General features: G+C 35.5%; 2 protein-coding genes across 2 annotated transcripts; one reads left to right on the top strand and one right to left on the bottom strand.

The window, feature by feature from the left end:
• Window positions 1–2,000: 2,000 nt before the first annotated feature.
• LOC120634088 lies at window positions 2,001–16,995 on the bottom strand. Its single transcript, XM_039904481.1, has 3 exons — window positions 16,707–16,995; window positions 9,254–9,369; window positions 2,001–2,198 (listed from the first exon to the last, which is right to left on the bottom strand). The coding sequence occupies exons 1-3, from the start codon at window positions 16,993–16,995 to the stop codon at window positions 2,001–2,003; spliced, it is 603 nt and encodes a 200-aa protein (XP_039760415.1).
• Window positions 16,996–31,252: 14,257 nt separating this feature from the next.
• On the top strand, window positions 31,253–60,917 carry LOC120634296. Its single transcript, XM_039904787.1, has 6 exons — window positions 31,253–31,592; window positions 45,584–45,654; window positions 46,832–46,841; window positions 55,693–55,888; window positions 58,484–58,737; window positions 60,838–60,917. The coding sequence occupies exons 1-6, from the start codon at window positions 31,253–31,255 to the stop codon at window positions 60,915–60,917; spliced, it is 951 nt and encodes a 316-aa protein (XP_039760721.1).
• Window positions 60,918–72,089: the final 11,172 nt, after the last annotated feature.

The following is a 72,089-nucleotide window of genomic DNA, read 5'->3' as shown; positions in this document are numbered from 1 at the left end:
TTTTTACACTTTACTGCATAAAACTACTTGTCCTCAACTCTCTACAATGAATGCAAATGTTTTTTTTTCTACAGTTAGAATGACTATAAGGAAAATAGAAGTAGGTAAATCTATTTCGGATTCCTTCATAAAAACACTTTTCTTCATTACTTTTCTCTAACAGGAGTGCCATCATACAACCGAAATTAATAATTAATCTAATCCTTAATCTTCAGATTGCAGATTTATTCTAGTATTACTATCCTTTTCTTAACGGCGAAGGAAAACATCAAAGTCAATGTGAAATATTTACTTATTCAAATAGGCATATAGATATAACTTTTGATGCGAAGATTACATAGTGAGGAAACCTGCATACCTGAGAGGTCCCACAATGTTCTCAAAGGTAATATAAATAAATAAATATACTACAACAATACACACATCGCCATCTAGCCCCGAAGTAAGCGTAGCTTGTGTTATGGGTAGAGCTGGCTAAGATAGCTGATGAATATTTTTTTATGAATATAATACACATTATTAATTATAATATACAGATAAACACCCAGACACTGAAAAACATTCATGTTCATCACACAAACATTTTCCAGTTGTGGGAATCGAACCCACGACCTTGGACTCAGAAAGCAGGGTCGCTGCCCACTGCGCCACTCGGCCGTCGCACAAAGATGTGTGAAGTCCACCAATCCGCACTGGGCCAGCGTGGTGGACTACGGCCTTAACCCCTTTTTATTGTGGGAGGAGACCCGTGCCCTGTAGTGAGCCGGTAATGGGTTGATATGATGATGATGGTGATCCTTTTCCTCATCAACCCACTCCTAGCCCACTATTGGGCACCGATCTATCAGCAAAACGCTAGCTTAGAAGGGATTATCTAATTATTATTTTGTCCGAGCTTCAATAATATTATACAGTGCCATCTAGGAACGATGCTAGGAACTATTTTTTTACACTGCCATCTATGTAAAGTAGTGTGAACCACTTTCGTAACAACTGTTAACTCAACCTATGCTAAAAATACAGAACTTAAAAACTCTATGAACCGTTTCAAACTCTGTTACATAGATGGCAGTATTTGAAACTATTGTAAATTATATGAGTAAGCAGCAAATACATTTTATATACATACTATTAGGGTACACCAAAATAAACTTATTAAAATTCACAACATACATACATATTGAATTACAGCCGTTGTAATTTATCAAACCAAGTTTTACAGATTCTATTATTTTTTTGCACCCGCGTAGACATAGCACAAACCTGCGAGAGTAAGCTTGAACCTTTTCTTGTTAGTTCAATTCTATTAAAACACAGCTGTCAGCATAACGCAGATAGAAGCTAATTAAAAAAAATAAACTCAAGTTTTCTCTTAGAATTTATTATATCATAATACAGTCTAATAATAATTATTATTTATCCATGTTAACGTGCTCTAGCATGCTTTCGTAAGACACGCTCATTCCTAATTTTAGCGCCATCTATGTGTCATTTGGAGTACTTTTTCATGAAAAAGGTATAATACGAATTATTATTTCAGCCTCAGTCGTACAGATGGCAGGAAGATTGATATTTTAAGATAGTACGAAACTATTCTAATAGTTTTCTTGTATGCCAATAACGGATTATGGTACTTAGGGTTTCTTTTTTGTATCATAAATTTGTGCATTAAAGTCTTAATTTATATGTCTATTTTATGAAATTATAATATTTAACTGGATATGGGTGAAATCCTCTTACCTACTAAGGAAATAGGCAGTTTAGACACAATTTGTAACTTTTCAATTAGTAAAATTCTATACCAAACTTTTTGGAATTTAAAACTTCATTATTTTTCACCTGAGCTTTCATCTGTATTTTATTTCTTTTTAAATACCTCTAGGTACTTGAGGGCAGTAGATACGTAATTAAGAAAACGGATTGACACATAAAAAAACAATCACTCAATAAATATTTATTTACACAATAAATTAAAATTAATTAATAACAATTTACTTAATCTAAACCTGTCTTTTTACACCCGTCCATCCTTGGTACGGAAGGGCCTGGTAAGGTAGTGGCGTGTCCCGTCTTCGCCTGTGGGAGCCGTGGTGACCAGCGTAGATGACCTGGTGGTCGTCGTGGTCATCATGGGATGAGAGCTTCTTGACTCCCACAATCGCTGATAGCATTAAAGCTAGCGCCGATACAGCTAAAGCCTGGAATTTATATACTTTTATTAGCGGTCCGTCGCGACGACATCCGCGTATAAGTCAACCTTAAAAAATAGACATATGCTGTCGCGGACTTTTTTTTAGAACTTTTAAAGAGGAACACTTTTGTAGTACATAATTTTATCGAAACTTTAACCGTTTCTTCAGTGCACGCAACGAAAAAGGAAATAAAAACCGATTTTGAAACATTCTTCATTGCCGCTATGCTAATATTGGTTTTCGCGCGATGATAGCCTGTATGCCTTTTTCAATAAATGCACTGAAAAAAAAATTCGGACTAGTAGTTCCTGAGGTCATCGCGTTCAAGTAAACAAAAAAACTCCTCAGCGCTATATATTCAAGTATAAGATTATTAGGTATTATGTAGAATCGAATAGAAAAACTTTATTGCTTTACTGCAAAGGCGGCCTTATCAAACCTATACATATACTTATACTTTTTTTATATTCCACTAGTAGCCCTCGACTTCAATGTCACCTTCTGGTAACGGGCTTATCTGTTAGGGGTATTTAAGACCCGTACCCGCAATCACTTGGCAGCACGTCTTGTCGGTAGGATGGTAACCAACCACGGCCGAAGCCTCCTAGGCATAATTGTCGACAATCTGCCCACCACCACCAGGTTAAGTGCCATATATAGGACTACTTGAATAAATATATTTTTGACTTTGATTTTCCCGCGTTAGTGGTTTTATTTTATACGCGTAAAAACAAATACACAGACAGTATTTGTCCACCTTTTATAGCATAATAATTGTAGTTTCAAACTCGTAAAAACTACGTGTTTGCTACTAACTTGAACTATAGCGTGATTCATAGTTTATAACGTACCAGTGGGTAGTGCTCGTAATTGAAGTCGTAAAAGGCACGGTTCTATACATGTTTATTGCTATAGTTTTAACACAAGCGATAAATACGTCTGCTCATGCTTCTATCTTAAGTTAGTAATCAATGTAACCCAAAAAGCTACAAAATAACTAATACAGTTAATATTGCTATCCTTATATCGAGGGAAGTTTACGAAAATAATAGCAATTATTTAATTTCCGATTGAATTTTAATTGATTACACGCGTTAGTTATTATTATGTCCCGTGTTTAATTAAAATCTCGTTGCCCAGAATCAAGTCGAGCTTTGCTAAACGTTTCCGTCCATTTATAGACTTCTTTATCTAAGGCAAAGGTGACTGACTGACTGACTGCCTGACTGATCTATCAACGCACAGATCTAACGACTTGACGGATCAGGCTGAAATTTTGCGCACAGATAGTTATTACAACGTAGGCGGATTAGCGGATGCTAAGAAAGGATTTTTGAAAATTCCAACACTAAGACGATTAAATGGGGTATGAAAGTTTGTATAAAATCCTTCATCCATCAATTTATTTTTCAAGTTACATCCATGAAACTTTGATTTTAGGTTATCGATAAAAAGTAAAGAAACACGTGTTTCACAAATTTTAAAAATTCTAACTCCAAAGGCATCAAATAGGGGATGAGAATTTATATGAACGTCATATTTTTCTATTTGCGGCAAGACATTATTTTAACCTTTGAGTTAAAATTTACCAAATCGAAAATTGAACTTAACGTGAGCAAAGCCGGGGTCACAAGCTAGTTTATAATAGAGTTACCAGCAGTAAACATTGCTCCGCAAAACAGGCAAAAGCTAAAATTGTTTCCTGGCTTGCTACCTTAAGCTATGATTCAACAGAAAAACTTTTCCTGTGTCTAGCATAATATTTACATATGCTTGTATTTATGTAATTAGCTTGTACAGTACGAATTGTTTAATCTTCTGTAATTCAAGTGACAACATAAACTTAAATTGTTAAATTGTAATTACCTAGGTGTGGGCACCATCGAAACTTTAAATGTTGTTTTTTTTAATAAAAAAAAAATACCATCCGCCATATTGTTTTTTTTTTTACGCCATTTTTACTGTTAAAATATTTGTTTAGAGAGTTCAAATTAGGTACAACCAAAATTGAATTAACTGTGTAAATGTGTAAAACCTTTAAAAAGTCGTGTTTTTTTTTAATTACCTACTTGTTTCCAAATTCAAATTCGATTTAAAAGGCCTAATAAAAACTTTTGTGACGTCAAGTCTGTTTCCTTCATTTCTCAGGAGACAGTGGCGTGCATAGAGGGTATGCACAGGGTATGCAGATGATATAAAATGAAGAAAATCTCCAGTACGAGTTATTAAAAACTTAAGGGTGGGCATTTTCAAAGTTATAAAAAGCCTACACTTAAGTATTTATAACTCGTACTGGAGATTTTCTTAATTTTATATCGTCTGCATACCCTGTGCATACCCTCTATGCACGCCACTGGAAGCAGATGTACCTAATGGTGGCAATTCTGTTATCATAAAACGAAACTAAGAAAATCTAAGGTGAAATTTGAAGAATGCAAATTTTTTTTTATATATATATATATATATATATATATATATATATATATATATATACTTTGTACCTATTTCTTATTATTTTAATTATAAAAGGAAATACTGAATATAGTGTTACAGTAAATTTATAAAGTGGGTAAATAATTAAACTTTTGATATTCATGACATTGAATTCGTTTCTATATAAATACGACTGCATTAGCGATGCACCGCAGTCCTACATGGACTCGAACGATGCAAAGATACCTCCCGGTGTCTTAGTTGTTTATCAATAGGCAAAATACAAAAGTATGCGGTGGGCATGACGTTATATTAACACATCACAATAAATATATTAAAGCACTCGCACAAATGCACGCACCGACGCGACGAGGCCCCAAAGCTTTCACCCCCCCTAAAATCGCAACGCTTTAACAATACGACGTCGGACGGTTGATTCACTGAATACGGACGTATTTAAATGAAGATCGTGAAGGAGACCGATGTTTGCGGAACTGTGTCTATTTCTTGATTTTCCTCTTCCTAAGGTATTATTTACTTACCCTTACCCACAATAACTTGAAGCTTAGGTTATATTATATATTTTACTAGCTGTTGCCCGCGACTTCGTCTGCATTTGATTTTGTTTTTTGATGTGGCATTAAATTTAGTTGTAGATATAAAAAAATTTAAAGTATTCAGTATCCCTAAGCCTTAAATGAGGGGTTTGCTGCTGTCCGCTGAGGACAAATCACAGTGCACAGGGTTTTTACCATTGTATACAATGGTAAAAACCCTGTGCACGCCACTAAATAAAGAAGGAAGATGCTATAAAATAGAAAAATCCTTCGCATTTATGAGTTATACAAATTTTTTTGGGTTAGGCAGAGCTTTTGTGCAAGTATGAAGTGCACGCCACTGATGTCAAAGCTCTTACCAGTTCCAACCACTAGACTACCACCGCTGAGAACTGAATTTGTGGTTTCGAACCCTATAAAAAAGAATTATTGATTACAGTAGGTAATCTTTCTGATAAAGGATTCCACGTTACTCCAAAATTCATACTTTTCTCCAAGCGGTGTTGGTTTTTCCATAAGTATGTATGGAAAAGATATAATTCTGTTTGATATTATGAAAATTGAAAAGGTTTCTCTTTTACATGGAGAATGTATTTAAAGTGAAAGCTTTGAAGACGTTTCTATTTGAGTTTTCTTAGTAAAAGTGTTTTAAATTCAAATTAAGTTTGCATAGGAATAGTATAAGTTGATGTAATAATTCACAGTTAGTACGAGAACCTTGAATTCTATGAATTTTGGCTATGAAATTTGTGTAATAAATTTTCACAAACATGCTTATGCATAGGCTGTCTTATTGCTGCCTGCTTATTTATTTATTGTAATTAGAACGGCCAGAAGCCAATAAATTTACACTTAATAAAAATAAGGTAAAAAAAGATTTTATTAAAAGGTTTCTATTATTGAGCGATGTATGGGTTGATTGGTTGACGGCCGACTGGTGCAGTGGGCAGCGACCCTGCTTTCCGAGTCCAAAGCCGTGGGTTCGATTCCCACAACTGGAAAATGTTTGTGTGATGAACATAAGTGTTTTCCAGTGTCTAGATGTTTATCTGTATATTATGAGTATTTATGTATATTATTCATAAAAATATTCACCAGTCCTCTTAGTTCCCATAACACAAGCTACGCTTACTTTGGGGCTAGAGGGCGATGTGTGTATTGTCGTAGTATATTTATTTATTTATTTATTATTGACCGATCACATTCGGTCTTGTACTTAGAAAGAAGCACGGCGGGGAGCAGCTAAGAGCAGTGATATTTTCTAAGACTCAATGACTCCGTGTACACGTCACGACACGTCTAAGAATTTAATTTAAAGAGCAGAATATTAGTTAAAGAGTTTAATATAAATACCTAATATTATTCCAAAACAAAATGGTTCGAACGGAACTGAAATGACGAGCCTTAATAAATACGATTTCGAACCTAGACCAGAAATAGTATTGGTGCAACAAAGATAGAAAATAAGTACAACAAAGACAATTTATCGGGAAAGTAACCATCTCTTTTTTTTTGTCGGCAGTCGGTAAAACAATTTCCATTAAACAATTCGTCACGCCGAACGAGCAAAGAGGTTCGCACAAGCATTCACTCTTTCCAATTATTATCGACGCTATCCAATTACCTATTGAATTTAAAACGCACCTAATTGTATTGACAGTAGGAGAGTTATTTATTTGCGTTATCTTTAGTTTACTTTAGACGATAGGTATATGCAAAGCTTGCTTGAAAGGGGGCAATTACACAGTACACAGTACGTTATGCATATAGCTGTTACCCGCGGCTTCGTACGCGGTTTTTTTGGATTTTTATGAATTCTGCGGGAACCGTACATTTTCCAGGGATAGAAAGCCTATGTGTTAATCCATATTATATCTCCATTCTATGATAGTTTTTTTATTTTTTTTTAATAATTTTAATTTGTTTGTTTAATTTATTAGCATGTGGTTATTTTTATGTACGTTTTTTTAACCATGCACAGCTCGCAGTCTGTTTTCCTCGCGTTTTCCTTATCCTAAGGCTACTAAGCGATAAGGCCGACTTTTGTTGTCTACTGTGCCTTTGTTTTCAATGCTTCACTTATTTCCTCAACTTACGTGTTATAATTATAACTAGCTGACCCGTGCAACTTCGTCTGCACCAAATCGGTTACTACCGGAAAACACAAATTAAAATTACATTTTCCAAAAATGAATCCTAGCTAGATTTTATTTAGTTTTAGATTTTATTTAGTTTTTAAATAGTTTATTTTAGGTTATAGTTATGTATTAATAAAAATTATATCCCATTAAAGAAATGTACATAATATCCTAGCTAGATCGATTTATCGCCCCCGAAATCCCCTGTATACTAAATTTCATGAAAATCGTTGGAGCCGATTCAGAGTTTCCAATTATATATATAAGAATTGCTCGTTTAAAGATATAAGATATGCAAATGAAGTGTTTAAATGAGATTTTGAACTACATTTTATAGTACTCCGGAAAAGAGAGGAATATTAAAGTGTGTCTTGGACACTTGCTCTGTTAAGACACGTCACCCTCATCAATAAAACTTTTGCAAGAACCTTCAGTTATAGACTCACAGTCCGGGTCGATCGGGTTGCTTCATTGTGTAAAGATTGCATGGCCACCTGCGGGCTTCATCAGATTAGCTCTATGTAAGAATAATATATAATGCATAGTCTTCCGATTTACATATGCATGAAAATTTTTGGCTAAAGGAAAATGGGTTATTTACCTTGGAAGATTTAATTACGGACAGACTGAAACTATGAATACGGTCGTAAAAACAAGATGTCATTTAGAACTTTGTTGTAATCCCTACTAATATTATAAATGTCAATGTAAGTTTGTTTGTTACGCTTTCACGAAAAAACTACTTAACCGAAACTTTGTACACATATTCTTGGAAGTGTTAGAAGTAATATAGGATACTTTTTATCCCGACATTAAGCTAGGTTCCTTTGGGCTCCGACAAATTATAACCGATTTAAATAATTATTTTTGTACTATAGAGTTAATAATATGTGTTTAATTTTGCCCAAACTGTGGTTGGAGCTCGAGGACAGAACTCCTCAGCGGACATCAGCAAACCACTCATTCAAGGCTTAGCGATACTGAATAGTTTAATTTTTTTTAGATCTACAACTAAATTTAATGCCACATCAAAAAACAAAATCAAACACAGACGAATTCACGGGCTAGTAAAGTATATTTATAATCTGTACCTAACTATAAAATGCTTTGTCCTTACTGACTGACAGACAATCTACAGTCTATACGGCTGAACGTATAAATATTTGAAATCTTAATAGAGAATTCTATGACCAATGTTGGTTTTGTTTTTAAACTCAACTCTTACGAGGGTCAAACAGGGGAAAAAAGTTTGTATTATTTTTTAATTTTTTAATAGGTTACCACGAATAAATATTTTTTTGGCGTTAGGTTATAAATCAATATACTACAAATTCTACGCAGTCGAATCTGCTGGCATCGACAACTTTTCTATACATGAGTTACGTATATGTTGCTGTTTATGCCCGCAAAGCTCAAAAGTAAAATCCATTATTGTGTTGCTTCTTTTCTAAACGCAAAGTTATCGTAAAGTTATTTTTTTTACCAACGTACGGTTTTCACGTAACTGGAAATCATATAAGATTACAAATAAACAAACGTTGCCTCGTGAAGCGAGTTCATACACCTAATAAATCTTTCTTTGTTTTTTATAACCTAATTCTCTAAGCGATAAGACCGCCTTTGCGCATCTTATATATATTTTTTTATTGTTTTGTTATTTCTTGTTTTCGCTTTTAATTTGTGCAATAAAGACTTTATCCATCTATCTATTCTATCTTTCTTCTACAGTGCACAGGCAGGAGACAAAAAATATATCCCCCGATTATATCGTTTATTTTTCCACATATATTATTTGGATATTATTTCCACTTGTGCGCCAGTGCTCTGAGAGTTGATAAAGCTGTGGAAGAAGATACATTTTTATCCTTTCCCCGGGGACATAATTGTCTCCTGCCCAGGCTAACCGTGCAGTATAATAATTTTAAGATCGTACCTTCATAGTAAGAAGTCCCAAGCCTCCAATACCGACTGCTCCCAAGGTCTTCGCGAACATCAGACCAAGCAACGCCAAGGATCCACCGCCATCGCCTTTGCTGCCTCGTCCGGTTGCTGAAAAATATTTATCAAGACGTGGTTTTAAGCCACAACGGAATAGACATTAGGTGTACACTTAGGCGAGTAGTAAGGACGTCGGTTTCACTTTGGGCGTGTCAAGTTCAAGTCTCAGCACGCTCCTCTAACTTTTCTAAGCAATTAAAAAAATGCTTTAATGGTAAAGAAAAAAACATCGTGGGGAAGCGTACCTGAGAGTTATCTAGAATGTTCTCAAAGGCGTGTTGAGTTCACCAATCACCACTGGGCCAGCGTGGTGGACTGCGACCTGAACCCTTTTCATTATGGGAGAATACCCGTGCCCTGTAGTGGGCCGGTAATCGGTTGATATGATAAAGATATACTATTAGATAGTTCAAATCTAATCAAAATACATTTTATTGTACACCAAATACAAATCATTCAAAAAAAACACAGTAAAAATAAAAAAAATAAAAGATACAACAGGCAGCCTTATCGCTTAAAATCGATCTCTACCAGGCAACCTACCAAAGTACACGAAGTTAAGAAAGGTAAGGGTGTACACAAAATAATACTTAAATAATAAACATAAATTACAATTAAAAAAAAAAGGTCATTGTCACACTTAAGATTTGTAATCTAGTTTTGTCCTTATTTTAGTATTAAGTAAAACCTATAACAACAATACGTTACTCCACTGTTGTATTTGTACTGTTGTATATTACGTTACTGTTGTAACGCTGTTTGATTATTAATAAGTAAATAAATACATAAATCAACTGCTTGATCCGTGAATATTTTTTTTTTTTGAATTGTGGAAAACCATCGTCTTTTAAAAAATCTACACCTCACAAATCATGCAAGGATAAGGGCGTACCCGGGGGGACACTGGGGGGTAGCTGCTCCCCCTTAAAATCTCGCCTAATCACTAATCAAAGTTTAAAAGGGGCCTTATGTGCTAACTTTTGAATAAACCGTTCAGTAGAGACCGTCAAAATGCAATGCTAATGGCATAAAATAAAACCGCGCAGCCGCAGCGACGATGACCTATAAAGTAGGATCATTTGTGGCTGGCACTACAAACTACACTACCTAATGTATCATAAAGGTGTGTTTGTGCATTTCAAGTAGGTGTATGAAAACAAAACTGTCGCGGATGATCTCACTTGGCAGTAGGCAGCTTTTTATAACTCTTACAAAGCCTATTCTTAAGTTTTTTATTAATCGTCCTGGATTTTCTTCATTCTATGTCATCTGCATACTCTGTGCATAGCCATTTTGCACGCCACTGAAACGTCCAAGTTCAAGGACCACATTCTACAAATTGCCACGCTGTATCTCATCATCATCATCATATCAACCCATTACCAGTCAACTACAGAACACGGTTCCACCCACAATGAGAAGAGGTTAAGGCCGTAGGCCACGCTGGTCCAGTGCGGACTGGTGGTCTTCCCACACCTTTAAGAACATTACGGAGAACTCTCAGTCATGTAGGTTTCCTCACGATGTTTTCCTTCACCGTTAAAGCAAGTGAAATGCTTCCAGTGCCGAGCAGGCCAAGAGGCATAAATATGAAAACCTGGATAGCAGCTTCATTTTTGTGCTTTTTGGAGTAGAGACTTTGGGGCCGTGGGGTCCGGAGGCAAGAGCCCTTTTCAAAGAATTATCGAAAAGGGTTATCGTGTCTACCGGTGATCCTAGAGCGGACAGTTACCTTGGCCAACGAATTAGTTTGGCCATCCAAAGGGGCAATGCTGCCAGCATCTTAGGAACTGTGCCTCGCTGCGGTGGTTTCGAGGACGGACGGACGGAGGAGGTTATATTTATATTTTAAAGAAACAATATTACTATAATAAAGTTTTTATCTAACTTAATTACTTGAAACGCATATAGCTACGAAAAGTTAGAGGGGCGTTGGCGTTGGGCGTCGAACTCGGAACCCCGAAAGTGAAGTCGAGCTCCTACCCAATGCGCTACCACCGCTTCACACCACCAATATATCTAAAATACGAATACAATCGACATCTCTACCTATTTCGATCAATCGATTATAGTCGATTTCGCTTTGCATTATCATTCCTTTCACTCTAGTTTACCCGAGCTGATATCAATTCATTTTATTGTACTTTTTTGTTACATAGATTTACGCTCGCATCACGCCGATGGAAAGTGATAAAGTAAGTAGGCATGAGTTTGACGACCCCTCTCGCACAGTGTTGAGGTCTGTGGTCTTTTATGTGAGGTTTGATTCCTGCCAGGGGCAACATAGGAATTTATGATATCTGAATTATCTCTGGTCTGGTGTGGTAAGAGACGTCGATCGTGGCTGTGTACCAACGAGTTACCGATTGTGTAATACCCCAAAGAAGTTAGCACGCTACCATCTTAGACTGCATAATCACTAATCACAAGGTGAGATTGCAGCTAAGGGCTAACGTGTAGCGCAATGAAAGATACAATATTATATTATCTCGCAACTCGTAACTGCCTTACGACAAAACTTCTTCCACCTCGTTTTAGTTTTGACGGTCCACCCTTCCATTCAAATAAATTCAAATATTCTTTATTCATGTAGGCCTATCACAGGCACTTATGAAGCGTTCATACATATTTCATTTTAGACAGCTGGCTGGCGCAGTGAGCAGCGCCCTGTTGTCTGCATTCAAGGCCGTGGGTTCGATTCCCACAACTGGAAAAATGGTTGTGTGATGAACATGAGTGTTTTCAGTGTCTGGGTGACTTTATATTGATTGAGAGGTGAATGAGCATTTATGTGTATTATATTCATAAAAATATTCATTAGCTATCTTAGTACCCATAACACAAGCTACGTTTACTTTGTTTATATATGTTTTCTAATGCCCTAGAAATTTATGAAAAAATGTAAATACTGTTATGCACCTTCGACTCCTACTCCTTCACTAATTAACTGTGATGCATCAAGGAAACAATCGCATCCGGTAAAACAAACATGTATCGCATGTCAGGAATAATAAACAATTTCGCTTCATTTCCTAATAGTATAATACATTCATCGAGGAAATATACCTAGCTAGTAAGTAAGTCTTCAACTTAACTGAAGTGTAAAAGTGTCAAACATGAAATTTATTTCGGTTACTTCTTAATTACTTAATATTCTGTTTAAACTTTGACAACCTCCGTGGCTGATTGGTGAATGCATTTTGGGTATTTATATTTCTGAATTATATTCACAAAAATGTTCATCAGCTATCTTAGTACCCATAACACAAGCTACGCTTACTTCGTGGCTAGATGGCGATGTGTGTATTGTCGTAGTATATTAACTTTTTATTATTTTTTTTTATTTAAAAGCGTGTATTATGCAAATAAATATCTATTCTATTCTATTATATAACGCTAGAACGGTCTAGACCACAAAAATCCTAATAAGAGGTTTCGTTTTCCTAATTCTGTGGTAGAAACTTACGGGCATAGATCAACGGTTGGTTGACGACGCCAATACCTAAATTCAAGCTATGAAAATAGTAAATTTAATAAAATCGCCCTGAGTAATATAATGTAAGATTGTTTAAGTTATTTAAAAAAAACCATGTTCACGGTATTTGCTAAAATGCTTTGTTCCTTGGGTTGATGAAGCGTCTCTCTCAACAAAAGGGATCATGTGTACCCTATATGTGGAACCAGACAATCTGAAGCAACAAACGAACCGCGCAAATTTTAGCTAGCTCCTTTATCGAGATGCCTTGGAGCGTGAGACATAATAATAAACCCGACAGGTGTCATGCCCGGTAAGCAGTTTCAGGTCTTCTAAGCGAGATTTCTTCGCGTTTTACTAAAGTCATATAAAAGAAAACGTTTTTTTAATAGCAATAATTAACGGAATAAGCAGATGACCCACCTAATGAACCTCACAAGGCATGCAAAAACACGTTCTACAAAAAGAAGCCTTGTGTCCATCATTAATAATAATCATTAATTCATCATTAATTTATTTTCATTTTATTATTAATCGCACGCTATTTAAAAAAAAATATCTCCTTAATTTATGCAATAGAAACGTATATATAATAAATGGTTGCTAATACCCTTCTTCTTCCTATCTTAGATTATGCCGATGCCTGTTATCTAGACTTGACCGAGGACCTTCTTGATAAACGGGAGCGACTGCAAAATTTATGTATCAGATTTATATTTGGCCTCCGGAAATTTGATCACATCTCAGTGTATCGGAGCAAACTAAAATGGCTTCCTATAAGGCATCGGCGTAATCTGCATGTATTAACTATCCTCTACTCTACTCTTTTTCTTCCTTGGAGACCACCGCACCTTAAAGAAAGATTCAATTTTCTTGGCCCGTGCACATCCCAAGGCTCTCAGCGATCCACCCGAGAAAATGTGCTTAGAATGGTGAAGTGTAACTCTCGCAGTTATTCAGAGTCCTTTACAATAAAAGCGGCAATGCTGTGGAATGAACTCCCTGATGACATTCGGCGCTCTAAATCCCTTGCGATTTTTAAAAGTCGTGTAAGGAGGCACTATTTGTCACTATAAACAATATGTATTATATTTATGTATATTATATTATTACATTTATTATTTTATTTAATTATTTATGTATATAATATATTTATATATATAATTCCGATTTCCCGTCTCTCATTACCTTATTCCAATAGTTAAGGTAGCCTGGAAGAGATCACTGTTAGAGATAAGGCCGCCTTTTGCATATAATTTATGTTATTGTAAGTGTTCCTGTGTGTGTTTCCTTTATTATGCAATAAAGTTGTTTAAATAAAATAAAAATAAAATGGTTCAAACTCCTTTAATCTAGGTATAGAAATTTGTTGTCAGAACATAGTATCTACGGTTCGGTTATGAGGTTTGGCGGTCTGGAAAATCTAGAATTTTATTGGTTTTCTCTTCGGAGAAATTCGTTTAGAGCTCGTAGCGATGTTCAGCTATATCCAGAAATTGCAATTTATTGATGGTAAGTATGTGATTGGGTTCGCAGTTCTATTTTTTATTGCAAGTCACCCGTTAAAATTTATAGCTCAGAAAATGATAAAATACTTGGGGAGGAATTGCTCTTATTATCTCAGTTTTGAATTAGTTTTACTGTGAGATAATATTATTGAATATGATCAATTTTTAAACTTTTCGTTAAAATTTAAACTACCACCTCACTGCATGATTGGGCTGAGAAGGTGTGCATACAGAGCGAACGATATTAAACAGAGAAAATCTCCGGTTTAAGTAAGGGAACTAAAACCGCACATAACTTAGAAAAGTTAGAGGTGGTGGGATTCGAACTCGGCCTCGGAAAGTGAAGTCGAAGTCCTACCCACTGGGCTATCACCGTTACAAATATTATAACAGAATGAATACGACGGGGTAAAAAGTTTAACTTTCAGCTTTCATATATGTGTGCTATAATTAGGCACGCGCCACAGAGAACTAGTATCGTTTGTATTAAAACTGAAGCACGTTTGCAGGACTGTATCTTTTACGTATTTGTATTACGAGTAATAGCTTCTGGTACATAGTAATAGCTAGCAGTTTGAACGAATTCTAAACTACATTAATACAACAATAAAACTTGGACAAACACCACAGAACAACACTTTAGGTGCTGAATGCTAAATAAGATTTAAAGAACTCAAACTACAAATAAATAATTAATCTATGTAGGTAAGAATAACGTATCTATTATTTTTTTCGCTGTGAAGAAAGCAAAAAAATATCTTAATCTTGACCATATTTATAACTAATATCTGTTTATCCATTTAACCCCTTTTTATAAAAACGTTTTCTGATACGTTTTTCTCATTTATCTACAAAAGGTTTGCCATAAATAAAATAGTGTACCTATTACTGAGTATTACGGTTATTTTTATTACTAATATATTCTTATATTTAGACAATTTTATGAAAATATAAAATTAGTGTTACCGAACTTTAAGACTCCTGGAAATCATTCAATCGTTACTTCATTATCTAATGGTAGAACTTCAACAAAAACATTGGTACTATTGGCAATCGCTTGCTTCAAGATACGTTTTAATGTTTAGGAAGTTTTAATGCAAATAACTTTATTTGTTGAATATCTAATGTATGTGACTGTTAGGTGGTGGAAGTAAAAACCTAACTTTTTCTATTATGTAAATATAGTTCGAACGCTTAATTAATACAGTTCGTTTTTGTTTTATAGTTACGGTATTATTATATAATTTTATTACAATTTTTTTCACAACAATAACTATCGGGTCAAATTGTTATTTCCTCGATAATATCTTTGTTCTATTCAGGAAAGTTTTAATTGCTTCCCCTAAGTCCCTGGACATCGAATGATAAATAATCACATAGTCATTCACTACATAATTAAAAAAAAATACGCAAATCGGCCTAGAAACGTCATTGAAATCGCATGTTCTGTTTGCTAATAAATCGCACCTAATTAGTCCGCGTTTTCTTGCAAGGTGATTAAAAATTGTTTTATCCTGTTCCACTGGGAACATTGTGAAAAGGACAGCAACAATTTAAGACCTGTCAATTTAGTTCAGAGTCTTTAAATAAACTAACTCAGTTTGCTTTAAATCTTCTTTAGGACAATAGCTACTTACTGTAATTATATTCCAAGAAAACTCCTTCGATGTCTTTACAAATTTATCTAACTTAGCGATAGAATTAATGATTTAAAACTTTGTTAGTTTAAAGTTTTTAACGTGATATAGAATAATAATTCGCTGTCCACAATACAAGTCTCTAATCATAAACCAGGATGCAAAATAAGGGTGTCAGTTTGGATTTTTTGTACGTTTGTTTGTCCTTAGAATTAAAAAGGATGGACCACTTGAACGTATTTTTTTTGCATAATGTCCGTGTCTCTTCTGGGATGGGTTTGATGATATGTTTTACTGTTGAAAACATAAGGGGGCGCTGATAAAATGCTACTTAATTTTATTCAAATAGGGCTGCCATGCCACTTAGTTGTGATTTTTTGTAATGTTATTGGAGCAAATTTAGTTGCACACAAATCTCTCAGTAAAACTAAATTGACAGCTTTCAAAGTAGTGCTGTTCTTTGCCACTGGGAAAATTGTGAAAAGGAAAGCATTACTTTTAAACCTGTCAATTTTGTTTAGTTAAATATTAGTGCTCCAATTAGTTTCATTGTATAATATATTAAAATGTAAAGTGGCATGCAAATCTGATACTGTTATGTTTAAAGTTATATTATTTATATTTTTACTGTGACAATTTTTAACTTTAACTACATGTTAATCATTTTTTATTTTTGTATTTTGTCACTTTTTCTTATAAGTTAAGCTTTAATATCGATTGTAATATATCGATAAATGTCACTCGTGTTTCTTAATGCTACGTACTCACCATTCTTTTCCTTATACGAATCGTCAATAGCTTTGAGTGATTCTGAGAAAATTTTACTCAATTTGTCCTTCTCTATCAGATTGGGTAGTTTCACGTGCAATTCGTGGCTTTGCAGGAACTTCGCCATCCTGTACAGAGGTGCATCACCGAGGGACCTCCCTTCATCGTCCAAACCATTATCCGGTATACTAACTAACTTAACACCATCAGCTATATCGAAATCACCGCTTAATAAAGAACTAAATACTACATTAACAAGAAGGGTGGAAACAAAAGTTTCTCGATACATTTTCGTTAGAAGTTCGTTTGTGAATTAAGTAAGAAAGGGGAGCAAAAATGCTTTTATAGTGATAGCTTTCAAAAAAATGAGAACCAAGCAATCGCTTCGTGGCGTAGCGTCGAGTGGAATAAAAAAAGACCATGGTGGAGCCATTCTACGGCAGTTGGACATCGTTCACAGTCTGGTTACTTTTTTAATTGAACGGCATTTATTTTAATAGGTGGTATGGTTCTTTAACCGCTGTTAACTACTGAACTTCTGTTTAAATCTGCCCTTAGTATGAGTTTGACATGCTCAAAAACGAAGTCGTTTTCACATATCGAAACAAAATAGCTACAATAGGCTGATATTTTGCATGCTTAAGGAAATTGGATACCAATCCAATACTATTGAGACCTAGTGCTGGTCTTATGATGACGCCGTAAGGTGGCCAAGTGCCGGTGGATTCATATTATAATTAAACAACGAAAACGCATCGAGTTTGTGCTCGTTTGATTCGTCTTGACAAGGTCTCTTTGAAAACTCTGATGATTAAGTTACTTGACTATTAATATTAAAGGAATACATATCTTAACCATATCTTTTTTTAATTCAGCCTTTTACAGTATATTAAAATCACAAACAAGGCTAAAACGGCCACTAGGATGCAAAGTATCTACAGTTCCAAACCGGTTATTTAATCAAGCGGATACTTTTTCCTGTTATTTTTGGAGATAAAAAGTATTACGGTTTCCAGGTCAATTACCGAGGTTATAATGTACGAAGTATATAATAGAATTATATAGTAGAATTAGTATGAACTAAGTGAATTCTATGCATCTTATTCTCCTTAGCAATAATCTGAAATATGAATTCTGTTGTAGAATGACGCACAAACTGATCTCGGCATTCAATCTGAACAAATAAACTACAACAATAGTTTACACCTTGTAGTATTCGATGTAAAGCTACTGGAAATACTAAAAACGTTCTGATGTTTTGCTTTATATATTACTAGCTGTTGTCCACGCCTTTGTCCACGTTATATTTGTTTTGTGGGAACTATTAGTTTTCTCGGCGTATTCAAGACATACGCCAAATTTTAGCGAAATTTTATCAATATTGGTTGAGCCAAATATATAAACAAACAGGCACTTTTTCGCTTTTATGATATTACTAAATGAATAAATAAAAATAACTTCATATTCAAAAAGGTTAAAACAATGAATTGCTTGTGGTCTCCACACTGTGTACCGTGAAGACTATAAGCTGCCGTGAATAAGTCTGAACACGTAACTTTTTTCCATCATAGTTTATCTTGCTGTCATATTAACCAAGGACGATTATAAGGAATTATTTGACATGTGCATACGAAAGTGACTTGAAATTTTATTTTATTTTAGTTCAAGTTAGCCCTTGTCTACAATCTCACCTGGTGGTAAGTTAGTATATAGTCTAAGATGGAAGCGGGCTAACCTTTTAGGGGTATGGCAAATTAAATCCACGCCCCTTATAGGCTTCTACAAAGCATCGTACTGGCTTGCTTTTCAGTCTTTGGCAATGGGCGGTAAGCACAAAACAAACTACGAAAAATTTCAATATTAAATAACTACTTTGTTTAAAAAGAATTAATTATTTACAGACTTTCTATTAATAACAAAATACAGTGGACTTGATAGGCTATATATAACTGATACTTGAATGAGGTACCCATAACTTTTCCTACATGGCACTTCAATCAAAGTTTTATATCTGTGGAAATTGTTTTCACCATGGGCTACTAGTAAACGCACTGAGTTTTCTTCTTTTTAATTTAGTGAGTGAGAGTAAAGGGCCTAGAGAAATAGTATTTCAAACGAAAAGCCTGGACTGAGAATAACTGGAAGAATACTAGTCAAGGATATGCAGAAAATCATTTTTAATTTTTTTATTTTATCCCGCTACCAGTGAGTCCTTGACTGTAATACATGCTTATCGTATGGTGGAACTCTTTTGTAGGTCAGATGATAATCACTCCCGAAGTCTCCCACCAAACCAGAAAATTCAGAAATGATAAAATCCAAATTGTCTCTGCCCGTGATCGAAACTGGGAAATTCCACGTAGGACCAACGCGCTTACCGTCGCGCTAAGGACTTATCATATCGGCTTATTCATTTCCCACTGCTGGGCATAGGTCACCTTTATCATAATGAGAGAGGGATTTAGAGCTTGGATCCTCCATTTTGCTCCCATATGGGTTAGCTGGCCTGAAGTAATATTATCATGATTTCCATTAGTAATGGTTCGTGGTCCCTTCTTGTAACACTGTTGCACGAAGCATGGCACCTATACCGCGTTCATCGCCATTATTCAACACGCTCTTGGACAGCAATGTTCAATGGGATCTATTCCATAACCGGTGGCATTGTCCCGGGAATTATTGAGATACTCTGAGAATATTGAATGACCTTCAATATTCGCAGAGTATCACTATAGTGCACTTTTTTAGTATCATGTCTTTTATAATGTTTAATTGTCATCTTTTATTCTTTAGTTTTATAGTTATTCATAAATTATGTACAAATAAATAAATAGGTAATCATAATAATCGGGACCATAGCGTCGACGACTCCAATTTTCTAACTCCGGTTTGATACTGAGATTATTTTTGACCTATCACAATTTTAGGAACCTGAGTCCACAAAGAATTTATTATAGTCTAAGATCCGCGTACTCATATACGTAAACTTACGACTCGACTTGAGTGTCGCCTAGTGCAAACCAAGCAATCGAGTGCCACAGATTTTATACATACTTACTTAAATTAAATAAAAAATTCAAAATTCATTTATTTCAAGTAGGCCTAATACAAGCACTTTTGAAACGTCAAGTCTGTCCGTGTGTAGTGACTCTACCACCGGTTCGGAAGGCAGATTCTACCGAGAAGAAGCCGGCAAGATACTCTGCAGTTGCTCTTTTCCAACATCAAAAATTTACATTTTACATTTTAACATTCATTTTTCTATCTTGTGAGAGATGAAAGCGGAGGCGGATGCTTTCAAGCAAATTGTCATTAAGAAACTCATCAATTGTATAATAACCTCGCTGTAATAAATGTGTTTTAACACATTCTTTAAACTTATGCATTGGTAGGTCCAAAATTACCTTAGGAATCATATTATAAAAGCGTATACTCAATCCCACAAATGACTTCTGCACCTTTCGCAGACGATATGCAGATCTCACTAATTTATGACCATTTCTTGTAAGTCGACTGTTTATATCCACTTTTTGTTTATAAAGACTAATATGTTGTCCTACTTACTTTTTAATCGGTCTGGATCTCCTAAACTATGCGTTTATCTGCATAAGACTGTCGTGATATTAAAATGGCCTTTTTAAGGAGTAATTCTATGCCTAATAATGACGACGGAATTATTCTTGACTTATTGTCATGTTATTATGGCTTATTTTTAATACCAATTCTTCGATTCTTTCTAGTTCTCAAGGCCTATTTAGTCACGGGTAAAGCATATAATATTATATATATCGTATCGGCTTTGTTAATAAATATTATTATTTTAGGTTGAAATTTTATTATACTGCATGAATTTTGACAACTTCACTATCGGATGGCCAAGTTCGAATCCAGCACGCACCTCCAACTTTTGTAACTTATGTGCGTTTTAAGTAATTAAAATATCACTTGCTTCAACGGTGAACGAAAACATCGTGAGGAAACCAGCATACTTGAGTTTTCTACATAATGTTCTCAAAGGTTTCTCTGCCAATTGTGGGCGGAGACCCGTGCCCCGTAGTGGGCCGGTAATGGATTGATATAATGATGAGTATGTTAAACGCTGAAATGGAGCGCTATAGGTATTAAATAATTTATAAAATCAGTAGGTTTTATAGTTTTTCCATTACATACAAACATACAATTGCAAACAAATTTTAGTAGTAGCAGAGCTTTTTATGACAGAGCTCGTCTGAAGAAGAACTACTTACCATGTTTATTTCTGCAGCCTAGCAGCAGTTCTGGTCTAAAGGGCGCTGTATTATTATAGGTACATGAGCCTTAACACCTACGCCTCAGGTTATTGGACACAAGGAAGCATTTAGGATGTGTTCCTTACAGCTCCTGGGAAGTGTTGCTTTGTCTGTAGACGTGTCTGCGGGGTCCGTCCATTAATGCTAATCTAAAAACAAAGTACAAAAAATTGATTATCTTTTTGATACAAATATAGATAAATAGAACCCATTACCTCACTAGAGGGCATGGGTCAGAATGAGAAGGGTTCAGGCCGTAGTCTACCACGCTGGCCAAGTGCGGATGGGTAGACTTCACACACCGTTTAGAACATTATGTAGAACTCTCAGGCATGCAGGTTTCCTCACGATGTTTTCCTCTACCCTACCCTAGGCAAGAATTTAATTACTTACATAAATAAAAAAACAGTTAATTTATGTAGAATCTATATATATAAAAGAGTTGTGTTAGCTACACCATTTATAACAAGAACGGCTGGACCAATTTTCATGATATTTGATTATTTGGATTCCTCTTAGACAGGAATAGGATGATAAGTATTAAAATATAACATTATCCGCGGTAAGAAGTTCGCCGGGACAGCTAGTAAGTAATATTTTTTTGGAATAAATAATATTTCTTTATTCCAATGTCTTAATAAATATTGGATGTTCATAGATAAATACCAAATTTGTTGACAAAAAAAAACTTAAATTAAAAACGTATATATAACTCCGAAAAGTTAAAGGTTTGTACTGGGGATCGAATATGGTCCCCGGGTAAAGCGACGAAAGCCTTACCCACTTGGCTATCACCTTATAATATCTTCCTTCACCGTTTAAAGCAAGTGATAATTAAATTGCTTACATTAAAAAAAACGCACATAGTCAGTAGTGACGGGGCTCGAACGCGGTCTTCACGAGAGGAAAGCCGAAGCCTTACCCAGAAGTCTATCACCGCTTCTATCAGACCGCTCCGAATATATCAGTCTACTACGATTTGCTTAGGCGATTTCTATTATGTACCTGGCCTTACATGGCAGGTACATAATGATATAATTTCGTATCGATTATCGATTTGTCAGTACATTAGTTACGCGCAAGTCATCTAATAATTGGCTTGTCATTACTGCGTACGGTTTCTTTTGGACTTTCGAGTGCAATGTAGGTCTGTGAATCACAAAATATTGTTTATTTTTTCAAGGTTTCATTTTATTTGCAACGTTCACGTTGGCGTCATAGCCAAAGGGGAGAGTGGATTTAAACGCCTGTTATCAGCTCTCTTCTGTTAAGTAGTAGGTACCTCATATTCACTTTATATAGTAGGGAATGTATGTCTGTGTGTACAATCCATACTAATATTATAAATGCGAAAGTGTCTCTTTATAAATATAATATCATCATCATTGTAACAACTTCCTTCTAGTTTTTTTTAATAAAAGAGTGAGAAGATGTGCTGTTTAATTATTTTTTTTTATTACGTGGTACGAACTATATTTTTTTGTATTTACATTTTAAGCATACATATACCTACTACTATATATACATTTCCCGACAAAATATATTTGAGTAGTTTAATGTACATGATGACATGTTTTTTATGTCAGTCCGTATACAGGACCAGACTACGAAACCGATCCAACTGCAGCGAGGAGTGCGACAGGGAGATGTTATCTCCCCGAAGCTGTTTACCGCTGCGTTGGAGGACGTTTTTAAGCTTCTGGATTGGAACGGGCTTGGCATCAACATTAACGGCGAGTACATCACTCAACTTCGGTTTGCCGACGATGTAGTCATAATGGCAGAGACTCTGGAAGACCTTAATGCGATGCTCAATGACCTCAGCAGAGTTTCTCAACAGGTGGGCCTTCGTATGAACATGAGCAAGACGAAAATTATGTCTAACGCTCATGTTGCGCTCCACCCAATAATTGTTGGGAACTCTGCACTCGAAATTGTAGACGAGTATATATACCTAGGACACACGATCCAGTTAGGTAGGTCCAATTTCGAGAAAGAGGTAAACCGCCGAATCCAACTCGGATGGGCAGCGTTCGGGAAACTTCGTGACATCTTCTCGTCCAAAATCCCCCAGTGCCTGAAGACTAAAGTCTTCGAACAGTGCGTGTTGCCAGTGATGACTTACGGATCAGAGACATGGTCGCTAACTATGGGCCTCATAAGAAGGCTCAGAGTCACTCAGCGGGCGATGGAGAGAGCTATGTTAGGAGTATCTCTACGTGATCAAATCAGAAATGAGGAGATCCGTAGAAGAACTAGAGTTACCGACATAGCTCAGCGAGTTGCGAAGCTGAAGTGGCAATGGGCGGGGCACATAGCTCGGAGAACCGATGGACGTTGGGGTCTTAAGGTGCTGGAATGGCGACCCCGCACCGGTAAACGCAGCGTAGGTCGGCCCCAAACGAGGTGGACAGATGACATCAGGCGAGTAGCTGGGAGCCGTTGGAGGCAAGCGGCCCAGGACCGTGCATTGTGGAACTCCCTACAAAAGACCTATGTCCAGCAGTGGACGTCAATTGGTTGAGATGATGATGATGATGATGATGATGACATGTTTTTTATAATGGAGCTAGGAGTTGAACTCTGGAACGCGCAATTGGAATAATATACGAGTACCTACGATTTTATATCGTATGATGACATGAATCTGATAATCGGGAGAGATTGCCACTTGCCTATCGAATGGCATTATTTATCGTATGATAAGTCGTTGAGTTTTATATCGTTCTAAATCTACGCTTTAAATATATTTAAACAACTTTCAATTTACAAAAAAATTACGACCAATCGACAGTCAATGGCTTTGTTGTTTAAAAAATGACTAAAACTAAATTTGGCGGGCTTTCTACGCTAAACTTTCACTATCATTCTTATAGCTGAAAATATATTTTACTCTTTCGCGCTTAAGTTACTTGCAAAGGTATATCTCTCTCGCTTTATTTTTAACGTAAACGGATAATATTGAAATCTATTGGGCAATGGACTGTTATATAATATTTCAGTCGCGCTGCAAATAAAATGAAATATTCCGTGTACTTTTGCATCGATTCGAATGCGGATAACACAAGAAAAATTTTGGCTCAGATACAACGCTAAAAGGTAGTATTTTAAAGGCTTGAGACATGCTTGTTATCTAATCTAACTATAATCTGACACATAGATTTATGATTTCTTCGGTGACTAATGCAGTCGGACGGATGCAGTTTTGACAAATTTTCTGGCTAAGTGTTGAGTGTGGGCCGGAAGTCTTAACTTATCAATCAAGTAAAACTGATGATTCACGGATGTGTACCGGAACTATACACTAAAAAGGATTTTCTGCGTCGCGATTCGGCGTACACTTATATAAAAAGTGCTGATAACTAGGAGATCTAAATAGATAAATAAATATACTACGACCATACTCACATCGCCATCTAGCTTGTTTTGCGTGCTTGTGTTGTTTTGGGTACTAAAATAGCTGGTGAATATTTTTATGAATATAATACACATAAATACTTATAATATACAGATAAACACCCAGACATTGAAAAACTCGCTCGTCACAAAGACATTTTCCAGCTGTGGGAATCGAACCCACGGCCTTGGACTCAGAAAGCAGGGTCGCTGCCCACTGCGTCAGTCGGCCGTCCTTTTATCTTTTAAAGGCAATACTTTGTGAAAATAAAAGGTAACACATTTGGCTACTATACTAGCTGAGATAATAAAAACCAACAAGTATGAAAAAAGAGTTTCAGAGGATACCTATACCCTACACCATGCTACTACAACGTAGGTTGGTGGGCTTCGAAAGTTATTATATGTAAGTGATTATAATCAGGTTTGACGGTTTTAAGTGTTGGGCATAGGTGTTGGCTCATAGGCACGTTGGTACACACCGCCAACTTCGTAATGCCGACTGATAAATATACTACTGATAAATTAACAGAAAAATCCATAACCTATCAATATTTAACCCGCCCCGGAAGTCGAACCCAGGACCTTTAAATCAACGAGCAAAAAACTATATGGTATGTATGGTTAAGACTACCGCTTCACTTTCGGGGGCCTGAGTTCAAATCCCAGCAGTCACCTGTAACTTTTTAGGTTATGTGCGTTTCAAGTAATTAAAACATCCTTGCTTCGACAGTGAAGCAAAACTTCGAGATAAAACTTGTATGCTGAGGCATTCTCTCAAAGGCATGTGAAGTCCGCCAATCCGCACTGGGCCAGCGTGGTGGACTACGGCTTAAAACCATCTCATTGTGGAAGGACCCGTGCCCTTTAGTGGGTTGGTAATGCGTTGATATGATGAATAATGACAGAAGAAAGAAACGCAATTAAATACTATTAAAATAGTTGCAGTTTATAAATTTTTATCATATATTAATTGCCTGAATGTAAATTGAAAACATTCAATAAGTCTGCTGACAATACTATGTGAGTGTACACGAACATTGTCACGCACTAATTGTTATAAAGCATCAAAGATTATAATGTAGACACGGTGTTTTATTATTATTTAATACCTAGTAGAGTTTTACAAGTAAAACTTCTTTAGGCCCGACTATGAAGGAACTCAGATTTTATTTAAATATCGGAACTACACAGACGTCTGTGTAGTTTCCGCTATTTAAAAATAATAATATGGATTGGTCGTAAGTAATGTGTCATATACTCCACGCTGCGCGACTTATACGCCCAGCTAGTGGGAAATATCATAATCAATTAGGATTATTTATTTCCAAACGGATCAATTGTAAATAAAACTTCACCAGTTTCAAAAAGTTTTGAAAATCTCTAAATAGTATATTTATTACTTATGTATTAAATAAATTATTAATAAATTTTCTGACGATTACGACATTCTATGCCGAATATTCAATTACAAGGTTATATTGGCATGTGCTAATACAACCTTCAATTTTCTACTCTCAATTAGTGTTCTTAACAAATGAAAATATTTATAAAATGTTAAAGTAATAAATATAAAATGAAATAGTGTATATTAAATGAAATGGCGGAATCCCAGGAACATTTTACTCATTGATCAATAAATAATAATAAAAGTTTTACTTCAATCGCGCGTAAAGGTTACACGCTCAAACTTTTTTTTGAGACAAACCTTATTCGTGGAAGTACAGCCGCCATTTTTATTTCCGCCGCCAAATAGCATTGCAGTGTTGTTGTCTTAATGTCACGGTGCTGATATAATAACAGCCACGTGAGGCTTCAGGCAGAATACCTATTCCTCACTTTGGCAGACAAAGGCATTGATTTTATATGTTGCTATCCTACAAAGGTGGCACTGCTTTTAGCCCATGGATTTTCACTTAATTGGCTTGCTAGGTCCGTCAATTATTATGATAAAAATATGTATATTAACGTTCTTGAAAAGAGTATATTCGATAGTATTCAGGTTCGATAGTACAACCATATAATGAATAATTAAGTGAAAAATACTTCGAGTATTCTAACTATAGCACGAGTGTCTGGTTAAACTACATGAAGGTCCACTGTCGGGAGGAACGTTAAAACAATGTCCCTGTAACAACACAGGACAAAAAAACCTTACAAGGAAATACCACAAATAAAATGGGAAAAAGAGAATAGAATGACTAAAACATGTGACACAGTGTTATTTTAAGTGTGTGACGCGTTTAAAACGAGTGTTCAACTACTAGTATGCTAGAGAAACATTGAAAAATTCGCTTTATGTCACATAACATAGAGCTCACATGCTTTAATTTCAACCGAGTAGGTGTAGAGTCAATATGGTATGGGAAAAGACTCTACCACAATCACCATCATTATATTGGAGTAGGTATGGTGGCGGAACTGAATCACGAGTCGATGCGCAAATATAGTTTTTATGAATTATACCTATACCTATATTGTGCATTGTATAGCGCTTGACTGCAATCACATCTAATGGTAAGTGGTGATGCGGCCAAAGATGGAGAATGCTTGGATGGAGTGGGTCGAACTAAATCCAATAGTTGAGCACATTCTCCAAAATCTATCTCGAAGAAATTAGATATTTTTCTGAACTTGACACCTTGCGACGGTTTTCTAAAATTCGAAGTCTGCTGACTCGTTGGCGACGAATCGCCCAGTACGATCTTCTACTAAATCCAACGCATAAAGTAAATCCAACATATCTAATACTTGGCAAAGCCAACCCAAAAACCCAAAACCGAACTTGGATATAGAATATCAATCAATCGATACTATGATACCGTCTTTGGTAAGGCAGTCAACCAAATTGGACTTTTTGCGTCTGCGCTAATATTCTTTGAGCTAGGAAATCGACTATTAAACAGGACGGGTGGCGTGCAACGATTTTGTTCCTACACTTTTGTATATTTGCACTTCCTAATTAATCATACCGTGCCTCATTATACGTAATTGATTTAAATAAAACGCATTAATATGCTATTATTTTAAGCACGTTTGACAGGTTTGACTTAAATACCCAGTTATGTTAATCTATGGTAAGTGAATTAAGCTGAATTAGAACCGATTTTTCTTGCGCGTTCATCCTGTTGCTCCCAGTGCTTTTGAGGACCTGTTGAAATGGGGTTGTCCATTGGCCACAGTAGGTCCTGCTAGTATAGTCCTGCCGTTGGTTAGCGTTATTTTGTTCTGGCACGCCTTTAACGTAAATACGGGCAGTGCCTCGGTGGTCGCTTCGATGGTCATCCGCTGGCGGAGTCGCGGATGTGTGCAAAAGCGTTCCTGTGGCTCGGTCGCGCGTGTTCGGGCGGTGTGTGGGAACACCGTGGGGTTTTAATCAGATCCATAATATAAACAAGTACCGATTTTTCTTATCTTTAGGTAACCTACTTCGGACATTAATTTGAAAGTTTTTAATTTGACAACTGTTATATTCATTCCCCAGTTTAAGATTTTATGGCGATGTGTTATGGCGAAAGTGAGCTTAGTTAAATGAGGCAAATATCTAGAAATCTATTAATATCGTCTTTGAGAACGTCACGGAGAACTCTCAAGCGTGAAGGTTTTCTCATGATCCTTTATGGGTTGTAGTGCTTTAAAATATTATAAATAGATCTCGCTGATTCTTATTTTATTCTGGGAAGTTTCGGGATTTTTATCGTGGTTGGCCTCATGCCCCAGGACTTTGAGAATGTTAAGACTTTCAAAACTTTTATTAGATAGATAGATCAGTACAATTGCCTCACAAAATTTAATTTTAATATAGTTTAAGAAGTCCCCTTGAAGACATTTAAGTAACTAGCTACCTAACTTCAACCGATAAAAAAGAAAATAAATCTTTCGTACTTAAGTTGAAAAAAAACACTCATTTCATAATAAATCTTGAATAAAAAACGTGCTTCAATCAAAAAAGTAAGCCTTGAAAAATTTAAGAAGACAAAATCGATCATAGCGCCTTTTAAGACGTAATTTTAGCATAACGATTGTTTAGTGCGACACTGGGGCCAAATGTCTAGTACATAAATCTTAAAGTGAACTGATTATCTTAAAACTAATGCTATATTTTTCCATGGTGAACATTATTGTAATAACTCTTTATTTGTACACCACATTAAGAATTAAACAAGATAAAAAGAAACATAAAAATAGAAGTAGAATACAAAAGAAACATTAGAATTAGAAACATTGTGAAAAGGACGTAACTACTTTTGAACCTGTTAATTTAGGTTAGATTAGAGAATAGTGTACGAAAATTACTTGTGGAATTCCACGATGTTCTAAGAAGAACTTCCCTTGCAACATCCCCAGGCTACAGCTTTCTTTCGTCATTATCATCTCATTACCGGCAGACTTCATGACACGGGTCTCTATCCAGAATGTGAAAGGCAGTGTTCCACCACGCTGGCCAATTTGGGATAGGTGGTTTTATCGCAATGTTTTCCGTCACCATAAAATGTTGTGTTACCTAATTCCTTGAATAAACATAACTTAATTAAATTAGAGGTGCGCGCCGGGGTTCAAACTCATTACCCCCGATAGTGAAACCGCTTAACCACTAGGCTATCACCGCATGCAAGCCAGCTTAAGCCAAAAATTTGCTCGTAGTTTAATCATGTGATAAATTTGAGTGTGAAATGACCAGGATAGCATAGGTGCTTAAGAGCTTCATTCATAATCTATATTATTTTTTTAACATCGAACTGCTTGGCATTGTGCACCTTAAACCTACTGTTACGAAGTTGATATCCCATAGACACGTACCAGCGAAGCGTTTTGCGTTCCTAATACGCACCGTAAAGACCTAGAATAAATACCTTTAATGCTTCCGTTTTCCTCAATACATATTGTTATGAGTAGCAAAGCTAAGCAAGCAAAACATATGTTTGATGTATTGTTATTTATTTAGTATAAGAATTTATCCCATTTTAGTTATAATCTTAGTTAAAATATAGTTAGTAGTTCATATGTCACTGCTGCACCAACCGAATTCCGTCACGAGAAAGGTTGCCCGGGGGCGATCGTTTTGGCGATAAGACCACCTTTGCACGCTGTGCAATGTTGACAACGCAACGCACAGAATGTTTAGGTCAAGTTTATTTTTGCTGTTTTTTTCAGTTGACTCTTGAATATACTGATAAAATTTCGTGATATGCACATTGCCGGATAAGACGGGTGACGTTGCATCATCATTTAATATGTGATGCGATAGCAGTCGAGCGTTAATTCATATATTTAAAAAAAAAAAATTAACTGTATACACACTTACAAAAGGCGTGATCGTCTTGATGTGTGCGTAAGTTTGTCATTACATCTAGGTAAATGTACGGTGTTCACGCAACAGAAATCTTAGACATTTCAGCTGCACCAACACCATAATGTGATACCAGATATCACCATATTAGGCATTAGGTATGAAACATAAATAATTAATTTATCAAGTTCTATGCGAGATTTCTTATCATTGCTGGATGCTATGTGTGCTTGTTTAATTCATACCTTTCTCTGATAGGTAGGATAGGTAAGGTCAGAAAAATATGTTTTGGATTAAATCTATCTTTACTTATATTGTATATTGACGACAACACTTTTCAGTGTCTGGGTGCTTATATGTATATTGTAAGTATTTATGTACATTATTAATAGAAAAAAAAAAACCATCATTCATCTTAGCACCTAAACTAACCAAACCCAAGCTAGCGAGATGTCGATATGTGTATTGTCGTAGTATATTTATTATTTATTTTAATACGAAAGTTGAGATTGATATTCGCCAGAAGCTCTAGGCTTTTTTTTAGGCTCTAGAATTCGCTCATAGTCTATTTTTTATTTTGGAAAAATGAACGGTTTCTGTAGGATAGATTTGTTTTAGTTTTTCACAAGAGTCGGAGAATGAGATCGTAAACTCATCAAAATTACCACGTTAAGGCATCAATTAGTATAAAAATAAACAGTAAATTTTGAGAAGGCTTTTCATTGTTCTATTTTAGATTTCTTTGCAATGTTTTAAAATAATCGTAGATTATAGTCTATAAATCCGACCATCTACATTCACCGCGCTCATTATTGGTAGAGTCACTACAAACATACATACTTGACGTTTCAAAAGTGCTAATAAACTAGGCCTACTTGAAATAAATGAATTTTGTATTTTGAAATTTATTGACCACACTTCATACTTTTAATAATTTTTGGTAAAGAAAGCTTAAGAAAATGTTTAGGTAACATTGACTATTTGAATATATGATTTTAACATTATGTAACTCATTACGGCTTGGACGTCTGAAAGAACTTAGAAAACTGACCATGTTACGAATGTTACATTGGACACATTTAATGAAAGAAACAGAGTATTTATTAAAAAAAATATATACAATTTGATATAAATAAGTATGGTTTTTATATAGCTTTATAAGCAACATGAGAATTTACATTATTTTCTGACGCTACCATTGAAAGTAAATAACAATGTCACTTAAGCTGACGTATTTAACAAAACGGTATAGTAGGTACCTCAAAAGAACTGCCTGATGGAGATTGTGCCTTAATTAGAGTCACGCAGAATCTATATAGCACGCGAAGTGTAAAAAGTGTTGCAAACACCAATAAATAAATAGGAACACACACGTGAACGGATGAGCAAAAAATAATTACACACACGCTCAAGAAGAGCCAGTGCAGCGTGACGAAGAATAAAAATCATAGACGGATCTCAGAAGGACCCATTGTCGAACAAACCACCGATGCATGTGGTGTATTTGTGGCCCACAAATGGATTGGTGACGTTGGTGCAAGTGTTGGTGATACAGACAGAGTGATAGCAATATGACTTCCCTCATATACCTCGTAGCTTTGGCGCTGCTGGGCCAGGCTAGGTCGGAAGTAATTGAACTTAACTGTAGTGATAATGCCACGTGTATAGACAATATGGCGAGGGCGTTCGTCAGAAGTATAAGGCAGCAAAAGCCGGTGAAAATGTTCGATTTGTTCACTATAGAGCCGGTAGAGAGTCGGCAAGCGAGATCGAGTCAAGACCCATTAACGAGATTTATAACTACACATGCGGTTAGCATCGACTGGAATGATTTCACGTTCAGATTCTCCAATCCAGAAGGAAGAAACGACGCCATGGATTTAGAAGTTTTTGAAAGCAGATCTGCTAAAGGTTTGTACCTACTAATATGTCAAAGATACTTACTAAAAGCAAACAAAATGATTTGTTGTTACAATAAATGACCATCTATATTTGACGGGACAAAAAAATTGTAAACGATAACTAAAATTGGTCAATGGGAAAGGAAAAAAACTGTGAAATCCTTGCATTATAGTTGTCAACTTTTAAGACAGTATCCCAATTTTAAATATTTTCTTAGCACTTTACATTTGACATTACAAAAGGTGACACCAATATTTTACAAGACTGTCAATTTTACACAATGATTATAAGAATGCTGTAGTGCCGTTTTTGAAAAAAGAATTCTTATTTACTTTACTTTGAAATTATCAAAAATTTTGAATTATTCAAACCTTTAGATGACTCCTTAAGTAGGTTTCTAGCGCTATTTTATATCTTCTGTTTCTGATTCGCTCTTGGCAGGTCTGTTATTGTCATCGCATCAACTTCGTCATTCCAACGTGCTATTCACATAATAGTTTGAAAAACCTCATTTTCATTTTAATGCATATAACTTAAAAGCCCAGAAAAAGATTCAGAAAACAGATAAATTTGAGGTCGACACGTTAATTCCTAAGTTAATTACTAGATTTTCTGAATATAACTTAAATTCACTGATGTGACAGAAATATCATGCCTGAAAAATGATCGGTAGACGTTTTAACTTTTCTAATTGAAAAGCGTGAAGATGAACAAGATAACGGAGCATGTAATAACTTATAAATAAGATCGCGATAAATTAAAAGTAAAAGGTGTAGTGGTTTAAATCGTAATTGCTAACTCAGAGGTAATGATTAGAACCATGCATGGCTATGCACTATGCGATTGTTTTGTGATGCATAGCGCAAGCAGTAAACTCCCATAAATCATCACATGTCATCAGAACTGGTGCAAAAGGACTCACTTTTTCGTTCCTTTATCCCGCGTTATGCTGGATCGGCACAACATGTCTTCTTCACACTTCGAGGCAGCTATTTGTTTTATTTTTGGCGTGTTTATTCAAATCTATTGTGGATTGTTTTTATTGTTAGAATAACCATCAAATCTCTGTTAGAAATGGTAAGGTAATCATTCAAGCATCCGAATGATATCATTCGGGATCCTTTCGAAGAAGTTCCTATTCCTATCAGATAACTGGCAATGACTAACGGTAAGGACTATTGGACTAAGTTGTCATCATAACTGTCATTATCAACCTTTTGAAGGCCCACTAAACTGTCCACCAATCCGCGCTGGGTCAGCGTGGTGTCTTTCTGCCTTATCCCCTTCTCATTGTGGGACGAGACTCGTACCCTGTAGTTGGCCAGTGATGGTTTGGTTGATATGATGATGATGATGGTGACTCTATTCATTGATGTGGTCAAAATGGACTCCTTAATTTAAGGAGTCAATTTTAAGGAAATTGTATTTAAAGTGCCGAGAAGGTCACGCAATATAATATTGTTTTCACCCACGTTAAATGATATCAAGTTTAGAGTTTATTAGAAAACAAAAACTCGTGAAATAAGAAAAGCCTATTTCTTGTTTTCGGTTGCGAACATTGATATTTCCGTTTCCTATTATATTATTCAGCCTATTTTCATTTACATAGATTTCTTAATCGCGTGCATTGTATGTACTCGTGCATGTGTGAGTGTGTCTTAGTTTCGTGTTAACTTGTAATTAGTGCGGTACGAAATTAAGTCCGTTCCGACTTTCCTCAGTGAGAATTCCGTTAGAGTATTTTCTTTTATCGTCTTCAGGAGACGACTGAAATAACTCGACTTTTAATAAAACTTTCTTTTGAGAAAAAGTTAGGCACGTTTTTTTATATATATGACATTAAATTATCTAATAAAGCGGTGATAGCGTATTTGGTAGGAGCTCGACTTCGCTTTCGGGGCGCAGCACGCACCTCTAACTTTACGAAGTTATGTGCATTTTAAGTAATAAAATTATCACTTCCTTCAACGGTGCAGTAAAACATCGTGAGGAAACCTGCATGCCTGAGAGTTCAAAAATCCAGCGTGGTGGACTACGGCCTTAACCCCTTATCATTGTAGGGGGAGACCCGTGCTCTGTAGTGGGCCGATAATGGGTCTATTTGATGAAGATGTTGATGGAATTATAGAATTAGAATATATGTACTGTAACTCGGTGATCTAAGTAGATCTAGGCATTATTTAGGCAAAACATGCTCCATCACTCAAATATCCTTTATTCAAAAAGACCAAAATTTAAAATTCAAAATTTAAAATTTCTTTATTCATGTAGGCCTATCACAGGCACTTATGAAGCGTTCATACATATTTGTTTACATAATTGTAACGGGATGGTGATAACTTCGTTCGCCAACTTAAATCTAAAGCTACGAGGGTTCCAAACGCGCCCTGGTCTAAGAAGAGCCATCAACAAACTTAGCCGGGTAAATTTATTTTTTTGTTATCACCATCTTCCAGTAAAATTAAATTAAGCTATGAAGCTAGACCAATTTACACCCAAGCTTTTTTATCGTTTAAATAATCATATAAATTAATGTTATAATATGATTTTTCTGTAAGACCCATAACCAACCAATGAATGACCAATAAAGACCCTTATAATAATTTCTTCAAGAGGAAATTGAATACAATTTTACAATATATTGGGGATATCTCTAAAAAAGTTCAAAATTTGTATTGAGCGTAAGCTTTTATAACACTCCTATTATAGTATAAAGTATAACGTAAGCGATAAAAAAAGCTTGGGTTTGAACAATTGATCTAACCAGGTTGATTCTTAAGTATTTTCAAATGACAATGAAAAAGAACACCCGGCTAAGTTTGTTCAGGGCTTCTTAGACCAGGGCGCCTTTGGAACCCTCGTAGCTTTAGTTATAAATAAATAATAAATATACTACGACAATAGGTACACACATCGCCATCTAGCCCCAAAGTAAGCGTAACTTGTGTTATGGGTACTGAGATAGCTGAGCTGAATATTTTTTTATGAATATAATACACATAAATACTTATAATATACAGATAAACACCCAGACACTGAAAAACATTCATGTTCATCACACAAACAATTTCCAGTTGTGGGAATCGAACCCACGACCTTGGACTCAGAAAGCAGGGTCGCTGCCCACTGCGCCACTCGGCCGTCTATAAGTTATAAGTTTTACGAATGTAGTTATCGCCATCACTACTCACTGCTATGTACACATTTTGTATATAATCATCGTATCAAAAGTCATCCATGCCATCTATGTGCCTATTTGAATAAAGAAATATTTGACTATTGAATTGTAAACTTGAAAAGGCACCCATGATACAGGCTTGCTTAGTGTGAGTACTAACAGAAATCATTTTTATGTTGAAATTGCTAATTCTTAATAAAGGTTTTCTCATTTTTTCATCACATTTGTTTCGTACTAGAGAGGTTGTCTACCTTGAATAGTCTACAGGGTTTAATCGAAAAAGGATAAGGGGGACCAAAAAGGGAGGGGGAGGGGTGTTGAGAAAAAAGTGAGCATTATTTGAGGTTCTTTACATTACAGTTCATTATTCATTATATCAAAGTAGCGTGTCTATAATCCGTGATGCCAATTTGATGTATGTTTAATGAAAAACGTGTCCCAGTATCTTTGCTTGTACAAATATTATCTAGATATAAAGAAAAGCGAGACGGTGGTTTATTAAAATGTCCGATATTAGAGTAATGTTTCTTAGATATAAGATACTATCTGTTGCCCGTGACTTCGTCTGCGTATGTTTTTATTTTTAAAGCATCCCGTAGGAACAGTTTATTTGAGATATGTGTGGCAGAAGCAGCAGCATCTAAAAATAGGATACTTGCTCTGGGAAAGCAATGTTTATTCGAGTCAGTAAACGAATGAAACTAAAATTTGGAGGTTTGAAGGAGAATTTAGGGCACCTACGTTGGTTTTAGTTTCTTTCACTAACAATAAATAATCTTCATATCAACCCATTTTAAAGTAATAATACGAATTCTTGGAGATACAATTACGCAAACTTAGATCATAAGATTACTGTGAAACTGAAAATTATACTAAAATAGCAAATTTCATTAGCTACTAGTGTTGTTTTAGGATTAATGGGGGTACAGATCATATTGTGTGAAATTGAAATTTACCTAATACTGAACCTAAAATTGATCAAATTGTCAAATATTCAAAATAAGTCGAATATTAGTTATTGTATAAATGTATAGATATATCCACGAAAAACCCATAAAATACGTTAAAAATGTGATACCAGAGCTTGTAAAAGAAATAGGATGGCTTGTTGGCTACTAAAAGCTTAACATTTGAACTTCGAAGCGTGGCAAGTTTATTATATTGCAGTTCTTCCAAACTAACTTACAGGAATATAGGTTTGTATAAATCTTGAACCCTGATCCTAGCTTACTTAAAAAGTTGGCCGTTTCTCAACACCAACTTTTCTGTACAAATTAGCAAGTATATTTATATAATAAAGAATTTTCTTTATGGGGCTTTATATTGATCTCATACTTTGTAGAATATAGTACGAAATCACCAAAGAAGATTTGATAGATAGATAGATAGATAATTTTTTTATTGCACACAATAAGGGGTAAAGATAATATATATTGAAAACATAAATAATAGAAAAATAAAAATGCGCAAAGGCGGTCTTATCGGTTTAAAAGATCTCCTCCAGACAATAATGAAAGAAGAAAATGATTGATGGATGGATTGTTGAAATGAGGATATGCGTAAAAATTTATTTCTTGTCGGCTCTTCTCGGTAGAATCTTCCAGTGGTAGAGTCACCAAAAACAGACTGACTTGACGTTTCAAAAATGCTTATAAGCCAGGCCTCATCATCATCACATTATCCCATTTCCGGCCCACTACAGAGCACGGGTCTCCCCCCACAATGAGAAGGGGTTTAAGACCGCAGTCCACCACGCTGGCCTAGTGCAGATTGGTGGACTCCACACACCTTTGAGAACATAATGTAGAACTCTCAGGCATGCAGGTTTCCTCACGACGTTTTCTTTCACCGTTGAAGCAAGTGATATTTTAATTATTTAAAACGCACATAACATGGAAAAGTTAGAGGTGCTGGGATTCGAACTCGGCCCCCCGAAAGGCAAGTCGAGCATCTGCCCAATGCGCTATCACCACTACTAGGCTTACTTGAAATAAATGAATTTTGAATTATGATTTTTTTTTTGGCTGCTGTTCGCTTAAGTTACCTGCGGGATTGGAAAAGCAAGCTTTTAATGCATATGCCATCACAGCTTATTTATCGTAACGCAAAGTTTGAATTCTAGCGACTGACTCATACATTTCGAGAATAGTTCCTTTGGAATTTTTAAAACCAAAAATAAACGCGTGCGAAGTTAAGGGCAACCAGCCGAAAGCTAGTATAATTAATTCAAACAAAAATATAACTAGCATTATTTACCTAGCAGTATGATAAAAATAAACCAACCGGATGTACATTGATCTAAATATCAAACTGTAATGAATTATTCAGTTAATTACATATCGCATGCTAGCCAAGCGATGGTATGAAAACAATTAGTCCAGAAAAACTAGACATTGTAACGATGTGATAGTTACATCCGGTCTTTAGTTTAATACAATTTATATATATAATTAATTATAACAAAATAAGGCTTCACTGGTCAATAGTTTTATGCCCTGACGAGCAATGATGCCACCGAGTTGAGTGGGAATAAGTTGGTTGGAACTGCATCTTTAACACAGTGGATTGGGCGCCCGACTAATCCGGCGCCCCTTGGTATTCAAAATGTCTATTATTATTGAATATTTTTTCGACAATCATTGTTTATATTAGATAATGCATGAATGAACAGGTTATTACACATAGAATCTTGTCATTGGATTTTAATTTGCCGGATATCAATTCCCTTGTAATCCGACAAATTGTATATTATGATTTTTTTAAAAGCAGCACATCTCGGCACTTTTTAAGACCTGTTTCTTGCTAATCTATCTATATATAAGGCCATCTACCTGGTCAGCCTATTTGTTCTAAATGCAATGAATCGTATTTTCTGTCTTCTGTTCATGGGCTCCGTACTAGTTTGGCCTGAACCGTCCGTTGTGCGTGTAAAAAAAATTATTATTATCTCGTTGACTTCTCGATTTTAAAAAGTACTGTGGTATACGTAATGTTAATACCTACGCGTAGTAAAATTTAACGGTATCGTAAAATTTATGACCAATCCTTTTAGTACCTACGTACCTATATAGGACTACCTGGGGAACCTAATGCATTATCATAATATGTCGATAAGTATACTAGATAGAGAGAGATATAGATACATTATTCACTGAATTCATATCGTATTTAACCCTATCCTGAATAGACGGACTATTAATGTTATTTTGCTAAATTTACACGAACTTAAATTGTTTACGTAATTTTTTTTCATTATTATCAACATATTATCGGTTGACTACAAGGAATAGCAGGGTGACTACGTATCTCACCACAGGTTTGACGACAAGCCGTCTGCCTTCTCCTCTCAGAAGGAGAAGGGTTAAGGCCTTAGAACATGCTGGCCAAGTGTAAATCGACTTTCAGGATTAAATGCCAGTATGAATGATGCCAGATGGATGCCAGAACTCTGAGATGATCATTTCCTTTATCGCTAATTGTAATATATGTTATTTAATTAATCTTAATATATATAAATCTCTTGTCACGATGTTTGTCCGCGATGGACTCCTAAACTACTTAACCGATTTTAAATTATATTGGCACACCGTCAGCAGTCTGTTCCAACTTAAGAGATAGTATAGTTTAGATTTTTAATTATAGTCGCAATTTTATTTTACTGCAAATTATTTTTCTATAATTAATTGACAGTCACATGTTATATATATATAATACTACTATACTAGTTTAAGGCTTAGCGATACTGAATGCTTTAAAAATACAAAATCAAACGCAGACGAAGTCGCGGGCAACAGCTAGTTATAAAATATGATATTTAATCGCCTAAAAGTTAAAAGTTGCGGTGAGTGAAACCGAAGTACTAACCACTAGCTTTCACCGTTTAATATAATTCAGAAGTCTCAAAAATTATGTCTCGCCCACTTGCCATGTTTTTGGTTGACACTCTTACCAGATATGCATAGATATGCACAGGGTATGACAATGAAATAAACCGTAACAAGTCCCTAGTACGAGTTATAAAAAGGGTAGGCTTTTTATTATCCTTACATAACCTACCATTAAGTTTTTTGTAACTCGTACTGGAGATTTTCTCCATTTTATATAATTTGCATATCCTGTGCATAACCTCTACGCACTCCACTGATCATAGTCCACCAATTTTAAATAAATCCGCAGCACATAAGTTACTAATAACCAACAACGTGTGCATTCTTGCACTTCCTTATCCAACCAATACGAATGCTTTATTTTCCAAGTAACCAATAGGGTCGCATTATTTGTGAATTGAACATCTAAAACGAACCAATCATATTGATTGGTTTCACACACATCCCACGCAATGCTTCGACGTATATTCCTCGTAGCTAGACGTAAATGCGTGGGCTATATATGCTTGAATGGCTTTAAATTACGCCCGTGTTCTAACGAGCCAATTTGATCCACGTTGCGTTGACTGATAGCACTGGAGCACAGAAAGGTAATACTGTCCTTTACCAATTCAGTTCTTGATTTATGTCTTTAACGGCTTGACTGACTTGCATCGAAAGATTGATAGTAGTGGAGTAGACAATTTATTTTAAATTTGCGACTTAGATAAAGATGGAGCAATTTCGAGACCGGAATTTAAGACAATTCAATGAGGTCGCTTACGGGCGATTTAGGGAGCATAAATGCATGTAGTTTTTGATATTTTATTTACTAAGACCTTTTGGACATCAACTTTTTAAACATCTATAATACATAAATTAATCGCTAAATGTGTTGCTAAACGCAAATCTTGAGAGCAGCTGAAACGATTTCTATAATCGAAGTCGCTAATTCTTTTTTTAGAATATTCGAAGATGGTTCGGAGAGAAAATTTTAAAAAATCGCCTCATAAAGTCTTAAAACAACACTTTTCTGTACTCTAACCAAAACTAACTCACGGCACTAAAGCTACACACAAGTTTTCTTAGTTAGGCTTAAGAAAGTTTTAATGTAATATATACAATTAATAAAACGAAAGGAAGGAACCATCCTCAGGAAGGTATAATAGCGACCCTTTGTTATGTTAAGATACTTTTGTTTTGTTATGGTAGTAACTTATTATGTAACTTCGTATGGAAAGGGTCAATGAAAAAACAAGATGGTACCGATGAATTGGTGCTAAACATTAAAAGAGCACCAAGTGGACGCACTAGGATAACTTAGTAGTTCAAGGGCATTCTAAGAGATGACGCTGATTTTGTTACGGCTGAAATTTGTGCAAAATATTTGTTGGCAGGACAATACCTATATAAAATCATTTATTTAAAAACTTAGTTTATGTCAAAATTTCCATTATTAAGAGTTTAAAAATAATAAAACCAGAAATTTATGAATTTAAATCGGCCATGTCATGCAATGTGGACTTTATGACTGGGGTTTTTAAAACTTGTAATGATAGATATTAGAACTGATACTATATTAATGTTAAAAAGTAGTCGCTTCATAGATAGAGGCTGCAGTTCTCGTATTTTGTAAAACATTTACTGGTAACCTTAATAATTGATACCGGTGAAGCTTTCAAGCGATGAACCGATGGACAGACGGACGGACAGTTGGATGGACAGTTGGATGGACAGTCTGATTGACAAAACGAGGAACATAGCACGGTTGAACAGCTGAGGCTTAGATAAAATCCATAATCCCATTTGGGTACGAAACCGTAAAAACTAGCTATAAATTTTACGAATATTTGCACCGCGTGGTTTTCTATACAGATCGTCAGGCTTTGCAAGTTGTAAACGAAAACTATACGACGCATTTTTGTTTTATGACAGATGTGGGCTCGGATACGATCACACCCAATGGTACGGAAAAATGTAAAGAAAATCTACCATTTGCACTTTACTGCCGATTTCGTTTAAACGCCTGTTACACGGCTGTGAACCGAACCGATTTTATTACCAGTAGCTTATACAGCATTGGGGCCTGCTACCAACGCATATAGCAGTATTAGAAAGAAAATATGGTCATTTATTTACGGTTTATGGCTGAGCAAACATATAAATATTAGACAGAAAGGGTGTACATCTCAACATATGCCATGCATGATACCATCAGCTACAATGACGCTGATTTTCAGCTGAGACCACACACACACACACACACACACACACACACACACACACACACACACACACACACACACAGCTAAAACATAAAAAGCAATGCAAACTTCAGCATAGTGTTTTTTTAATAGAATAAATACAAAAATGTGAATTAATTTATTATATATAAATCATATTGCAATATAAAAAAAACAGACTTATAGTTTGTTATTGTAGCGTAGATGTTCTGTTTTAGAATTTATGACGCCAAGGAATGTCTTATAGACTCTACATTTAAAAAGAAAAACTGCTGCTGATAGTTATGAGCCCACAGGTTTGTCCCCATACGATTTGTAGGTATTATGTCTGTAACTATGTAGGGCTATGCTTAACCAATATGCGAAAGCAATATTAAGTGTTATGCCCGTTTTCACTAAATCCTAATGATTTAGACCATGTCACTAGAAAAAAATAGTTTCACCAACTTTTAGGTGATAACTATTGGTGAACGGTTGCTAGATATCTTATTTAGGCATTGCCTTTTTCCTCGTTAGAAAAAACGGGCATAAGTAATTTGATATCCGATTCTTATATTTTGATGAAGTTAAAACTCTTATCACACGTTTAAGACATTAGGGGATTTCAAATAAAATTAGCTTGAAGAAGAAAAATAAAAGATAAAAATGAGCGAGTGAGTCGTAATCTGCGTTGCTCACGATGATATATAGGCGGAGAACGTGTCACTTTTTACGTAGTATACTTGCGGTGATAGTCTAATTTCTCAACCACAGATCAAATCTTTACGATCCGGCAGCTTATAGAAAAGTGTGGGGAATACAACCGTCCTCTCTACCTCGCTTTTATAGACTTCGAGAAGGCATTTGATTCCGTAGAGCACTGGGCAATATTTCATGCCTTACAACGTTGCTTAGTGGACGACAGATATGTCCAAATAATTAGAGAAATTTACAGCGGTGCTACACTACAGGTTAAATTACACGAACTGACAAACCAAATAAAGATCCTTAGGGGGGTTCGCCAAGGCGACACAATTTCACCAAAGCTATTCTCTGCAGCGCTGGAAGATATCTTTCGCCTTTTAGACTGGTCTTCGAAAGGCATTAACGTCAATGGCAAAATACTGTCTCATCTGAGGTTCGCTGATGACATTGTCCTTACAGCAGAAAGCTTAAAACACCTACAGGCGATGATGGAAGAGCTACATACAGTGTGCACAGCCGTAGGACTTAAAATGAACATCAACAAAACTAAAGTAATGTGTCGGGATAACATTGCCCATATTACTGTCCACGGCTGCCAGGTAAAGTGTGTTTCCGAATATGTCTACCTCGGACAAACAATAACCTTAAGCAAGGAGGGACAGGAAAAAGAGATTAGCCGACGCATCCAACTCGGGTGGGTAGCCTTTAGGAAACTCTCAGACGTCCTTAAGCGAGACATTCCTTTATGTTTAAAGCGCAAAGTGTTCGACCAGTGTGTCCTACCCACTATGACATATGGAGCAGAGACATGGACCCTTACAAAGAAGGTTGTGCACCGGCTCAAAGTGGCTCAGCGGGCAATGGAAAGAGCGATGTTAGGTTTGTCTCTATTAGATAAGATTCCCAACGTAGAGATCAGAAACCGAACTGGAATCACTGACATCGTTCAAAGAGCAGCGGCCCTGAAATGGAACTGGGCGGGTCACATATGTCGAAGGGAGGACGGGCGGTGGAGCCGAGTGATTCTGGATTGGCAACCGCGTACTGGACACAGAAGCATTGGCCGACCACCAGCTCGATGGAGAGATGATATTGTAAAGGCAGTAGGGAAGAACTGGATGCAGTTAACCAGCAATAGACCGAGATGGCGTGCAAATGAAGAGGCCTTAGTCCAGCAGTGGACTGAGATAGGCTGATGATGATTGATTGATTGATTGATAGTCTAGGTAGGACTTTGGCCTCTCTATGGGGACAGAATAAGTTCTACGGCACGCATCTCTAACTTTTAGAAGTTATGTGCGTTCTTAATTTCTTTTTGTTTTTAAATATTAATTGAAGGAGCAGATGGCATATAAACAGAGCAACACTTATCAAGGAAACGGTGATAGCGCATTGGGTAGGAGCTCGACTTCACATTTGGGGGGCCGAGTTCGAATCCCAGCACGCACCTCTAACTTTTCTAAGTTATGTGCGATTTAAAGGTATGCCAAGAACACGTGCTGCAACGTGCTTCCACGTGTCTATTAAACTGAGTCGTAGGTATAAAGCCCCATCTATGTGTTTGCTTACACCGGCTATCAAGTCTTGCAGACCGGAAACGACAATGCTCCTTTGCTGCAGAAAATAGCATGGTAGTATGTACTTCCCTGGACGAGCTCTGTAACAAAAACCTCTCCTTCCCCTTTAAATAACACTTGCTGTAATGGTCGAGAGAAACAAGGTGAGGTATGTGCTTCAGAGCAACATGTACTCTTAAAACTATAGTTTTGGGGTTAGCTAGACGTTGAACATCAATAGTCTTTAACAGTCCAATGCTGTATTAAAGGCCTCTCTCAACAGAGGGTTTCTCAATAATAACCACGCTGGGCAGATGCTGGGTATATGGTTGTAGTAGCACAAAGGATGCTGTCCGTTCTACCTCATATTCTTTTCCTCGCCTCGTTCGTATTCTACGGGTTGAGAAGGGGTGGTGACAACTGTTTTGTTATCTGCTTTCACCACACGGCACTTTTAAGTAGTGGCGCTTTTAAAGTCCATATATTACACATTGGGTAATTCATGTCCATATATCAATTCCAATCATTAGTTCTACTTTGTTGTGCGTGATGCTAGTAGACAAATATATAGTATATATATATTGGATAGAAGCAGGCGTTACTTTGCGGCAATCCATGATATAGTATGAAAATTAAGCTTGATTTGCTATACTCCGCGAAAATCAGGAGAATCCTTGTGGTGTAATTTATAATTTCTTCAATCCTTATACCAATGTACCCTCTAAGCGCGTTTCGCTCCGAAACCGGAGCATCCTCAAGAGATGTTGACTTTACAATGGATAATTGTTAAGTGAAAAATCAGCCAAATGTGTCCAAGCCCCTCCCACCTTATTATTGCCTCTGAATATATTCTTTATTAATAATAAAAGATTCCATAAAAAACATTTCCTCCTACTTCCGTCAACGGAAAATCTCGGGTTAAGTTTGGTCGGGAAAAGTTCAGAAACGGGAAATCACGGGAGACTCATTGATTACGGCTAGAAGCGGATAAAGATAAATTCATCTTAATTCTCGGTTAACCGTGTCTGGAGGTATTTTCTCTTGATTTATGGCAAAGTTCTGACAACGACCTATTTTATTTACAAATAAGGCATAGTTTATGCAACTAGCTATAATATTCGATGCTATAGCTATAATAAATAGGATAAATCAAGTAGACACAACATGAATACTCAAATTCAAGCTAAACCAAGTGGTGCCAAGGAGGAGATCTGCATACATTTTTTTCGGTTTCTAAAATCCCGCTGAGATTGAAATCGTTCGTTTTCCTACGTTTGTCTTAAGAATGCTAGCAAATTCTCTATGCAAAATAGGGAGTAGTAGATGATCGGTTTAGCTGTGTTGCGCATAGATAATAAAAGCTAAGTTTTACCTGGATTTTGTAGGATGAAAAGTATCCTTTATCCATCTCGAGGACACAAGCTATTTAAGTGAAAAATTTCGAGCATAGTTAACAAACAAATAGATTAGTTAGATATAATTTAATTGAATTCGAGATTGATTAGTGGCGACTACTAAAAGAATTGTTTTATGTAGTTACAGTCGATAAGTACGTCTCACACAACGTTCGCGTACTAGTCAGATTAATTACAAAAATAAAACACAGAAAAGGGATGACAGTCTAATGAAGTGGTTTTGTTTTTTTCTTATATTTCTTGGTCTCATAAATGCCGTTAAAATGCCGTCATTGAGCGCACGAAGTAATGTACGTTGCTTTCCTTAACTTCCTGAGCTCTTTATTCTATTGGTACCATTAACAATGATACCATCGTTTCGCTAATAATCGCTATACAGTACAACAATAGCCTTATTTCGGAGACAAATTCGAGATATTCCCTGTGAAGCAATTATGTCAATCTCTTGTCGGTTCCAATCATCCAGACGACAAGGGGTTTGATGGGTACGACCTTGAGGTCACATTGGAATACGAAACGCTTCCTACTATTATTCTGACTTTTGTGATATTCCTGTCGGATGGAAAACGACCCCGTGTGGCGAAGCGGTGAGCGCTTGCAAGTGGTTTAAAATAAGAGATCCCTGGTTCGATCCCGATAGGTGCAATTAGGGAAATTATAATTTCTGAAGTTCCTCTGGTTTGGTCTGGTGGGAAGCTTGAGTCGTGGCTAATGACCACCCTACCGACAAAGACGTGCAGCTTAACGTTTTAGCGATTCGGTGCGATTTCGTGTCGAAACCGATTAGGGGTATGGCATTGATTTTGTAAGCTCACTCGCGTATTGGTTTAATATAAATGCCATACTTCCTAACAGGTAGCCCGCTACCATCTTATCATGCATCATCGCTTACCACAAGGTGAGATTGCATTCAAAGGCTAACCGGTAGCAAAATAAAAAAGAAAACAGTGTTAATTCTATGAATCAAATTTAGTTTATTCGGTTTAGAAGCAAGTGATAAGTCTGATAATTCTAATTCAAATTAATTAAAAAATAAATAAATTGTCTTCATATTTCAGATGTTTCGGATACGGTGCCGAAGAAATCAAAAAGCAAAGACGAAGAGGAAGTCGATGACAAATCCGGCCACGTGCACGTCAAACCAAGGCCCATTAGTAAGTAAACAGCTCTTTATTTTACCCCCTAGGTAGGCAAAAACACGAGAGCGTTGCGTTTAGCAAAGTCTTTTTTGCTGTCGTAGCTCTATAATTTGAAATTTTAATATAATCACTGCAATTTTATTTTGCTTTTAACATTGATATAAATGCTGATGGGATTGCCTCGGTCTTGCAGCGCGTTAGGGATGTTTGCCGAAGCGCATATAGAGTGTTACTACACGATCATGCGAAAACGGTGTATATCCTTGGTGCGCAGGGTTCGGGCTAGTTTCAGCGGCCTTCTGGGGCCACTCGCTGGCAGGATTGATTGCCAGTACCTGTGCCATTGCTGCATGGTCCATGTGCTTTCCTATCGGGCATGCCGGAATGGTTTTATATAAACCATTTCCTTAGGCTAAGTTTACTAATATTTAACTTTGTATTATACTAACCATTTTTTTTTTTTTTTTTTTTTTTTTTTTTAAATAAATAAATAAATAAATATACTACGACAATACACACATAGCCATCTAGCCCCAAAGTAAGCGTAGCTTGTGTTATGGGTACTAAGATGACTGATGAATATTTTTATGAATTATATATACATAAATACTTAGAAAATACATATAAACACCCAGACACTGAAAAACACTTAATGCTCATCACACAAACATTTTCCAGTTGTGGGAATCGAACCCACGGCCTTGGACTCAGAAAGCAGGGTCGCTGCCCACTGCGCCAGTCGGCCGTCAAGTTATGATCCAAGTCGGTCGAAATAAATGAATTTTATTTATTTATTTATTAAAAACTAGCTGTTGCCCGCAACTTCGTCTGCGTTTGATTTTGTTTTTTGATGTGGCATTAAATTTAGATGTAGATCTAAAAAATATTAAAGTATTCAGTATCGCTAAGCCTTAAATGAGGGGTTTGCTGCTGTCCGCTGAAGAGTTCTGTCCTCTATCTCTAACCACAGTTTGGGCAAAATTAAACACATATTACCTCTATAGTACAAAAATAGTTATTGAAATCGACTATAATTTGTCGGAGTTATGGTGTAAAATCGTCAAACACTCATCCCCTCTCCCAAAGGAACCGAGCTTAATGTCGAGATAAAAAGTATCCTACATTACTTCTAACGCTTCCAAGAATATGTGTACAAAGTTTCATGAGGCTCGGTTAAGTGGTTTTTGCGTGAAAGCGTAACAAACAAACTTACATTGACATTTATAATATTAGTAGGGATAGGGATATTATAACACGGGTTGCTAATGATACCTATATGGTTAGAAAGCATTTTATGCTCTCCATAATAAAGACGCTGATGAAGTACGAGAACTCCTCACCCATTAACGGGTTTGGAAAAAGCATTTTTTTAATTAAACGGTTATGAGCACTTGACATTTGGCTGTCGTAACTTGGATAATTGCAAAACTACCCACTGAAAAGCGTTAAAAAATAAAAGAAGCGTGTAAAAGTAAATTACCTACTTGGTACTTTTTATTGTTACTCTATGAAAGAAAACGGTATACTTAGTCATTTTTACTTAGCACCCACTTATAAAAAATTATATACAAAAAATTTATCCTTATTATTTATAAAGAATCTTTTTTTGTAATTTTAGCTTTTATATTTTAATTTTAATTTTACTTAGCACCGTACTTACTTATTTCTTGTTTTTTAGTTGTTTAAATAAGTGGGTTCTTTTTATGTCTAAATTTGTTTCTATTGCATCCACATCAAAATTTTCACGTGAACGAAGTCGTAGATGAAACTAGTATTAATATAAAATTTGAAACTACCCAGATATATCGCTTTGTGTAAATCGCGTCACGTTGCACAGCTATCCGAACATAGCCTTATTCCATAATATTATGTTTTATACGGTAGTATCCCATCATGTTGGTTTTCATAAAGCAAGGAAAACGTAAGTGGTTTTTCATGTAACACTAAAGCGAAGACATAAACTGTGAATTGAAATGCTAAATTTCAATATCTGAATATAAAAAAATTGGTTAACGGTTAACGCGGTAACCAAACTTTTTTTGCCGGAATTTTTTTAGATCGTTATTTTTTAGAATGAAATCGGCAAGAGATGATGCAGTCTATTATGAAAACGGGCTAAACTGTAAATGTAATCCCTAATCGGTGTTTACGCACTAACGCTTAATCGCTCGGTGGCAGGTCTTTGTCGGTAGCGTGGTAAGTGGCCGCGGCCGAAGCCACTAAATTCAGAAATTATAAAATCCCAAATTGCCACTGACGGTCGAACCCGGGATCGCAGTTGTAAGACCATTGGGCTTACCGCTGTTCCTAGGAGACAAGTAAGGTTAGGTAAGGTAAGGTTGTCTCGTGAAGGGGATATGTTTGCTTTCATTGATAAATCTATGGGTTTGGTTACCTAGAATATTCCTATTTACTCTTGCCTTGAAGGTACTTAAGTTAAATGTGGCAAGTAACAGACCCTAGAAGGGCGTTCCACACCTTAGTGGTTCGTCTTAGAAACTTATAAACATACGTACGCTCACTGGATTTCAACACCATGAGTACGCCATCATTATTCATCATAACCAACACATGACCGGCCCACTATAAGGCAAAGTTCTCCTCTCAGGATGAGAAGGGTTAAGCCATATTCCACTACGCAGACCAAGTAGGGATAGTTAAACTTCATACGCCTTTGAGAACGTTAATTAGAACTGTCAGGCTTGTAGGTTTCCTCACGATGTTTTTCTTCACGTTTACAGCTAGTGATATTTGGACTGCTCAAATAAATAAAACGCACATAGCACCAATAAGTTAGAGGTGCGTTGTCGGGGATCAAACTCAGCCCCCCAAAAAAGGAGGCCGATGTCCAAAGTATAAGACTCCCGTTCTACTGCAATCATAATTGGGAGGAATTAATTTGTAGCGTATATTTATACCCTAATAAATCTGTGAAATAATATTGGATAGAAGCAGGCGTTACTTTGCGAAATTCCATGATATATTATGAAAATGAAGCTTAATTTGCTATACTCCGCGAAAAGCAGGAGAATATGTACGATGTAATTTATAATTTCTTCAATCCTTATTACTACACATCAAACAGATCTTCGGCAACACATCTTACGCACGTTTAGCTCCAAAGCCGATGTTAACTTTACAATGAACAATTGCAAAGCCAACAATTGTTCATTCTTAACAACGATTCATTGTAAAGTGAACATATCCTGAGAATGCTCCGGTTTCGGAGCGAAACGTGCGTAAGATGTGTTTGGTGTAGAGTATAAGGATTAAAGAAATTATAAATTACGCCATACAGATTATCCTGCTTTTCACGGAGTAAAGCAAATTAAGCTTAAGTTTCATAATACTGTGAAATAATAATAAGCAGACCAAGGTAATTTTGGACCTACCAATGCATAAGTTTAAAGAATGTGTTAAAACACATTTATTACAGCGAGGTTATTATACAATTGATGAATTTCTTAATGACAAGGTTGCTTGGAAGCATCCGGCTCCGCTTTCATCTCTCACAAGATAGAAAAATGAATTTTGAAATGTAAAATGTAAATTGTTAATGTTGGAATAGAGCAACTGCTGAGTTTCTTGCCGGCTTCTTCTCGGTAGAATCTGCCTTCCGAACCGGTGGTAGAGTCATTACACACAGACAGACTTGACGTTTCAAAAGTGCTTATATTAGGCCTACTTGAAATAAATGAATTTTGAATGAAGGTTTTTGGCAAAGAGTTAGTTGAGATCAACAATGGCTGCTTTTTATGCCAGGAAAACTAACGGTTTCGATGGGACTTATAGACATTCTTAATAAACGCGGATATTGAAAGGTTGCAACAGCTAGTGAAGTAATAAAAACTTAAAACTTATTATGGCCCCTGATTCGAAGCCTCGTGTACCCTAGTCGTACTGCTAACCACATGACCAAGAGGACAGTTAATCCATTTCGATTTTGGCATGGAAATACTTTAGAACGAATGGATCAAAAGGGATCGTTAATGTTAAACGATTTAAATGTCATCATGTAGGTTCGAGTATATGGAAGTTTAATTTATATTGATTTCAGTGGTCTCGCCATACCCTTATCCAGCCATTAATTAATTTGAAAGCTATTCACTTGGCCGGCGATAAAGGTCTAATAGTTACATTATTCTCTTTGTTAAGATACTTTTGTTCTCTACTGAATGGATGGACACTACGTATTTAGAGATAAACTCCCATTCACAACATTATTTCGCAAGCCACTTCTTTTTATTTTCGCTTACGCCCTACCGTATTTTATTTCCCGTCATCTTATTGTGATTTAGTATTAGGGGGAAGCGCAAACATCAGGCAAAATAAAATATGCACTTAATTTGCTTATTTTTTATTTTGACGTGACAACGTCTTATAATTCGATGGAGCCGGCTGCACGCACAAAAAAAAACATGACGTATGCGGCGTTACCTCGCTCTCAGGCGTTCCATTCAGACAAAGAGCCACAGTCGGCCTCCGCGTTCGACATCTGTCTCTCTCCTACTTGAGTGAGCGATGCGTCCGCTTGGACAGCTTCTATACAATAATACATTTACATGTTTTCGGCAAGGATGAAGTGCAGTGAAAAGTGAATGTGGTGTCAATTGTTTATAGCAACGATAATATCTATCAAACAAATAAAATTAAAATTTTCTTTTGAAAAATGCAACCATTCCATCAGTATTTTCTTACGACGTTGTCACGTTCAACTATCGTCAGTAAGGCGACTTTACAGACAACCAATTTTTTTTTTAACTTTTTCTTGTCAGTAGTAGTAGAGCATGTTGTGACTGAGCTCGTCTGGGGAAGCATTACTACCATGCTTGTTTCTGCCGTTAAGCAGCATTGTTGCAATGCTGTGTTCCGGTCTGAAGGGTGTGGTTGCTGGCGTAATAACAGGCGAATGAGGCTTTGAATCTACGCTTCCGCTAGATTAAGCTTAATTTGCTATACTCCGCGAACAGCAGGAGAAACTGTATGGTGTAATTTATAATTACTTCAATCCATATACTCCACACCAAACAGATCCTCGGCAATGTACCCGCACGTTTCGCTTCTATCCAAAGTAGAAAAATAAGGATCTCCTTTCGTCCCCGTTTGTGAGTAAGTATCATCATCATCATCTCAATTACAGGTCATCCACAGCTGGAAATAGGATTTTTGTAGCGCTTTCCCACTTACGCTTTGCGCCGCTTGTGTCCAAGTACTCCTTGCGACTCGTTTTCTTTCATCTGTTAACCTTCTGGGGGGGTCCAGCATCTTGGAACCCCGACTTCCATCGTTTTTCTAAGCTATGTATCCTACCATTGCGAATTTCGCCTCGTATGTTTGTTGCGTGTGATTTATTAAATTCAAAGGAAATACGAAAAACGACTTGCCTTAAAAATTGGCAACTCGTTACGTATAAACATTGCACTCACACTGTTTTGTTTACTTGCCTGAAAAGCCTGCATATGTCACCTGCACCATTCTACAACGAAGCCATTCGATCCCAAGCCTGCTAGTAGTTGAGGTGTCCTTTTAAACTTCCAAGGAGACACCCAGACATGCCCTTACGACCCAGACAATCAAATAACGACTGGCAAAGCCTCTTAAATCGATTGCGGGAGTGTACATACTAAACCCTAGTTCCACAACCCAACAAAGCCTCACAGGAGGCGTCACAACTTGTACATAGTTATACAAGTTTATAATCCAAATACTTATCTTTCAATTTAATCTTCAATCGAAGATTTAATTGAAAAGTTATTTTCTTCATCGCCCTCGGGGTTATGAGTAGCCACCATAATACTGATTGATCATTAAATATATTTAAAAAAAAGTAAACAGTTCTATTTTAATCATACATTTTTCTGTGCTTTCTGTATATCTTTTGCTATAGTTTAATAGACAAGATGCCTTTGTTTGGCCTTAGTTTTTTAGTTTTTAACACTAAACTCTATTATATAGTATAATAAAGGTCAGTGATTTTAGAGCATGGGTGCACTGCTGACAATTTAATCGTGGGCTTATAAATATTTATTAGTAGCTTCTACCCGCGACTTCGTCTGTGTGGACTACATAATTGGGTCTAAAGCTCCGCTCGTTACCAATTTTCAATTTTCCCTCGGGAACTACTTAAAGAAGCGGGATAAAAGTTAGCCTATGTTCTTTTCCATGTCAAATTTCATTCAAATCCGTTCCGCCGTTTTTGCTTGATTGACATCCATCCACACTTTCACAATTACTTAGTTATAATATAATATTTACAGTAGGATATATTATTAAGAATTAATAACCAACTGAACTGTCTAGACGAGTGTCTGCTTTAGTTGCTTGCGAGACAACCCTCCTTCGATTTACCATCCGCTTTTGCCTGAGATAGATATTAATATAATATTAGCTTACTTATTTCCGGGATTTGTTTTGAACATGTTTACTCTATATTTTAGCCAAACACGTCATTTTTACGGAAATAAGATAGTACGTTATGGTCAGAGGCTCTATGTATATATGGTTGTTACTTTCAAAAACTATTGTAATACTTTGATGCAACTTTAAAACTTACTAAAGTGCAATGCAAGTTTTGTTTTAACAGTTAGTGGTAAAGCCAAAAGTGCATCAGCAGTTATGGTTTTTTCATTTATGTTTATACGTAGTTCTACAGAATTAAGATCATAAAGAAACCGTGTACACGACTAATATTGAATCATCAAAAACCACTGTAATCTGTTAAGTCTGAGGATGTTGACTTAACATTAATCCCTTGTTAAGTCAAAATCTCCTGAGGATGCTCCGGTTTTGGAGCGAAACGTGCGTAGAGGGTACATTGCCGAAGATCTGTTTGGTGTGGAGTATAAGGATTGAAGAAATTATAAATTTCACCACACAGTTTCTCCTGCTTAATATAGGAAATTAAGCTTAATTTTCATAATGTATGCTAATCGTAAAACAGAACAAAACTGAAGGTGCTTAGATGTGCCAACAACATTTATCGTACCTTCTCCTCTCGGTTTTCTCTCGTTACCTCGCTTTTAACGTAGTGACATGAAAACAGGAAGATCTTGTATGCATAGATATACCAATATCACGAAAAGTGGATGTACAAATCACTATATATGTTTATAAGCAATGGTTCCAAAAAACAACTATGCTGGAATGCCACTTTTGTAACCAATATGAAGGTTAACAGTAGCACAATCCGAAAAAAAAAACGCGGAGGTGCGAAAATCGTGAAAGGCATTTCTTTCACAGGTAACATTTCAATTCCATAGAGAATAAAGAGCGTTGTTTTTATTACAACATCCAAGGACAAATAATATTTCCCTCTTCTTATAAAGGTAAAAATATTTGTCAACTCCCCATAGATAATAAATTATAATCTTTTAAATATTCCCGTTGCAAAGATTGTAAATCTTAATATTACTATAATTTTATTTACAACGTCCAATATAATTCTGTCATCATAATTTTTCCCTGGAACAAAATTTAGGTGTCTCTGTGACCAAATTTATATTTTTGCAAGACACTGCCAACACTTAATAAATCCTGGAAGATTTACATAATAGCTGTATTACACACCGCAAGCGTAGCGCAGTTAGTCCAGTACAAATACTCGTAAGTACTATGTGACAATTTAGTTTGGGAGACCACAAGTAACTGTAACGTTTGTTTACATTGTACTTCTCTTGCTTTCAGTCAGTGCGACTCACTTTTTATCTTCTAGAGACCACAGGCAAAGTTTAGCGACTCGGAAACAATTTAAGACAGACGGACGAAATCTATTGAACGTATAATTTGTATATCCCTTCCATCTTAGTGCGCTTTTATCTATGACAGTATAATCACTCTCCATCACGTGAGATGTTCATTTTTTATCGACTAACAAGACAAACGCGACACCTAATTCGTGATAAAAGTAAAACTTCTGAAATAAACTCATTTCCAAAGTATACTTCACACGTTATATTAACGAACAATATTGATAATAGCGAAGTATCTGCAATAACATTTAAATTACAAAATACCTCAGCTTTTCTTATTATATTGCTTGTATTTAGTGTTTAACCGAGGCAGTGCCGAGCCAGAGTTAAAATCCCAGCACGCACTTCTAATCGCGTTTTAAGTAATTAAAATATTACTTGCTTAAACGGTGAAGGAAAACATCGTGAGGAAACCTGCATGCCTGAGAGTTCTACAGTATGTTCTCAAAGGTGTGTGGAGTCCACCAATCCGCAATAGGCGTGGTGGACTACGACCTTAACCCCTTCTCATTGTGGGAGAAGACCCCTACCATGTAGAGGGCCGGTAATGTGTTGATATGAATAGTATTAACCACTCAATACAAGCATTCTTTTGCTACACTCTGTTAGTGTAGTAGTGAGTACAGTGAGTGTATATTTTTCAACTTCTCCTCAATCGTTAACTCTATAATACTGTCTCTCAATAAGTTCAAAGTTTATATAAAACGTAAGCTTACAGAAAAATCCTATTATAACATTAAGGATTATTTAAACGATAAAAAAGCTTGGGTGTGAATTGCTCTAGCTTCATAGCTTAATTTAAATTTACTGGAAGATGGTGATAACAAAAAAATAAATTTACCCGGCTAAGTTTGTTGTGGGCTCTTCTTAGACCAGGGCGCGTTTGGAACCCTCGTAGCTTTAGATTTAAGTTGGCGAACGAAGTTATCACCATCCCGTTACAATTATGTAAACAATTATGTATGAACGCTTCATAAGTGCCTGTGATAGGCCTACATGAATAAAGAAATTTTGAATTTGAATTTGAATTTGACTTTGTCAGAGGGTCAGTGAACTTTAGACAGTTTAGGAGCGGACGAAAAAACCAAGTACCGCACACTAAAAGGGAGACTTCTAAAACATGTAATAATAATTGTTCTCTTTCTACTTAAATCTACGTTGTGATATTTTTCTCTATTATACAACAAAATGTGCTTGGAAATTGAAATGTCTTTGATATTTCACGTTATCCCAACCTAACAACTTATAAAGCTGTTTGATTACAAATAGCTGCCTTTGAAGTTTTATTTAAAACTAGAACAGTCAACAGGTCAACAGCTCCCGCTGTCTATACAAGCCATTAATAAAGGGCGATACAAAATATCCCATTTATGGCGGCAACTCGATGATGGGCAATAAATTGTAATAGAAGTAAACAACAAATATATTTTTATTTGATCTTTACGATGTTATTTATGAGATTGTCAATTTGAATAACAAAGCATTTGTATGATTTCGCTTTTTATATGATCGGTTTTATTTGAATTGTGTTTCGGCATTCTGTTTATGTGCGATCTTGCAAATTACAATGCAATCTAATATGGGAGTGCAAAAAACCCGATCAAGGGCTGTATCCTTGTCTCTGATAGGTTTCTACTCGTCAAGGTAGGTATTAGAACTAACTAAATAGTCTGTCTGAAGTCTGAAACTTTTTGCTAGTTGGCATCCGTTATTTCATAGATAAGCGATGTTATGTACCCGCCGTTAAATTTAAAAGAAATTAAATTATTTTGTGCTTAGCCCTCTCACAAAACATATTAAAATATGTTGATTCATTAAAACTAAAATGAAAGTGCGCAAAACCATTAACTTATGTCTTAGGAATAAAAACAATAACGTAGCACGAACACGATCACGATTCTATCACGATGGACCAATGACATAAAAAGAGTGACGGGGAGTGGGTGGATAATGAAGGCTGAGCCGTGGCTTTTCTTGGGAATGGGAATCTATGCTCAGCAGTGAAATGAAGAATGATGTATTTAATACCAAAATAATAACGTTATTGAATGTAGAAGAACTTGTGTCAATTCTGCGCTGTTTAGATTTTACCCTCAAATATACCACGAATTTAGTGTGTAATAATTGACATGGTGATAACCTCGCTTTTGGTTAAGGTTGCCGAACGTAGCACTTGCAATAAACAATGGTGATAACCATTGTTTATTGCAAGTGCCTGTGATAGGCCCACATGAATGAAGAAGTTTCGAATTTGAATTCAAATGTAATATTTTATTACAGAAAGAAGGGGATCGAAACGCAAGGTGATGCAAGCAATAGTCCCGATGCTCGTTGGCATGAAGACTGCTGGAATGGCCATATTCGGCCTTTTCATGGTCTCCGTCATCACAATCAAGGCTTTCATGGCCAGCAAAATGGCGCTCATGGTCACGATTGGTATGGCCATGAAGAAACTCTATGAAAGTTATGGCAATGGGTAAGTTTCTTTAATTCAATTCAACTACTAAATCTGTTACTTAATATAAATAAGTACTAGCGTAACCTGTTCCCTATTTTGGTCAGTATTTGCTCTTTTAAAACCAAAGGTTGCTTCGGATCATGTCATGCTATGCTTAGGGATGGATTTGGTTTTGACCAGTATAGGCCAGGCATAAGTAACTACAATCGTATGAAAACATTTAGTTTGTAGTTATCACTCAATATATTAGTAGTAGTAGTTATATATCAAAGAATTAACTGACTTAGTAGCATCTTGATAGGTTTCAAAATCGGTAAACACAGAAAAAGCGTGCTTTGTTTTAAATCAAGTTGTGTTTTTTAGAGCAGCGCGGTTTCAAACCCCATAACCTATAAAATTGGTGACTTCTTTTGTATCATATTATGAAAAAAAAATAAAAAAAATTTGAGGTTATAAATTATTCCATGTTTAACTTAATCAGAGTAAACAAGTGGATTAGGAATGACTTATGAAAGAATTCATAATAATTTAGAAAGAAGTAGCTTCTATTCAATAATTTTAATTTAAAATCATCTCAATATGCTAAAACTGTTCTTTATATATTATAGAGGGAAATCAATACAAAAGACTCGCCTAACTTAATAAGACCCAAAAGAAGCGGAGGTCTTTAAATTAAATGTAGATAGCAATAGATAGCAAGATTGCCAGCAAGGAATTGCTATCAAAGGTGGTCTCAAAAAAACATGGCCATGTTTCCTTTTTTCATTTTATCCAAAACTTATGTTTTGCATATACACGGATAATTTTTTGTTTACAAGAAACCACTGCAGTATTAGTTTGCCCTAAAAGAAATCATTTGAATTCTGGCGGTAAAACTAGTATTTTTCTATAATCCTGAAGCAGTAAATATACCTAACTGTGTATTACTGTGGATACTGGACGAATTAAACCAGGTTTACATTTTTTTGTTAAATAATTTTATTCTCCACTCGAATTAAAACTTAGCCAGAAAAGATCGCTATTTTTATTTAGTTTTTGAACCATTTCATACAAAAAATTGTTATTTCTTTTCGTCCTTGGTTTTAGTATATAAATCACTTTTGAATTCCCAAAATGTATTACAATTTACATTGTACAATTATTTTAACAAACCAGTTCCAAAATTTTATCTTTAACACTAAATTATGGCGAAAACTAATTTGGAGCTACTTAAAATTTACCCAAAAATTTGTAGTATCATAGCATAATTTGCTATAGATATATATTATTAGCTTAGGTTCGAGCTAAGCCGATAAATATATATCGAATAGTATCAGATAGTATCCTGAAGTCAATAGCTGAGGATACAATAAAAATGTAACGCACATTGCGTTACATTTTATAGTAAGACAACAAATTTATAGATTATTATTGTACATTACTAGTATATTGAGATTTGAATGTCTAACAAGTAAATCAAATATCAAATTATCAATGAATCACGTACAGGTAGTTACTTCTCAGTCACTGAGCCTAGTTTAAATAACTTTTTGCTATTTGATTTTGCTTTTGATATTGTTGTAAACTTTTTTGTTGGTTCAATAAATTAAAGAATAATTTACTTTTACTTTATTATTAATAAAATTTATTGAAAACAAAAGTAATAAATAAAAATATTCCGCTGTGGTAAAAGCCAATTTCAATGGTCAACATACCACACATTCAATTGCCACGCAACAGCGGTATGTATAATTTCTAACTAATCATCCGAATTAAACTCGGAAAACGTCAGGGAAACGCACAAAAAGTTTGCATCGATATCTGGGATATGGAATGTTAATAAGTTACTCGCATGACTGTACTGACTTTTTTACTGTACTATTTACCGACACGCACTTGAACGATGTACATACATATCTAATTTATGAGATTTCACCCGTCTTTGACGTGACTATACTATTGCTCGATGGAATTTAGAAACAAAGAATTGTAGAAAATTTTATCGGTATCTTTATTACGGATTCGAACGATATCATGCTGATAATTTATTTTAAACAACGGATCAAATAAATAATTCATTGTTTTCTCTTTCTTTTCTTTTATTTTATTTCAGTTTTTTTTTAAATATACTTTTGCTTTATGACGTTAATATATTCGTAGTCACACCAAGAGTTATGGTGCTATCTCTGGCTAGAAACATCAGGTGAAATAATGTATCCACAAACGATAATATAGGCGCAGCAATAAATTTTATGTACCTAAATCTACATTAATATATTTTACTCACTTCACTTTACTGTAAGAGTTACATCCTGTGATAAATCATAACCCTTTATCCCAAGCCTGCACTCAAGCGATACAACCCGATTTTTTCCGTGTCCGCGTACATTAGTTAGGATGAACCGTTCTTGCCGTAAAGTTTCTGAACATACCTTTATTAATCAGCCTTTCACAATTCTGAGGAAAAGCACAGGAAGAGTTTTGATATGACTGAACACATTCACAAGACAAAACAAGAGATGGACTTCGACTTTATGCTGACTAATGATTGTGACTTAAGGACTGGTAAGACTGACTGGACGGATGCTGAGCAACTGCCAAAATAATCAAATGTTATGTTTATTTGCATTCCAGCTCTGGTTTGCAAAACCATCCATACCTATACTCACAATATCCGATCGATTTTCCAAACCCCACGTCGCACGCATACTCCGTAAATGGAGTAAGTCCTCAGTTTGCGTCTCCGGAGTTATACAGCCCAACAGCGCTGGGTTCACACTCCCAACAACATGAGCTGATACAACAAAGCGATGCAAGTGCTCAGCAGTCTCAACAGGCGCCTACACAACTTCTTGTAAATTCGACAAGGGCAGCAGAACGGTGGGATGGTAAGTCAAAACTGTTCAAAATATTTGAACCAGTCGTCGACAAAATCAGGAGCTTCTTCGATCCAATAGCCAACGTTTTCTATGACGCAATGCCTACATTCAGAGGTCTCAGTTCTGATGTGTCTACATCGAAGAGTGTAGAACCAGAAGGTGACGAAACGAAAAGGCAAAAAGAAATTTTGATACCTCAACCTAGAACCATTGCTCAAAGGAAAATGTCCTACCGAAAAACACCAAGATATAGACCCAAGAAGTATGTTGAATTAAACTTAAATTTAGATAGGCTGAAGCATAACAAAGATTACATCGAATATGTAAAAACAAAAAAATACCAATACAATTATCCACAAACATTTTACTATCCCCGTATCAAGTATTTTGTTAACCCTAATACTTTTCCTCCAGGATCTAGCAACAATCGACTTTTACCATATAGAAAACCAGTTTTAAGACGAAATATTTTAGTAAACACCAAAAACATCTCTGAAACAACTACTAGTAATATCTTATCATTAGAAACAACCGATTGGAGGCCCATAATTGTTAATAATGTAACAAATCCGAATTTAGATCAAATATCGAAACGAATACGTAAACATCGTAAGAAAACGGGGAACGTGGACAAAAATCGTAGAAAGCAAATAATGAAAAAACGTAAAAGAGTGAAAAGAAATTTAGATTTGTACAATATACATTCTAGTTCAAGCAAAATTTCTAATAATATAATTTCAAACCGCGCACAGACTTCTAGTAGAGGAATATTTGGGTTTTTGGAATATTTAAGTAATCCTTTTGCTAATGTATTTAAAAAGATAAATGGTTATGCGGATAAAGTTGTTAAGCAGTCATTAAAGTCCAAAGCTCCTCCAAAATATTACACAATTGTCTACAGCATATTAATGTTTTATTTAGATGCAATTGATGGTTTAGTTGAAGTTCATGAAGCACTAAAAAATTATGTAATCGAAGATTTGAAAACAAAACCAAAAAGGAAATTAAAGAAAAAGAATAAGAAGAAAAAAAAGTCACAATCAAAAGTCCAAAGTAACGAAACGATTTCACCAGAGTAAACAACATGCACGTTTAGATATTTAGAAAATAATGTATTTATTAAAATATGAAGTCCCTGCATTTATTTGGTGATGGGTGAATTTGCTGTTTAATTATTAAACGATCTATTTTAATGCGTAGTTCATTTGGGTGTTTTGTAAATATCAATTGAAATGCTAAATTATTGTCATATTTCTCAAGAAATATTCGATGACTTTGAAATTAATATACAATTTATACTTATTTTATTTGACGATGCATAAACAACAGCCATCCCAGTCCACACAATTACTAATGAAGGAGCTTGAATTGCTATCCAACTCTCATAGGTAAGGATCTGACAGTCAATAAGTATTGCGATATAAAATTGTGATACCAGTCTCATTATTTTGGTAGTTATCGCGTTAGCAAAATCAATGAAATGGTTGACGAAATCACGAATATCATAATTATTATTGAGTATATAATCCTAATCTTTACTTGCCTGAAGTTTATGCATTATAAATGAAACTAAGAAATTGTAACATTATAACAAATTAATAGAGGCACTCAAAATATTAAATCGTTAGCTATGCCTTATCACTGTTCAACAATTTATTATCACCCCTACTTAACCAAGTTCTTAGTGTGGCTCTAGTATCCTTTAATTTCAAATGAATGTAGAACTTCAAATTTCAGTTGCAGTTAAGCTCTTCTTGACAGAGCTCGACCTGGGAAGTTCTACCATATGCCTTGCTTATTTCTGTCACCAATCGGAATTATAGTAATGTTGTGTTTATGTCTAAATGGTGTGATTGCTGGTTTAATTACAGGCATTTGAGCCTTATCATCTACGCCTTAGGACATTTCTCTTGCATGCCCTGCGAATTGTTGTTCTGTTTATAGGCCATGGTTTTCAATAAAATATAATGATAAAAAAATGATAGTATACAGATCGATAGAAGGCGTATTTAACGATTTAAACCTTTGAGGTTGCTCAAAAACTGCGCAAATGTGTTAGTAATTCAAATTGATATTTGCATTGTTTATAACGAATGTTGTGTTATGCAGGGTACCGGAGACGTCCAATGTTCTATGGAACCTCGCGCGCTACTTCAGATTCCTATTCGGCATACCAGAGTCGCCGCTAAGCGCACCATCCATGACCATGCCCATGTATGCCTTGCCCCAAATGCACGATATGCAGGGCATGCAGGACATGCAAGACATGCAGAGCCAAATGTTTAGCCCAACAATGGCTATGCCATCGGCTCAATAACAAAATTGGACATTGGATTTGTAAAGGATCAAGTGGCGTCAATCAGTTCAGATTCTGCTAAATGTCAGATTACCACTTGTCTACTTGATCCGGTTGACCTTGACACGACATGTGGTGATCTGACATTTAGCAAAAGTTACGCAGGCGCAGTGTTTTAAGTTTCTGGACCGAACTTAAAATTCTAACTCGTATCTATACGCCTTAACCCCTTAATAGTCCAGATAATTTAAGACATTGCGAACAACTGCTCGTATTTGTTTTAAGCCTTGTACATTGGCTCACCACTACACCACCCGTCCGCTTCCGTCGGACGTCAGTGTAACACTGACTCGTTAAAGTACCGCTCCCCATTAGGTGTACATGAGACAATGTACGCATCGAAAATAGATGTACAATCGTCATTATGACAAAATGACAAGTATAATGACAATGGTGTAGTGATGTAATCACTACAAGAATGAACTTACATTTAGTTATCTAGTCTAATTCTGAGGTATTATAAGCGCGAGACCCGTCGACTTTATTTATAAAATAGTAAAGATAAAGATAAATTATTTAAGTATGTATTAAGGCTTATTTATTCAGCACTATGTGGAATAAAAGAAGTATAAAGTAACCTTGGCTCGTTTTATTTATAACAATGTCATTCGACAATGATAATTTATTGATTATGTAGTACTCTGTACTACAAACACATGTTGAACTTCTTTGGTCTTGAAAAAGGCGATGTTTGTTATTCTTACCTAAATATAGTGCGCTCAAGCTAAAGTGCACCTTAAAGTCGTACGGTGACATACTGTTATTCAGTGTGCTGACTCTACGTAGCAGTTACAAACCAAGATTACTAATAGCTGCAGTATAATTGACTTTAGATATTTAATAGTTTATGCTAGTTATGAAACTTATGCCCATAATAAACTGCTATGAGACTCATAAAACAAATCAGAGTTACTAACATAGGTATTTACAAAGCTGCATGGAACCGATGGATTAGGGTTCTAAAGGATTCTGGTTTCGCACTGGTAGATAAACGGAGGTCCTTCTACTAGAAACGACGTAAAATTGCAGAGAGCCGCTGTACGCGAACGACGCAATGTAGAGGAATTTGGCACTCCTGACAAAAGACCTACGTCCAGCAATGAATGTACATTGGTTGGCAAGTTAACATAATGACAATGGTGATACTTTATTAGTAACTCCTGTTGTAAAATACGAGCCATAGTATTGTTAGCTTATTGCTCGTATTATTTAACAGGCGTAACTCTATAATATATTACACTTGCATACAAGTTAATAAGATGTAAGTGTCTTTACGTGCTGCTTTCAAACTATACCGGCATAAAATGATACCAAAGGTAATATTATATCTACCTTTACCTAAGTTTAAAAAATATATTAATACACATTTAACCAATCGTGGTTACTACACGATTGAAGTATTCCTTAATTACAAGGCTGCTTGGAAGCAGGCCACTCCGCTCTCATCTCTCATAAAACAGAAAAATTCTAAAGATTGTTAAACTATGAAATGATGTTGGAAAAGAGCAATCTGCTGAGCTTCTTGCCGGCTCTTCTTAGTGGAATCTGCCTTTGAAACCGGTGGTGGAGTCACTACAAACAGACTGACGTGACGTTTCAAAAGTGCTTATAAACTAAGCCTACATGAAATAAATACATTTTGAATTTTAATTTTTTTTGAATTTAGACTTCAGGTTTAAAAAAAAATAAAGTAATTTAACGTGAACATAATTTGGAACTGGAAGACGATTCTTGACCGAATAGCTTAATGAGGACCTACTGTATCAGAAACTAACCGTGCGTAGTTATTGTCTGCTGTAAAAACTTACACTATAAGAACGAAAACCGTCTTCGTGAGATAGAACTTCTATTTCCAAATTAAACACCAAAGTTAGCATTGAAATATTTTTATTAAGATAGGGCTATACTATATTCATCACGTTCTTCATCACATATTGGCATGGTCACTTCGTCTTCTCCAAGTCGGCGGGCCGGGCTTCCAGTCGTCGCGGGAATCGATGAACACCTCGTATTTCAGGTTATTTTTCTGTTTATTAGTTATTTATATGAGAGCGAGTAAAAAAAATACTTTATAAACGTTTTAAAATTGTCTATAAATCTGTATATTTGAATAGAATGTATGCATTCTACGTTCAAATATAAATAAATATCACATCACACATCGCCATCTATCTAACTGATGTATATTTTTTTGAATAATACCCAGGCACTGAAAAACATTCGTGCTCATCACACAAATAATTCCCAGTAGTGGAATCGAACCCACGGCCTTGGACTCAGAAAGCAGGGTAGCTGCAAACTGCAGCTATTACATTACTTTATATAACTGCTATTACATTTTTATGGCGCAGAACTTCCTACGTAAAGTCAAAGCCAAGACTTTCATTATTAAAATATACCTTTTATATTGGGATTTTTCGATGAGTACATGTTGTTGTATTCTTCCATTGTAGTGAGATTTTTTATGCAAGTTGTCAATATCGGTTTATCTCCTGCGCCGTACATAAGTTAACATGGATAAGTACCCGTGATAAAAAAACCTATTCTATGCCCGCCTCCAAGTGGCGTGACATCTCTGTGACTAATTTCATCAAGATCGATACAGCTCTTTTGCCGACCTTAGGTAACAAATAAACAGACTCACATTCGCATTTATATTTGTACATGTCGGAGTCGAGCAAAAAGTTCAGAAATCTAAACGAGAACCACAGACAAAAAATACGAACGTCATTTCACCACCACCGTCGTGCACTATGAAGACTTAATACGTCGGCGGTGATTAAAAAAATATAAGTTGGTGGCCGGCTTGAATACTCGTAGAAAATTCGATGATTTGATGATATTGATTGATAATGCAAGTTCTGTGTATCAAAACAACATAATTACGTACACATATTTTATAAAAAAATAATGTATGACTCTCGGACTCTCTTTATATGTACACTAGCTGTTGCCCGCGACTTCGTCTGCGTTTGATTTTGTTTTATGTTTTTGTTTATGTGGCATTAAATCTAGTTGTAGTTCTAAAAAAAAATAACAAAGGCACACAAAGTTTTGGCAAAATTAAACACATTATAACATCTATAGTACAAAAATAATTATTTAAAACGGTTATAATTTGTCGGAGTTATTGTGTAAAATTGTTAAACACTTTCATACCCTCTCCCAAAGGAACTGAGCTTTATGTCGGGATTAAAAGTATCCTATATTACTTCTAACACTTCCAAGAATATGTGTACAAAGTTTCATAAGGTTTCATTGGTTCAGTAGTTTTTGCGTGAAAGCGTAACAAACAAACTTACATTCACATTTATAATATTAGTAGGGAATATTTATAAGGATATAATATCAGTGGCGTGCACTTTGCAAGCTCAATTCATAATTTTTTTTTAGATTGTCTTTGCAAGCATTTGGATTTGAGCTGTAATTTGGTACCTTCACATGTGATATCAATTTCGGTGATGAAGGGATAGACCATGGAGCACACAGAATTAAAAAATTACAGATTCCGTTTACACGACTAATAATGAAACATCAAAAACTACACCACTTTAGCTGTCAAGGCGTTAAACAAGGCTGCCTGGAAGCAGGCCCAGCTCTCATATCTCACAAAATAGCGAATTTAAAAGATTGTAAACTTTAAAATAATGTTGAAAAAGAGCAATCTGCTGAGTTTCTTGCCTCTTCTCGGTAGAATCTACCTTGCGAAACGGTGGTAAAGTCACTACAAACAGACTGACTTGACGTTTCCAAATTGCTTATAAACTCGGCCTACTTGGAATAAATGAATTTTGAATTTTGAATTTAGTGTTTTTCGAGTCGTCGGTCACTTCATTCAATTAGCAGTTGACAGTAATAATTATATTACCTCTTATATATTACGTTACCCATAAAATGTGGAAAATGGGAAAAGTTTGTAAGCTGGCAACATTCTGCGGGTGTAAAGTGAGACGTGCTCGAGGAGTCTCTGTTTTTGGGCTAAATGAAGATTCTGTACATTCTTAATTCTACGATGGTACAGATCTTATGCAAATGGATTTACGTTATAATTAATGTGGCCTCATCGGATCTATGAGTAGGTTGATCACCAGGTACCATCCATCAAAATATGTTTTCAGTTATTAAATGATTCTTTTAGCCGGATCCTTCAGAAAATTCTTTTGGATATCCTTCGGGAATTTCAACCGAGTTATCGTCCTTGTGACATTTGAGGACAAGCCACGCGTCTCAAATCAGTTTGTTCTTGTTTAGGAAACGGACTTAAATGGGTTTTGGTAATGTTTGAAGGAATAGTGTTTTCTTAGGTAAGGTCCTGACTTTCCTTTTAGGGGACCTAGTTCGATCCATAGCACACACCTGTAACTTTTGTTTGCGAAGAATTTTTTTTATGTATGCCACTACAAGTTAGTTATTGACTGCAATCTCACCTGGTGGTAAGTTACGCAGTCTAAGATGATAGCGGGCTAACCTGTTAGGGAGTATCGTAGCCATACCCCATCAGTTTCTACGCGACATCGCACCAGATCACTAACTCGGTTACCAGCACGTCTTAGTCGGTAGGCTAACTAGCTACGGCCAAAGCACGGCCAGAACGACCTCCTACAAACTGACCTCCTGAGGACCTCCTACCTACTGTAAATTCGCAGCGCACACTGTTGCGCTAGGGAGGTCGTGTAAAGGTAAGGGAAATTAACATGACTTAACCTGCATAGCATAAAGTTCTCCATAATGTTCACAAAGGTGTGTAAGGTAAAGCGATCCGCACTTTGCCAGCGTGTTGGATTACGGCCTAAACATTTCATTTTCTGAAAAGATACCCGTACCCAGTAGCGGACAGTGGCGTGCACGGGGTTTATACGAGTTATATATGTTTTAGGGTTGGCAGTGCTTTTGTGCATGTATGAAGTGCACGCCACTGGTAGCAAACCAGTAATGGGTTTATAACAATACGAATGATTTTTGTTGAGGATATCTGCTATGTTTTTGATTTTGAAGGTGCGGCATTTCCAAAAATTTCATCAATAAAATTTTTTTTTTAAATTTTTTATAAATATCGCCATCTAGCCCCAAAGTAAGCGTAGCTTGTGTTATGGGTACTAAAATGACTGACGAATATTTTTATAAATAAATACTTAGAATATACATATAAACATCCAGACACTGAAAAACATTCATGCTCATAACACAAACATTTTCCAGTTGTGGGAATCGAACCCACGGCCTTGGGCTCAGAAAGCAGGGTGGCTGCAAACTGCGCCAATCGGCCGTCAAATTACCAACCTTTTGAAAGTTGGTTGATGTTAAATTTTTTCCTAGAAATTTCATTCCAAGCAATACAAATTGGAGCTTCATATTGAAACGTTTCCAAGAACACTAAACCCTTTAGCTTCACATATGATTGAGCATTGTCATATGTCACAATAGGATATTTCCAATAGTGAAATGCCAAAGAATATCATATTGTACGTGCACCGAGACGAGAAAATTGAATTTATTTCAAGTAAATCTCGTAACACTCGAAGTCGCAGATGTAAAAAGAGCAATGACTTCTTCGCTGCACATTGTATGCATTTTAAATTACATATTATATACGAAAGTGCTAGTTTACACTCAGTACATCAGTTCACCAACATTACATAAATTTGGTAGGTACCCTAAAAGCTTCAGTTTAAAATCCACAAATGCAAACTCTATTTTTTATTTTGGAAACAATCTTTTGCGTTTCATTTTGTCTTTTGATGTGGCATTGAATTTAGTTGTAGATCTAAAAAAATTCAAGTATTCAGTATCGCTAAGCCTTAAATGAGGGGTTTGCTGCTGTCCGCTGCGGAGTTCTGTCATCTATCTCCAACCACATTTTGGGCAAAATCAAATACATATTATAACCTCTATAGCACAAAAATAATTATTTAATTCGTTTATAATTTTTCGGAGTTATGGTGTAAAATCGTCAAACACTCATCCCCTCTACTAAAGGAACCTAGCTTAATATCGGGATAAAAAGTATCTTATATTACTTCTAACACTTCCAAGAATAAGTGTACAAAGTTTCATGAGGATCGGTTAAGTAGTTTTTGCGTAAAAGCGTAAAAAACAAACTTACATTGACATTTATAATATTAGTAGGGATAGGGATTACCGAATGAAATCTCTGATATGTCTCTCAAAAAGTTTACATAAAACGTAAGAAAAAAAAATAACATAACCGATAACATAGCCAATTAATTAATTGACCGTGACAGTTTAATTGACGTCTAAGTTTGTATTTAAGACCCTTCTTAAAAAAGTTATAAACATCATCTAGCAATAATGGAGATATACATGTATTCATTCGTGCGTACGTATTCATTCAAAAATTCTTTGTTCATGCAGGCCTATCGCCTGCATGAACAAAGAATTTTTGAATTTAAATTTGAAGTACGCCTTCATCTTGTTTAAATAAAAATATTTTTATATACGGTTTACTGCAATGTAGGTCAAATCCAGCCGTTAAAACTGCCTTACCGATGGTGTCCACATTTATGACCAATCCCAAGCAACGCCGGTTTGAGCAAGCCTTGTGATTGGTTGAAAAACTGAAAACTTTCCTTTGACCGTGCCTTAAGTGTTAATGGGGATATAAAACAATACAAAAGTGTTAGTGAACATTGTATTTAATCCACAATAAATACCCATTAGTATATTAATGCCAATAAATTAATAAATTATTAATATTATAACATTGCAAGCACACAACTTGCACATTACATAAATGCTACCAGCTACTATACAAGTTAGTAAAGTATAGGTTTAAATAAAATAAATAATTATTTACAATCGTTACCGAATCGTTTATGGTAGAGTTAACAAATAACTAAATGTGTCTATATTAAGGACCTACACACTCGCGGTAATATTAGGCAATTATTTAGGCCGTCTATAGACTACACGGTTACATTTGTAAGCAAAGCGTTTATTCAACCCATGTTGCATCTACTAATATTCATTACCTAATCAGTTTATTATGTGCCTTTTTTTTACATAAAGGCGAGATAGTTTTTTATAATCTTTAACAATTTATAATATTTCTAAAAACTAATATCATTCATCAATAATAGCGCATATAACAATGTTTTTCTTTGTATGCACAAATTAAAATGAATAACCGGTCTTTTAAAATATTTTTTTTATTACGCACACGTTTCTGTAATGAATTTTCTTTTGTTTACTTTGCAGAATTGTCGCAAGCAACCGTATAATGTAAAAGCGGCCTTAGCGTTTTATTTGAATATGTGACTAAGCTACCTACGTTTTTTAGTTTATTTGTTAACTCTACCATATCAGCAGTTGTTAGTTGAGGTTAAACCCTTAACAGGTTCGCCATAGTCTCCGTCAGGTCCCATTCACCAATATGATTTAGTCCTTTTTGATGATAGCCTGAAAAGTATTCGAAAAATAAGTTCTTTATAAACAACAATTGTTTTATGACACATAGGTTATAATAGGCTGAAGGTGATGAACACACATATAAAATAATTTATATACCTTTTAATACGATAACATACTATTTAAGAAAACGCACAGTAAACGCACGTCACTAAAACGGTGTTAACATGTACGTTAACTGCGCGTGAAATAAATCGTCGTGTTCAAAAAGGCATATTTGTTAACGTAGGTATTTGTTATTTTACTTGATTTATTACTAATAATCTATAGTGATTATCAAGTAAACTTAGTCAGATTCATACCGGGCACAGTATACAAGCATTCGAACACTTCACGACTAAGTTATAAGTGTAAGAGATAGAAAATAAATGCAGTCGAATAAAGTTTGTAATCCAAAAGTGTAAGCAATAAATCAGCAAAGTCCAAACAGTATTTCGGAATATGTTATCTCTCTGACTTTAGAAAATAATGAAAGTTAGTTCTAAAACAATTTACATGAAATTAACATAATTTTAATATTTATCTATCTAATACTTTAATATAAATCTTAATAATATAATAATGGTCGAACAAGCAAATAGCAGGCACAGTCGAATAAAAAGGGGAAAGACCGTTTTCATTTTCTGTGAACGGTCAATCTCTTTTTTTTTAATATTTAAGCTACAGCCTTAAAACCGTATGTAGGTGTATCATTTACCCGATATGATTCCAATCTTTCTTTTAGCATCATCCTCGTACCACCGTTTTAACCTTTCACATATTACGCTCAGGCTGCCGTCTTAAAATATCATCTTTAGTTATAACGCTGCTGTAATGTTTGTCTAACGTATTTTTTTTTTGTTTTCATGTATTGAAAAATCTTTGTTTCAATATATTCTATTTATCTATCTATTCCTTAACATAACATAACGTTTTATGTGTTTAACCCTACTTCGATGTACATTTGGATCAATAAAAAAATTGTTCAAAAATCACTACTCTGCCTTTAAGAGACTTTTACAGTAGGGATTGGTTTTCATGATTACTAAAAACACATGTAACCAAGACTGACTCGGCACGGGAGTGTACACCTCCAATTCTCTAACTTGGGGTTGGTCCAAACCGGGAATCGAACTTGGAACATCTTAAAATATAGTCGGACATGCTAATCACAAAACCAATGAGGCAGCACTCATTAATCATTACGTTAATCATTTAAATTGTCCACTAATACAGTAATTAGTCGATAATAACGATTTAATTACCGTTAAATTTTTTAAACTAATATTGTTATCTTCTCAGATGGAGTGAAATTTCATGTCGTCTTGTCAACGATTACTTAACAGACGTTTAATGTACCCTGGCGAGTTAAACGTGTACAAAATGAAAAACGGAATATCAGTGTATCAAAAATTTTAATACGTTTTGCAAATTGCTTAGTAGTGTGTAAATTCAGTGGCAAAGAAATTATCATAATTAAGTTTTTAACGAATAGTTAGTGTCACGTGAAAAGAATGCTGAGTTAAGTTAAACAATTCGAATTAGTTGGTTTATCCAATTGATTTTTAAAATATTATTTAAGTTTAATTTGTATTGCGCTTTATATAATATACTAATTCCAGCATGCATCATAAAGAATGGGATAGTTTTACTTGTATCTCGGTAATGAAAGGGATGGTTACTATTAGCAGGGTTATATTAGACATAAACAATAATATTTTTAATACAATCAACACATCAACCCATTAAGCCCACTACAAAGCACGGGTCTTCTTCTCCTACAATGAGAAGGGGTTAAGGCCGTAGTTCACCAAGCTGGCCCAGTGCGGATTGGTGGGCTCCACACACCATTGAAAACATTGTGTAGAACTCTCAGGCATGATGATTTCCTCACGATGTTTTTCCTTCACCGTTGAAGCATGTGATATTTTTATTACTTAATACGCACATAACTTAAAAAAGATTCAATACAATAGGATATAATAATAAATATACCTTTAATTAATTTACCAGATTATTCGTGCGAAATTTAGCTTTGATATGGAGGTCCATCAGCTTAGACTATGAGCTGTTCAGTCAGTCAGTCAGTCAGGTATTATACTGTTTTGTACGAGATTTGCTGTGTCTGGTGCTAGCTTCAAATGTATATAAGCCTTTTTCTTAGTATATTGTATACATTATTACCTGTGCAAACCGACCTTCATAACTCTTATTACGTGACATAAACTAGAGTGCAGGTATCTCTGAAGAATTTAGCAACAAAAATATCACTCCCCTGTGTGATCCAAAGGTAGAGTAGGTACTTTCATTATTAATTAAACTATAATCTATATTTTTATATATGTATAACTAATACAGATAAAATTATGTCTCATTATTTAATATAGCCTCATCTCTTTCTTATTAATGTAATAAAAAAGGATAACGCATTAACGAAAGAATTGCCAGTATTTATATAACTAATTAAAGTAGTTTGCAAAATACAGACACTTAAATATATTAAGTGTACATGCAACTTAACTAAATGGGCCCTGATAGTGACAGAAATTTTGACACTTTTTATGACACACTGGGTGTCAAATCTTTATGTCACAAGCAGAGAATAAGAGCATTAGTCTGAGAGCTAGGTATCAATTTGTTCCAAGTATTTTATTGGTCTGAGACTGAAGTGGAAGTTAATGCGAATATAATTTCAAAACATGTTTAAACAACCTATCACTTTTAGTCAATTAATTTTGAAGTACCTATAGTGTAAGTTTTGCCTCATAGAACTGATAATGATATGGTTTATGGTACTATTACTTAGTGCATATATAATAGGAAATAGTTTATAAGTTTAAGGTACCTTGAATTACTTAAAATTGATTACTTTATTGGCACATTGATTAAGTATAAAATTTGAGAAAACTTGCTTATTACTCTGATTTGTAAATTTCTATGCAGAAATAATAAAATGTGATGTCTAAGATCATTTGTTTTTTTTATTTTTTATTAAAACCCTTTTCTATATTTCTTTAGTATCAATTGCTGTAGATGTATACACACCTAAATTTAATTATAATTGTAGAGAAATACTAAAGATTCTGTGCCTTCCTGATCCTTCGCATATTTCCTTCAAAGGTTACCTTTGAAGAAATATAATGAAAGGCTCCTTCAAAGGTAAACCTTAATCAATTTTGTCGTCATCTTATTTATTTGGGTAGACGAGATATTAAACTATTATTAGATTTTATTAACAACTATTTATAAATTACAATGTTGTCACTTCATAACGCATCTTAATAATACTATCTCAGAGGAAAGAGGTTATATAACTTGGTCACCATTGCTAAAACTCGGTTTGGTGGTTATAAACTATACTGTCGATTACCCCAGGAGATGCTGAATTACAAGAAGGAAAAATGTTTAGCTAAAAACAGCACCAACTAGATATAATAGTCAAAGAATTTTGTTAAGCTAAGTTTGAATATTATATAGATCTATTTTGCAGTCGCGACAGAATTTGCAACTACAACATAGTTTGTTAGAAATACTCTGCAACCCTTTTTACCCTCTGTGTATAGGGGGGATGTTATGTAGTGTGATATAGGAAAGCGGCAAT

Source organism: Pararge aegeria, chromosome 23 (assembly GCF_905163445.1).
Source record: "Pararge aegeria chromosome 23, ilParAegt1.1, whole genome shotgun sequence".
Classification (NCBI taxonomy): domain Eukaryota; kingdom Metazoa; phylum Arthropoda; class Insecta; order Lepidoptera; family Nymphalidae; genus Pararge; species Pararge aegeria.
This window is presented reverse-complemented; position numbering and strand designations above follow the sequence as displayed.

Coding starts and splice junctions, on each gene's coding strand:
- LOC120634088 (XM_039904481.1), bottom strand. CDS start 16,995: ATGTATCGAGAAACTTTTGTTTCCACCCTTCTTGTTAATGTAGTATTT. Junction 9,370..16,706: donor TTCGTATAAGGAAAAGAATG/GTGAGTACGTAG, acceptor AATATTTTTCAG/CAACCGGACGAGGCAGCAAA. Junction 2,199..9,253: donor TGGGACTTCTTACTATGAAG/GTACGATCTTAA, acceptor TATAAATTCCAG/GCTTTAGCTGTATCGGCGCT.
- LOC120634296 (XM_039904787.1), top strand. CDS start 31,253: ATGACTTCCCTCATATACCTCGTAGCTTTGGCGCTGCTGGGCCAGGCT. Junction 55,889..58,483: donor TATGAAAGTTATGGCAATGG/GTAAGTTTCTTT, acceptor TTTGCATTCCAG/CTCTGGTTTGCAAAACCATC. Junction 58,738..60,837: donor GGCAGCAGAACGGTGGGATG/GTAAGTCAAAAC, acceptor TGTGTTATGCAG/GGTACCGGAGACGTCCAATG.